Source organism: Rhinatrema bivittatum, chromosome 19 (assembly GCF_901001135.1).
Source record: "Rhinatrema bivittatum chromosome 19, aRhiBiv1.1, whole genome shotgun sequence".
Lineage (NCBI taxonomy): Eukaryota > Metazoa > Chordata > Amphibia > Gymnophiona > Rhinatrematidae > Rhinatrema > Rhinatrema bivittatum.
The window spans coordinates 20,723,282-20,795,370 of NC_042633.1; the positions used below are offsets into that span (position 1 = coordinate 20,723,282).

Here is a 72,089-nt window from a genome sequence, read left to right on the forward strand (position 1 = left end):
CAAAGAATAACAAATATTTATCAGACACTGCATAATCATCCAATATATCCAGCAAAGCCACTGCTGCACTTAAGGAAACTGTATCATCTGCCCAGGAGGAAGTAGCTTCGATAACCTTCCCCAAAGCTGTTGGATCATTGGACATGACCATAAACAATGTACTAATGTACCCTCCACAGATTTACATTTGGGACAGTTTCCCTCCATTGTTATCCCAACACGTTTTGCTCTTAGTGGTGAATAATACAGTCTAGGCATGGTCTTGAACTGCATTTCTTGCAATTTGGCAATAGAAATAAACCTCCATCTACCCTCTATAGAAAACCTCAAGTCGTCCTCCTCCAATGCCAACCTCAGATCTCTTGACCACATGCTTGTTATTCCCATCATAGGATCTTCACTCCATTCATTTACTAAATCGTGATACAGCTGAGCCAGAAGTCCCAGTTGTTGGGCTGAGGCGCACAATTTTCTGTTCGAATTTTCGTGCCTCGAAAACGTTTGCTTGCATTTTGCAGCAAAGATGTTATATAATGTCGTACTTGCAAATATGCGAAGAACTCCTTATTATCTGAATCATATTTTTCTTTTAATGTCTGAAAAGTAAGCACTCCCTGTCAGGGATCTAACAACATCTGACCAATCATCATAAGCCCATCTAGAGAAAACCCTATTGTCTCACCCAGGACTAAAATGTGGGTTACCTTTAATAGGTAAATATACTGATACTCTATTTATTTCTCGCCCATCGCCAAGCTCTCATGATAGACATATATAAACGGGTTTGGCGTAACCATCGAGGTACCTTCAGATAATTCCCATGAAGAAGATATATCAAAGCCATAAGAGAAATTAAACTTGTCCAGCACTAGATCCATCACCACCCCTACTCCTGTCAGCTAATCTCTGACCATACAGAGCAGACATGCCTCGTTGTACTGTCGTTCGTCTGGAAGATTAATGCCTCCATCCCCCAAACCCCGCTACAGGCGCAAGACACTCGTACGTGCCTTTTTCTTTTGCCAAACAAATTGCGATGCTATCCTGTTCCACAATGTCATTTTTTTTTTTTTCAAAAGCCATATCGACAAGGTCTGGAGAATATAAAACCATTTTGGAAAAATAATAATTTTTACATGCTGTAGTCTCCCATACTAAGGAATAGGCAAGGGAAGTCAACTATTTAGTAATCATTTTGGCTTAGTCAGCAAAGGTTGCATATTTAAACAATAAGTTTGAGAAAGATCACAAGAAATTTGTATCCCTAAATAAACAAAACCTTCCTTTTCCAATCGTAAAAGGAAAGGGCTTTCTGCAATCTCCCAGTAATAGCCAATGCTAGGGACTTGTCCAGATTGGTCCAGAGACCTGAAATTAATGCAAACTCCTGCAAAATTTGCATCAGTTTCATTAAAAGAGTCTGCCGGACGTGAGAGACCCACCGATATGTCATCGGCAAAAAGCGCCACTTTAAATTATACTCTCCCACATATTATGCCCACTAACCTCCTCTTCACCAAAATCCGCCTGCAAAGAGGCTCTATCCTTAATATGAACAAAAAAGGAGAGAGGAGACATCCTTGTTGCGTGCCTCGCTCCAATGGAAAAAATTCAAACCGTTAGCTACAAAGCCCACCTACTCAGGAGAAATTAAGTTAAAGGCAAAAGACCCAACAACCTAGTTGCCAAAAGGTTGGTGTAGATTTTCACATCTGAATTCAAAAGTGATAAAGGTCTGTAAGAGGCAGCCAAGACTGGGTCCTTGCCCTCTTTTTTTGGAATGTCAGTAATAAAAGCCTCCGTCATGGAACTGGGCAAGGACCACTTTTGTATACTGTCCAGAAAAAGTGATCCCAAGGGACCCACCACTTGTAATTTCAAAATCTTAAAACAATTCTGCCGTAAGCCCATCAGGGCCTGGAGTTATATCATTTGGAAGGTTTTTAATCACATATGCGATGTCTTCTTTGGTTATAGGTTGACTCAACTTTTCCCGTTGAGCCTCTCCCACTTGAGGAAAGGAGAGCTCATCACAAAAAGAAGAAAGCGTGACAGTGTCTTGAGTACATTTGGTATATAACAGAGTATAAAAACGTTGCAACATACCATTTATCTGTTTGTTCGAATAACACCTAAGTCCCTCTTCATCGTACACTACTGGTATAAATCGGAGTCCTGCCATTGTTTTGACCAGCAAGGCAAGATCTCTGCCCACCTTATTCCTATGTCTGAAGAATCTATATTTCTGATATTAAGATGTTCATTTGGGCTTGTACGCTAAAAAAAAAAAAAAGTATGCTTTATTTTCAGTTGACATATGCCTAGTCAAATGTTTCTTAGCCTGATCCAATAGTTTTTGCAGCTGTAATAACTCTGTGTTCAATTGCTTCTTTTTATATATCGCGTAGGAAATTATATCCCCACGTAAAACTGCTTTTGCTGTTATCCAATATAACTATGGGGTATGCTGATTCTGGGCATCCCATTTTTCCTGTAGAAAAACTTTAAATTCAGCACTTTCAACTAAATGTGCTGGCAGACGCCATCTATATGTCCTATCCCATCTACTGAAAGTATAATCCATCTGCCCCGGCACATGGTCCGATATAGTAAAAGACCCAGGCTTAGCCAAATGTACATGGGCCATCAGATGCTCCAACACCAGCATATGTGAATTCCTTAACCCCTGGGTTCAGGAGGTGCCAGACATCCACCAGTTCCAAATGGTGACATAAAAAGAGAATCCCTTTATCCGAACCCAGGTTGTGTCCCCTCACTGTACTATCCCTATCCAAGACAGTATCAGCTATACAATTAAACTTTCCCCCCAGTATTAACGGAACATCCCCTAAGTCCCACACCAAAGAGAGCAATGCTGAGAAAAAACTGTGCTACAATTTCTCTATTAGTCTAATAGTCAACCTTCATACGATACCAAGGAATGGTTATCGTGCTGATAAGCTCTGATAATTCAAGAGCTTTGTCAATCATTAGGTGACTTTGTATTGTGCTGTTCTATGTATTGTGCTGTTTCAGTCCAGGAAAATTAATCATTAGGTATAGTGCTCTTGGTACTCTTGGACAGCAATAACCATCATTACAAGTGCGTGCGTGCGTGCCTAGGGGAAGGCCCCTGAAGATGGATGGCGGTGGTGACCCGCCACAAAACAAGCAGCGGCATCGGCGGTGTTGGGTGAGTGCGTCAGTTCATGGGAGCAGCCCGCAAGCCGGCAAACGTAACAGTATCCCTCCTTAAGCCTCCTCCTCTAGGGCCACATTTTCGGCTTAGAAGGGAATTGTCATAAAAACATAACATAAAAACATAAGATATGCCATCACTGTGGTTCCCCAGGGGCCCCTCCCCGTGGGAGGGGCCCCTGGGGAACCACAGTGATAGGCTGAACTCTGTAGTAAGCGGACACAGAAGAAAGAAGCTTTATTGTACAGCAACGGTGCTGTCCGAGGAGCGGACAGTGCTTGTAGACTCGGAGTACCTCTGTAATGAGTTCCGACCTGACACGGGATATTCAGGTGTCGAGTAGCTCTCACCCTGGCTGAGAGACGTAGGTCCGGTAGTGGTCCGCAGAGCGGGGTAACCCGAGAACCCGGTCCCAGCAGTATAGCTGATGTAGACAGATCCAGTAGTGGTCCACAAGCGGAATATGCCGAGAATCTGGTGGGGTGAAGCAGATAGAGAGTCTGAAGAGCTGAGGTACTCATAGGGTTGGTAGCTGTAGTCAAGGTGGTAACTTCCTCTGTAGTAGATAAGTAAGGTGAAGGACCTGAGGTCCGTGGTTCAGGATACCCAAGAGAGCGTAGGCCCTCGAGGAGTGAGTACCTAAGACCGTACGGCAGGGTACCTGGAGAAGAACAGACAAGACCCACGAGAAGTGGGTGTCCTGGGTGGTTAGAGCGATGCAAACCCCGGAGGGTGGACAGAAGCAGAAGGGCCCCCGAGGATTGGGTACCCAGAGCTTCCAGGAATCAGCGAATTACCCCAGCGGGTAGTAGGAGGTGTTCCAAACGGGCAGCTTAGAAGCGTTCAGAATTAGCTGGACCGTAATCCTTGCTAACTCGTAGCACTGTTGGTGAGCGGAGGCTAAGTACCCGGAGGTAGTGACGTCATGCGGTGGGGCCGCCCCCGAGGTTCCCGCCATGATGCCTCAGGAGGCCTCAGGAGAAAATATGGCGAACGCAATCGTTCATGCCGGTCCGGGGATGCCAGAGAGGTTGGCAAACAGCAGCAGAGGCAGCCATCTTTCCCAGAGGAGAGGAGAGAGGTAGAAAAGAGGTAAGGCAGAGAGGGTGCAGCTGTCTGCGACCGACGGATGCAACAACTAGGAGCGGTGCTTTGAGGTTGGTAGTGGGTTCCCAGAGATTGTCTTCTGGTCTGTAATGTTTTCGTACGATGAGATATTCTACTTTGTTCTGCCATATACGAGAGTTCAAAATTTCTTGTACTTCATTTTGTGTCCCTTCTTCTGTGGTCACATCTGTAGGTATGGGAGGCTTTCTGGAGGGCTAGAATAGGATCAGAGGTGTCAGTAGTGAGACATGGAACACATTGTGAATTTTCAGTGTGCTGGGAATCTTTAACTGATAGGTCACAGGTCACAATTGTCATAAGATGGGATAAGGTCTAACAAATTGAGGTGCCAGGCAGAGTGAGGGGACATGAAGGTGTAAATGTTGAGTGCTTAGCCAGACCAGGTCTCCCACTTGAAATTGGGGTGCTGGTCAACGTTGGAAGTCTGCTTGTTTCTTGGCCTGGGTGGCAGTCCGAGATATCATTTGATTGGTTTGTATCCAAAGGTCGAGAAGCTCTTTGGTGGTTAGGTGGGCTGTGGGACAAGCCACAGAGAAAGGAAGAGGGAGAGGCACTTGGGGATGTTTCCTATAAACTACTTGAAATGGAGAGGAACCAATGGCCCAGAGTAGAAGGGCGGCCCAGTCATCCTGTCTCTTGTTAACATATGGGTGGAGGAAAGTCTTGAGAACTTGGATGATTCTCTCAGTTTGCCTGTTCCCTATGGATGATAAGCTGTAGTGGAGTCTAAGATGATGTCAAATTTTCGACAGAGCGCTCTCCAGTAGTGGGCTGTGAATTGGACACTTCTGTCTGACAGGATATGAGATGGCAGGCAGTTTAATCTAAAGACATGTTAGATGAAGAGACGGGCTAGTTCAGGGGCCAAAGGTAGCCCAGTGAGAGATATGAAGTGCGCCATTTTAGAGAATCTATCCACAATGACCCAGATCACAGTGGAGCTGTGTGATAAGGGGAGATCCACAATGAAGTCTGTGGAAATATGGGACCAGGGTTCGCTGGGGGCTGGTAACAGCTATAACAGCCCCCAGGGTCAAGCACAAACAGTTTTGTTCTGCGGACTGGAATCCATGTAGTTTTTTGTGTCTCTCTTTACTTGAGGCCACCAATAGTGGTGTTGAAGGATGTTGAGAGTTCAGGATATTCCGGGGTGTCTTGCTACATGAGAGTCATGCGCCCATTTCAATACTCTTTCCCGGAGCCTCTTGGGTTGACTGTCTTTCCAGCAGGGACAGGGGTGGCAGAAGCATGGATAATTCTTGCAGGATCAATGATGTGTGGGGGAACCTCCGTTACATCTTCAGTTAAGAAGGAACGGGAAAGAGCATTTGCCCATAGGTTCTTTGCAGCTGGCCAGTAACAAAGTTCAAAATCAAACTGACAAAAGAAAAGAGACCAGTGAGCCTGTCTGGGATTGAGTTGTTGGGCTTGCTGAAGGTATTCTAGGTTCTTATGATCCGTGTAGATGGTGATCCAGTGCTTGGCACCCTCTAGAGGTTGTCGCCATTCCTTCAAAGCTAATTTTACTGCCAGGAGTTCACAATCTCCAATCGTGTAATTTCTCTCTGCCGGAGAAAACTTCCTGGAGAAAAAGAAGCAAGGAAGCAGAGTCCCTTTTGTTTTGTGTTGACTGAGGACAGCCCCTACACCAAGGGTAGATGCATCTACCTCCACAATGAAAGAACGTTCAGGGTCCGGGTGTCGCAGGCAAGGCCCTTGAGCGTGTTGCAGCTCCTGAAAGGCTTTGATGGTTTTCGGGGACCAGTTCCGGGTGGCTGCCCATTGTTTGGTTAGCGCTGTAATGGGGGGGGGGGGGGGCTGCTAGGGTGGAATACCCAGGAATGAACTGGGTGTAGTAGTTGGCACTGTAAAGCCCGAAGGCTGACCGGTCGGGGCCAATCCAAGATGGCTTTCTGTTTCACTGGGTCCAGCAAGAGACCAGTACGAGAAATCATGTAACCCAAGAAGGGAAGTTGTTCTTGAGTTTGGCGTAAAGATGGTGTTCCCCTAGTCGTTGAAGCACCTGTCGTACACGTCGCCAGTGAGCAGCCAAGGAGCAAGAGGTCAGCCACTACATGGCCCTAGGTCCTAGCCTTTAGGATTTCTATCAGCTTAGGGTGGAGACGGCAGGCCTGCAGAGGGCCTCCCCCGGGGGCAGCCTGGGAGTGATGATCTCCCAGTCCACTGGGGCGGCGGGAGCCCACATTAGAACGTGGCAGTGTAGATCGGATTTCAAGGGAGAAGGAGTGTTTTCAGGGTGCTCTCCAAGGTAGTCCAGAGAGGGAGAGACTCTGCCCTGCCAGGTCTTCAGAAGAGGACTGGAGGGAAGCAGAAAGAGTTTTGCAGTTTTTCTGGCGTCTTTTTCACAATTTTTGTCCTGAGCCTTCCGGCAGGCAGAATCCCCTGCTCAGTGAGTCGGGAGGGAGCTCTGTACCTTTTCACCCAGCCCAAGAAGCGGTTGCAGTGACTGCGCAGAAAGAAAGAGAAGGGTTTTGATAACAAACTGAGCTTTTACTCCCAAGCTGTTTTCCTGCCACCCTCCCTTGCCCTGAGCTGGAAGCTGGAAGGACTGCTTTTAGGAGAAAGCCTTTCCTCCCGGAAGGCTGCATCTGCATTGTGAAGAGGAATTGGAAGGAGAAGAAAGAAGAAGACTATCCTCTGGGACCCAGGACACTGCCAGGCTGGAGTACGGGATACCCCCAGCCCACCTGGGACACTTATCGTTCCCTGACATGGAGAACATAAGAACATAAGAACATAAGAACATGCCATACTGGGTCAGACCAAGGGTCCATCAAGCCCAGCATCCTGCTTCCAACAGTGGCCAATCCAGGTCATAAGAACCTGGCAAGTACCCAAAACCTAAGTCTATTCCATGTAACCATTGCTAATGGCAGTGGCTATTCTCTAAGTGAACTTAATAGCAGGTAATGGACTTCTCCTCCAAGAACTTATCCAATCCTTTTTTAAACACAGCTATACTAACTGCACTAACCACATCCTCTGGCAACAAATTCCAGAGTTTAATTGTGCGTTGAGTGAAAAAGAACTTTCTCAGATTAGTTTTAAATGTGCCCCATGCTAACTTCATGGAGTGCCCCCTAGTCTATGATCCGAAAGAGTAAATAACCGATTCACATCTACCCATTCTAGACCTCTCATGATTTTAAACACCTCTATCATATCCCCCCTCAGTCGTCTCTTCTCCAAGCTGAAAAGTCCTAACCTCTTTAGTCTTTCCTCATAGGGGAGTTGTTCCATTCCCCTTATCATTTTGGTAGCCCTTCTCTGTACCTTCTCCATCACAACTATATCTTTTTTGAGATGCGGCGACCAGAATTGTACACAGTATTCAAGGTGCGGTCTCACCATGGAGCGATACAGAGGCATTATGACATTTTCCGTTTTATTCATCATTCCTTTTCTAATAATTCCCAACATTCTGTTTGCTTTTTTGACTGCCGCAGCACACTGAACCGACGATTTCAATGTGTTATCCACTATGACACCTAGATCTCTTTCTTGGGTTGTAGCACCTAATATGGAACCCAACATCGTGTAATTATAGCATGGGTTATTTTTCCCTATATGCATCACCTTGCACTTATCCACATTAAATTTCATCTGCCATTTGGATGCCCAATTTTCCAGTCTCACAAGGTCTTCCTGCAATTTATCACAATCTGCTTGTGATTTAACTACTCTGAACAATTTCGTGTCATCTGCAAATTTGATTATCTCACTCGTCGTATTTCTTTCCAGATCATTTATAAATATATTGAACAGTAAGGGTCCCAATACAGATCCCTGAGGCACTCCACTGTCCACTCCCTTCCACTGAGAAAATTGTCCATTTAATCCTACTCTCTGTTTCCTGTCTTTTAGCCAGTTTGCAATCCACGAAAGGACATCGCCACCTATCCCATGACTTTTTACTTTTCCTAGAAGCCTCTCATGAGGAACTTTGTCAAACGCCTTCTGAAAATCCAGGTATACTATATCTACCGGTTCACCTTTATCCACATGTTTATTAACTCCTTCAAAAAAGTGAAGCAGATTTGTGAGGCAAGACTTGCCCTGGGTAAAGCCATGCTGACTTTGTTCCATTAAACCATGTCTTTCTATATGTTCTGTGATTTTGATGTTTAGAACACTTTCCACTATTTTTCCTGGCACTGAAGTCAGGCTAACCGGTCTGTAGTTTCCCGGATCGCCCCTGGAGCCCTTTTTAAATATTGGGGTTACATTTGCTATCCTCCAGTCTTCAGGTACAATGGATGATTTTAATGATAAGTTACAAATTTTTACTAATAGGTCTGAAATTTCATTTTTTAGTTCCTTCAGAACTCTGGGGTGTATACCATCCGGTCCAGGTGATTTACTACTCTTCAGTTTGTCAATCAGGCCTACCACATCTTCTAGGTTCACCGTGATTTGGTTCAGTCCATCTGAATCATTACCCATGAAAACCTTCTCCATTACGGGTACCTCCCCAACATCCTCTTCAGTAAACACCGAAGCAAAGAAATCATTTAATCTTTCCGCGATGGCCTTATCTTCTCTAAGTGCCCCTTTAACCCCTCGATCATCTAAAGGTCCAACTGACTCCCTTACAGGCTTTCTGCTTCGGATATATTTAAAAAAGTTTTTACTGTGAGTTTTTGCCTCTACAGCCCCTGCCTGGAGGGACCCATCCACAGAGTAAAAGATCAATTAAATCCTGGGTCATGTAAATCTGAGGACCCTGGATGTAACTGGACATTTTATTCCTTGCACCTCTTTGTTATTTCCAACCCAATCCAAGTAAACTTTAATTTGAACATCCATCCAGAGAGTCCTGCCTGGTTTGTACGTGTGCCTGTCCCGAAGAGCAAGGGTAACACACACCTATGGGATACTACACAACCCTGCCTGGGCCAAGAAGGGTTTCCTTCTCCCCCACAGAAAGGACCCACCCCTTGGGAAAAGAATGTGGGGCAAGAGACTCAGGAGCTTGCCACAGTTAATAAATTATTTTATGGCCCTTTGGAATCGGACACATTCCCCATAAGAACATAAGAACCTGCCATACTGGGTCAGACCAAGGGTCCATCAAGCCCAGCATCCTGTTTCCAACAGTGGCCAATCCAGGCTACAAGTACCAGGCAAGTTCCCAGACATTAAATACATCCCATGCTACTAATGCCGGCAACAAGCAGTGACTATTCCCTATTGATTACTAGCAGTTTATGGACTTCTCCTTCAGGAATTTATCTAACCCTTTTTTAAACCCAGCTACACTAACTGCCCTAACCACATCCTCTGGCAACAAATTCCAGAGCTTAATTGTGCGTTGAGTGAAAAAGAATTTTCTCAGATTTGTTTTAAATGTGCTACTTGCTGGAGATCACGTGATGCAGTGAGGGAGGCAGATGTAGGTCTCCCTCTCGGCACCTAGCCTCTGCATCCAGCCCCATCCACGGCTTTTAAAATCAGCCGGAGGAGTTCACAAACCTCTATGCTACTTTACAAACACCTGGGCACGCAAATTTGGCAGTGATGGCGACCCGAGTGGTAAGAAAAGAGAAGGAAAAGGAAAGTGACAAGAGTCGTGGCCTGGAGCCGCCCTCTCCACCCACTGCAGTGAGGCCCCCGCTTGTACTTGCCAACATTAAGGAGGCGGCTATTGAAGCGCTGGGGCCGGAGTTAAAAACCATCGCAGACAAATTATCGGAGCTTTCGACTACCTTAACCGGCGACGAGACTCGATTTAGGGAAGTGGAACAACGAATACCTGCTGTCCAAGATGGCCTCCTCACGGCCCAAACAGACTTTGCGGCTCTCCAAACCTCGCTCGCGAAACAAGCAGCTCACATCGAGGCTCTGCAGACCCGTTCTTGTAGGGCCAATCTGCGCTTCATCGGACTTCCGGAATCCATCAAGAGCTGCCGACCTTCCTAGAAACTTGACTCCGGGAGGAACTAGGCCTTGCCAACACTTTCGAGCCTATGCAGGTGGAGAGGGCACACAGATTAGGCCCCAGAAAGGTAAATCTAACGCGACCCCGGGTGGTCATTGCGAAACTGCTCAATGATGCTCCCAAAACCGAGATTTTAAGAGCTCTCCGGGCAGGTCGCACTCTCTCCTCCGAGAACCAACGCATTTTGGTATTTCAGGACTTCTCAGCGGGAGTGTTGGCGCAGCGACGGGCGATGGCCCCCCCCCATTGCTCAAAGCTTATTAGCATGGGCATCCCCGCGACCCTGATTTATCCAGCCCAATTGAGAGTGGTCACATCCGCGGGCACCCAATGGGTGGACAATGCTGACGAGGCACGTATGTTTGTGCCAGAACACAATCGCTTGGAGCCCGGGGAAACCAGACCGATCGCTAGGTCTGAGGTGCAACGCTTGTCACCATCCTTGGTATGGTTGCAGTTTTATGGTTCCATTATTCTTTCATAATTTACTCTCCATCGCAACTTCAGCTGATGTCGAGTATGCAATATGTAGCGTTGGACGGCTCGGAAGGTCAACTGGCGCCCCGGTGGAAGTCACTGCGTTTTTTTTTTTTTCATTGCAGCTGCACTTCTTCTAACGAGCCGGGAACGGAGCTTAAGGTCTGCTTTTTTTTTTTTTTTTGCTCGTTTTGGAGTGCTTTCCCATTAACTACGCGGTTTTGGTTTTTTTTTTTTGGGTGGCTATTGGGCTTCCTTAACCGTACTCCTGGATACAAGTTCAGTGACTCTGCCTCCTGCTGCTTATTGAGGACGGCAGCGGCGCTATTTGTTTTGAGGGGAGAAACACCTGTCTCTGATGGAACTGGGACTCTTGAGCCGCATGCCAGTAAGGGGTTTAATTAATTACTAGGCATATCATGTTAAACTGATTGGAGTCCGGGCAACCAGACTGATCGCTGGGTCAGAGGGTGCAGCGCCTGATACCATCGTGGGCAAGGTTGCAGTTTCATGGTTCCATTTTCCCTCATCGCTTACTTTCCGCAGGCCCGCGATATGCAGTGGTAGACGGCTCAGTAAGTACACTAGCGCCCCGGTGAAAGTCACTGCGGTTTTGTTTTTTTTTTGGTATTGCAGCCACACTTTTTCTAACGAGCTGGGAAGTGAGCTTAATGCCCGGAAATTTTTTGGAGTACTTTCCCATTAACTACGCGGTTTTTTTTTTGGTTTTTTTTGCGGCTATTGGGTTTCCTTATCAGTGCTCCTGGATATAAGTTCCGGGACTGTGCCTCCTGCTGCTTATTGAGGACGGCAGCGGCGCTGTTTGTTTTGTGGGGAGAAACACCTGTCTCTGATGGAACTGGGACACTCGAGACGTATGCCAGTAACGGTTTTAATTAATTACTCGGCATATTATGTTGATAATGTGCAGCGGGAACTGCCGCGCTTGGAGCTGAGGTTTATTTGTTGCTCTCGGCCGTGCCCATTGCAACGTTACGCTTCTTTCAGGGCAGCCTTGGCTGTTTATTTTCTTCCTTAATATCTGGTGAATGTTGGCAGCCCTGCTGTAGTGTGAACTTCTTCATTTAAAGTTGGAGCAGGGGATGGGGCTGGAATTGGGGGGGGGGGGGGGGGTTGAATGCAGAGTGATGATCTCCAAGTTGATGCCCCAGGAATGGAGATAGGGGTAAGGCGGGAGGGGTGGGGAGGAGGGTGCAAGTACCATATTTGGATATTCATGACTTTATTGGTTGGGACGGCAATCGAGTGAGCCCTAATGCGCCATGGCTGTATGTTCCGCAGGGGGAGGCCTCTGCTGGGAGGGTCTCTACCTGGACCTTGGTGAATGATCTGCTGCCACAGCCTCTGAATCTCTGGGACCTCTAGTATGCAGGCTGGTATGATATCCTGGAACGTGTGTGGAGTTCATTCACCGATTAAGGGGCAGATTTTATAAAGTTGCGCACACGCATACTTTTGTTCGCGCACCAGGCGCGAACAAGAGTACGCGGGATTTCAATAGATACGTGCGTAGCCGCGCATATCCATTAAAATCCGGGGTCGGCGCGCACAAGGCTGCCCAAAATTGGCAGCCTGCGCGCGCCGAGCCGCGCAGCCTGCCTCCGTTCCCTCCGAGGCCGCTCCGAAATCGGAGCGGCCTCGGAGGGAACTTTCCTTCGGCTTCCCCCCACCTTCCCCTACCTAACCCACCCCCTCGGCCCTATCTACACCCCCCCTACCTTTGTCGCGAAAGTTACGCCTGCTTGAGGCAGGCGTAACTTGCGCGCGCCGGGCCGGCTGCCAGCTCGCCATTTTCCGGTCTGGGGGCTGGTCCGGAGGCCGCGGCCACGCCCCGGAACACCCCTGGGCCGGAACCATGCCCACGGCCCCACCCCCGGATGATGCGCCTGCTGTGCCACGCCCCCGACACACCCCCAATGACGCGCCAGTCGCGACACGCCCCCCCAGGAAAGCCCCGGGACTTACACGCGTCCCGGGGCTTTGCGCGCGCCGGAAGCCTATGCAAGATAGGCTTGGCGCGCGCAGGGGGGGTTTGGGGTAGGTTTTCGGGGGTTATGCGCGTAACCCTCTGAAAATCTACCCCTATGCGTTCTAAGATCCTGAGCATATTAAAACAGAATTCTGCTGATATTGCATTTTTGCAGGAAACTCACCTCTCTGATTCAGAGCATGTTAAACTGTGTACAACTTGGGTGGGGAGTATCCATCACACATCTGCCACCTCTCGGTCAGCTGGGTGGCTATTCTGCTCAGTAAGCACCTACCCATCAAGATCCAGGGAAGAGATCAAAGATCCAGAGGGCTGCTTTATTATTTTGGTGGCAGAGCTGTATAACAAGAGTTTGGTTCTTTGTAATCTCTATGCCCCTAATATTTACTGTGCAGGGTTTTTCCAGGTCCTATGTCAAAATTTGCTTCCCTACATGGCTGAGACAATTATAGTGGGGGGAGACTTTATTACCATCCGGGATCCTCAGCTAGATGCCTCTCAACACCATTGTACTGAGGCCGGGATGGGTAGAGGCCGAACCTTATTGGAAAATGCTCTCCATCTGGTGGATGCGTGGCGCACACTGCATCCCGGGGAGAGGGAATTTACCCATCTCTCGCGGGCTGCCGCTACATACTCCCGACTAGATTATTTTCTCACTAGCAGTCATGCATTTTCAAGTGTGCAAGCAGCTGGTATTGACGATATTATTGTCTCTGATCACGCACCAGTCTGGGTAGACCTGTAATTAGTGCAATCTCCTAGTGTGGTCCCGGTTTGGAGGTTCCCCTATTATCTGGCTGAGGACAAGCGATTTCAGCAATATCTAGAGGAGAGGTGGTCTGACTATGCTACTCTAAATCAAGAACATCGGGAACAACCAACTTTGTTTTGGTATACCGCCAAGGTGGCCCTCGTGGGGACATAATCTCGTACACAGCTCACAGACGGAAGATTTTGAATCAGCGTGTTTTGCAGCTGAGTACTCCATCAGCGGGCTAAGAAGAGCCTGTTATATTATAAATTTAAATTATATCAATATGGTAACAAGGCAGGCAAACTGATGTCACACCTGATTAGATCCTCCCGCACAACTCGTTATGTTTCAGGGTTACGGAAACAGACTGGTCAGGTGGAGACTAACACTCAGTCCATATTACTCCTTTTTTGTGACTACTACGCTAAGTTTTTCATGACGGAGGGGTGGACAGAGGGGGCATGTGCCCGGTTTTGCACCCCCTTAAATATTCCTCGCCTTACTGATGCCATAAGGAGGCACTTAACTCTCCCATCTCGGCTGAGGAAATCAAACTAGCTATTTACCACGCTAAATGATTTAAAGCCCCAGGACCTGATGGGTTCTCTGCCGAATTCCATAAATGTCTCATGGACAAAGTGGCTACCCCATTATCTTTGTTATTCTTGGAACTCATTGTAATCAGTAGTTATCCTCGAATTTGTGAACCATGCCCACATATTGCTTATTCCTAAAGCAGGTAAAGATCACTCGTTACCTGAATCATATCGCCCAATTTCTCTGCTTAACGTTGATCAAAAATTGTTAGCAAAGATCATGGCCGGCTGATTGGTGAATTTTCTTCCATCCTTGATAGGTAGTAATCAAGTAGGTTTTGTGCGGAAGCGCTATGCCCTCTCTAATATCAGGCGAGTGCTAGCAGCCATGGGAATGTGCCAGCACATGAATACCCCGTATCTGGCTATCGGCTTCAATGCTGAAAAAGCCTTTGATCGGGTAGAGTGGAGCTACATGTTTTATATTTTGCAGCAGATGGGCTTTGACGGTTTTTTCTATCAAGCAGTACAGTTGTTATACCATGACCCCAGGCAATTATTCTTGCAAATCGGGAGCAGTCTGAACCCTTTGCCATTATGAGGGGAACGCGGCAGGGGTACCCTTTGTCTCCCTTACTTTTTATATTACAGCTGGAGCCCTTGCTATTAGCTAGATAGGCAAATTGGGTGATTAGGGGCATACGCTTCCAGTCTGAGGTCTTTAATTGTGCTGCCTTTGCAGACGATCTCCTAGTTTTTCTCACAGACCCCTGCACCTCTCTTTCTTCCCTTTTGCACTTGTTCTGGACTTTTTGGGTCTTTTCCGGGTTCCAGTTGAATGACGATAAGTCCTCAGCGCTGGCGTTTCCCGATGCTCTACGAGAAAGATGGCCCAGACCCCTTTTCGTTGCAATGGGCAGTTGATTGTTTTCCATACCTGAGGGTCCACATACCTAAGGACCCCAGTCTGATATATCAATTCAATGCCCCACGCCTTCTAAAGCATATGCTGGATACCCTTAACACCTGGAAAAATTTGCCCTTGTCATTATGTGGTCGAGTGAATTTATATAAAATGATCATCCTCCCCAAATGGCTGTACCTTCTCCAAAACCTACCTCTCCAGCTTAAGACAAAAGACTTGTCCTCAGCAGATCGTTATCTGCGGAAGTTTTTATGGAGAGGTGGAAAGGCTCGCCTACCTCTCTCTTAGTTGCAGGAACGGTGGGGAGCTGGGGGGTTGGGAGTCCCGAAGTTAGCGGTGTATAATTTGGCCAGTAATTTCCGGGTAGCTAGAGATTGGTTATTGGGCAAATCCTTCTATACTAATTTAACGGCCGATAGTGCCTTGACTGCCCTGATAGACGTTAAATATGCCCTCCAGGTGGAAATGACTAAGCTCCTGTCCTTTTTAGCTCACTCTATTGTTATAAGGCCGATTAGACAAGCTTGGGTAAAATTGACTAAGCACCTGCAATTGCCCAGGGTGTGTGCTTATTTATTGCCTTTTGCTGGCAATGTTGACTTCTCTCCAGGCTCCCAGTCTTCAGCTTTTTGGGAATGGGTGGTCAAGGGTATTACCCAGTTGGGGCAATTAATTACTAGGGAGGGAAAACTCCTATCATTCTCGGAACTGCGAGAATACTATGGCCTGGAGTTGTCGTATGCCTTTTCATATTTGCAGATTAATCATTATTTTCACACTTTGCCCACGGCGTTCTTACAACAATCAGCCTTTCAGAAGCTGGATAAGATATTGGAGTTTGCAAAAGAACAGACTCCCTCAATATCTACATATTATAAAGGCCTGGAGGTAGTTGGGCAGGTGGAGATATATTCTGTATTAGCAGATCATTGGACTAACGATGGGGAATTTGTTGTTACTCCCTCTGTCCTCCGTGCTTGCTATAGTAGAGTGGCCAGGATCTCATATAACATGTATTACTGTGAATTACAGTACAAGTTTTTGGGGAGGGTGTATGTTTCGGCACAGATTGCATATCGCCTGACTATCTCTTCCACTGCATTGTGTGGAAGATGTAAGAAGGCACTGGGCACATTGGCGCATGCCCTTTGGTCCTGTCCTGCCATTAAACTTTTTTGGAGCCGTGTGGCTTGGGCAGTTGGCGACAATTTTGCATGTCTCCATTCCAGTGGCCCCGTTGTGGCTCCTATTTGGCTGTATCCCCCCCCCCCCCCCCCCGCGAATTCAAGATCCTGGTACTCGCTTAGTGATTCAGAAAGCATGTCTTGTGGGGAAGTGGGTAATATTATTAGGTTGGCAAAGTGAAGACTCACCGTCTTTCTGGATTTGGCGGAACTACTTTCATTCAATGATGAACATGGATCATCTATTTTCTCACAGCTCACCACTACATCGGAGACATTTTTTATCAACATGGGACTTGTATATACAGGCTCTTCCACGCCGTGCAAGAAGTCGCATTCTCAATGATTGAAGTTCATATGACTTTATAGTACCATGGAGTTCGAACTGTTATGGTTGGTATTGTGATTTCTCGATCTCTTCAGAATAAAGATGGTACATGCATAGGGAGGTTGGGGGTGGGGGGAGAGGGAGACAAACAGGGGAGGGGGAGTGGGGTGTTGGGCGATAATCTTGGATGGGCCTTGATGTGGTTTTACTGGGGAATGTATCAGACTACAGCATTCCCCTGTTGTTATGTACTCTGTTTGGACAAATGCCAATAAAAACGTTTATACATAAATGTGCTACTTGCTATCTTCATGGAGTGCCCCCTAGTCCTTGTATTATCTGAAAGAGTAAATAACTGTTTCACATTTACCCATTCAAGTCCTTTCATGATTTTATAGACCTCTATCATATCCCCCCTCAGCCGTCTCTTCTCCAAGCTAAACAGCCCTAACCTCTTCAGCCTTTCCTCATAGGGGAGCTGTTCCATCCCCTTTATCATTTTGGTTGCCCTTCTCTGCACTTTCTCCAGTGCAACTATATCTTTTTTGAGATGTGGTGACCAGAATTGTACACAGTATTCAAGGTGTGGTCTCACCATGGAGCGAAACAGAGGCATTATGACATTTTCCGTTTTATTCACCATTCCCTTTCTAATAATTCCTAACATTCTATTTGCTTTTTTGACTGCCGCAGCACACTGAGCCGACGATTTCAATGTGTTATCCACTATGACACCCAGATCTTTTTCCTGAGTGGTAGTTCCTAAAATGGAACATAACATCATGTAACTACAGCCTGAGTTATTTTTCCCTAAATTCATCACCTTACACTTATCCACATTAAATTTCATCTGCCATTTGGATGCCCAATCTTCCAGTCTCACAAGATCCTCCTGCAATTTATCACAATCCGCTTGAGATTTAACTACTCTGCATAATATTGTATCATGTGCAAATTTGATCACCTCACTCATCATACCCCTTTCCAGATCATTTATAAATATATTAAAAAGCACCTGTCCAAGTATAGATCCCTGAGGCACTCCACTGTTTACCTTTTCTCTCTGTGAAAATTGACCATTTAATCCTATTCTCCTTTCATCCAGTTTGAAATCCACAAAAGGATATCACCTCTTATCCCATGACTTTTTAGTTTTCTTAGAAGCCTCTCATGAGGGACTTTGTCAAACGCCTTCTGAAAATCCAAATACACTACATTTACCGGTTCACATTTATCCACATGTTTATTCACCCCTTCAAAAAAAGAAGCAGATTTGTGAAGCAAGACTTCCCTTGGGTAATGTAAACCGTTGTGACGGTATAGAAAAGACTTAAAATAAAATAAATAAATAAAAAAGTACATGGTGGCTGTGTCTCTTTAAATCATGTCTATCTATATGTTTTGTGATTTTATTCTTTATAATAGTTTTCACGATTTTTCCTGGCACTGAAGTCATGCTCACTAGTCTATAGTTTCCCGGTCCACCTCTGGAGCCCCTTTTATATATCAGGGTTGCATTGGCCACCCTCCAGTCTTCAGGTACAATGGATGATTTTAATGATAGGTTACAAATGACTTCTAATAGGTCTGAAATTTCATTTTTTAGTTCCTTCAGAACCCTGGGATGCATACCATCCAGGCCAGGTGATTTACTACTCTTCAGTTTGTCAATCTGGCCAACCATATCTTCCAGTTTCACCGTGATTTGGTTCAGTTAATCTGAATCGTCACCCTTGAAAACCATTTCCAGAACAGGTATATCCCCAACATCCTCCTCAGTAAACCTCAAAGCATAGGATTAATTTAGTATTTCTGCAATAGCCTTATTTTCCTTAAGTGTCCCTTTAACCCCTCGATCATCTAACGGTCCCACAGACTCCCTCACAGTCTTCCTGCTTCAGATATATTTTAAAAAGTTTTTATTATGAGTTTTTGCCTTTATGGACAACTTCTTTTCAAATTCTTTCTTAGCCTGGCTTATTAGTGTTTTATATTTTACCAATGCTTATGCTTTTTTCTATTTTCTTCAGATGGATCCTTCTTCCAGTTTTTGAAGGAAGATCTTTTGGATAAAATAACCTCTTTCACCTCACTTTTTAGCCATGTATTGTGGGTTTGACATGGTTGTGGGCCCTTGGCTGCTATATCGATGACTCCTCCCACGGGGAGGGGCCCCGTGGGGAAAATACAGCAGTAGGCTGGCTCTACAGTAAGCAACACAAGGGCCGATACAATAAAGTGCGCTCAGGCCGAGCGCACTGTTAGGCCCCGTTTGGACGCGTGTTTTCGACAGGCTATTTTTACCCCTTATACAATAATGGGTAATAGTGCGTGGAAAACGCGGGGCCAAGTCCCCCGAAACTAATAGCACCTGCAACATACAAATGCATGTTGATGAGCCTATTAGTTAGTCCCGCGCGATACAGAATGTAAAATGTGCAGCCAAGCCACATATTTTAATTTCGGCCAGCACTGGGAGAGTGTTCAGAAAAGTAGAAAAAACTGCTTTTCTGTGCACCCTCCGACTTAATATCATAGCGATATTAAGTTGGAGGCTCCAAAAATTAAAAAAAAATCTGCCCATGACCCACAGGTTGGAAAATGGACGCTCAATTTTGCCGGTGTCCTTTTTCTGAACCCGTGGCTGTCAGCGGGTTCGACAACCAACGCCGGTAAAATTAAGCATCGGCTGTCAAACCCGCTGACAGCCGCCGCTTCTGTCAATAAGGAGGTGCTAGGGACGCGCTAGTGTCCCTAGAACCTCCTTATTACTGCAGGCCCTAATTTGCACACCTATGCTCAGCGAATTGCGCACCCAGGAGATTGGCCTGGGTGCGCGTCGGGAGAGTGGGCGCTCGCCAGCTCTCCCGTGCGGTTTACTGTATCGGCCTGACAGAGAGTAAGGAAGCTTTATTATTTATTTATAACTTTTTATATACCGAGGTTCAATTAACAAGATTAATTATCACTTCGGTTTACATTACAACCAGCAAAAAATAACAGAGACAAAGTCTTGTTTTACAATGAACAGGGTAGAAGTAACCTGGATTAAAACAATGAACAGGGTAGAAAATATTAGACAGCAATAGAGCAATGCCCGTGGAGCAAGAAGTCCTCGTCAGCCAAGGAGTTGTCTCAGATGTCAGAGTTCAGTCCAGGCACTGATGAAGTAAGTGCAGAGAAGGTCTCACCCGATGCTGGAAAGTGAGGGGTCCGGGAGTGGTCCGCGGAGTGGGGTAGGTCAAGAACTCTAGTCACAGATGACGTAGCCAGCGGTGGTAGATCCGGTAGTGATCCGCTGAGCGGAGTACGCCGAGAATCTGTTCTGTGGTGAGACAAGGCAGAGAGAGACTGATGCGTGAGGGTACTCACAAGGCTGGTAATGCTGTTGGAGAGATGACCTCCACAGTGCAAAGGTAGCGCTGAGGCAAGGCCCGGGGCACCGGTGCTGGGGTCCTTGGTAGAGGCAGGTCGACCCAGGAAGTAGACAGGAGCGAGGCAAGGCCCTCGTGGAGCGAGTACCTTTTAGGCGTAGATGCAGGGTAACCTGGAGAGTAGATAGGAGTGAAGCCAGACCCCCGAGGAGCGGGTGCCTTGAGAGTCCTTGCTGGAACAGCGAAACCCCGGAGGGTAGGTAGGAGCGACAAGGCCCCGAGGAGCGGGTGCCTAGAGCGTCCTAGGAAGTCAGCGTAACCCCAGAGGGTGGGTAGGAATGAGAACTCAGAGTGGGCGCTTCTGAGAGAGTCAAAATTAGCTGGCTCGGAATCCTTGCTAACTCATAGCTGGATTGGAGATTAGAGGCTAAATACCCGGAGGTACTGACGTCATGCGGTGGGGACGCCCCCGAGGTTCCCGCCATGACATATTCCAAAGGTAGGGCGACGCGTGCGTGTCGTAAGGGACCTCAGTGTAAGAATAATGGTGAACGCAATCGCCCATGCTGGTCCGGGGACGCCGGAGAGGTTGGCGGAGAAAGGCGGAGACAGCCATCTTGCCCAGAGGAGAGGAACAGGAAGAAAAGAGGTGAGACAGAGAGGGCGCAGCTGTCTGCAACCGACGGGCGCAACACCATGCTGGCAATTGTCTGATCTTCCTTACACCTTTCTTAATGCGTGGAATACATCTGGACTGCACATCTAAGTGTTATTATCTGTTATTATTTGGTAGTGTTGTGGGCCCTTGGTCGTAGCAAGAGATGGCTCCTCCCACAGAGCAGAGCCCTGTGGGGACTTACTGCGATAGGCTGGCTCTATAGCACACACACAGAGTCAGGAAAGTTCTTTATTATACAGCCGATGGCATGAATAACCCGAGGAGCGAGCAGAGAGGCCCTGCACAGAGGAGGGTGGTACCAGAAGAATGGTCTTGTCAGTACTCCGCAGCGAGCAGGTCGCAGAGATGTACTCTCACCAGTAGTTGACAACTGTAGATCCAGTAGTGGTCTGCAGAGCAGGGTACGCCATGAATCCACACTGTAGATGTTAGGCCAGAGAGGTAGATCCGGTAGTGGTCCGCAGAGCGGGGTATGCTGTGAATCCACACTGTAGAAGGTGAGAGAGAGAGAGGCAAGCTGGAAGGCTGGGGTACTCACTCTGTAATAGCAGGTTGAAGAAGAGAGGGACCTCCGAGGAACGGAGACCCGGGACGAGGCAAGGCCCCCGAGGAGTGGGTACCTTAGGCGTCCTTAGCTGGAAGCAAGCTGACCTCGAAGGGTAAATCCGGAATGTGGCAAGGCCCCCGAGGAGTGGGTACCTGAGTCGTCCGTGGCAAGGGTACGGAGCGAGGGTGTCCGCAGCAAGAGCGAAATCAGCAGGAAGGGAATCCTTGCTAACTCGTAGCTGGATTAGTGAATGGAGGTTAAATACCCATAGGTAGTGACGTCATGCGGAGGGGATGCCCCCGAGGTTCCCGCCATGACGTATGTAAAAGGAGGGCCAACACGCGTGTGCCCTAGGTGATCCCAGAAGGAAAATGGCGAACACAATCATCCACGCCAGTCCGGGGACGCTGGGGAGGTCGGCATGCAGAGGCGGAGAAGGCCATCTTGCCTACCGGAGCGGAAAAAGGCAGAAAATAGGTGAGACAGAGAGGGCACAGCCGTCTGCGACTGATGGGTGCAACACTAAGATGGTATTTTTTAACAATGTCCATGCCTGTTGTATATTCTTAACCTTTGCAACTGTACCTTTCAGTTTTTTCCAACTATTTTTCTCATTTTATCAAACTTTCCCTTTTTATAGTTTAGTGCTAGAGCTGTGGATTTACTTACTGTCCCCCTTCCAGTTATTAGTTTAAATTTGATCATGTTACGATCACTATTGCCAAGTGGCCCCATCACCGTTACCTCTCTCACCAAATCCTACCGCCACTGATAATTAGATCTTAACTCCCTTTCTTGTTGGTTCTTGAACCAATTACTCCATAAAACTGTCATTTATTCCATCCAGGAACTTTATCTCTCTAGTGTGTCCCAATGATACATTTACCCAGTCAATACTGAGGTAATTGAAATCTCCCATTATTACTGCACCACCAATTTGGTTAGCTTCCCTAATTTCTCTTAGCATTTCACTGTCCGTCTCACCATCTTGGCCAGGTGGACGGTAGTATACCCCTATCACTATATTCTTCCCCAACACACAAGGGATTTCTATCCATAAAGATTTGATTGTGTATTTCTTTTCATGCAGGATGTTTATCCTGTTGGACTCTATGCCCTCCCAGATATAAAGCGCCAGCCCACCACCAAGATGCTCTTCTCTGTCTTTGCGATATAATTTGTACCCTGATATAGCACTGTCCCATTGGTTATCCTCCTTCCACCAGGTCTCTGTGATGCCAGTTATGTCAATCTCATCATTTGCTGCTATACACTCTAACTCTCCCATCTTACTTCTTAGACTTCTGGCATTAGCATACAAACATTTCAAAGTGTGTTTTTTTGTTTGTATTAACCCTGCTTTTCAGTTGATAGGGATAAATTGGAACCCATTAGCCTAGGTGATTCTTTACTTATAGGCACTTGGACTACTTTTCTTATTATTGGAACCTCACTGTCAGGATGCCCTAATTCTAATGCATCTTTAGTATCCTTTGAAGCTACCTCTCTCCGAACCATGCGCTGCTAAGCGACTGTCGGCTTTCTCCTTTGTTCTAGTTGAGACTCCGGAGCTCTGCCTGCCTCTGGTGACCTGCGCGTGGAACAGGGAGCATTTCAGAGAATGCCACGCTGGAGGTTCTGGATTTAAGCTTTCTACCTAAGAGCCTAAATTTGGCTTCCAGAACCTCCCCTCCCACATTTTCCTATGTCGCTGGTGCCCACATGAACCACCACAGCCGGAAAAGGGTTACACTTGTGTGTGTGTTAAGAAACCGTGTGCCGAGTTTCTGGGCAGAGTTTTAGCCGCTGATTGCACCAGCCCCAGATCTAGGATCTCTGGCAGTCCCTCTGCATAGCAGGGCCAGATTCTCCGCACACAGCAGGTGTTTGAACTCTTTCAGTTTTGGTCCTGCGACGGAGGCTTTCTCCAGTAAGCTGGGCGGGAGATCAGTGATGGAAATCTTGAAGAAAGCAGGGCTCGGGTTACATCCCTGAATCGCTTCGCACGCCTGGAGCTGTCCGTCTGCAGGTTACTTCATCCTTTGTCGCTGTCATAAGAACATAAAAACATGCCATACTGGGTCAGACCAAGGGTCCATCAAGCCCAGCATCCTGTTTCCGACAGTGGCCAATCCAGGCAATAAGAACCTGGCAAGTTCCCAAAAACTAAGTCTATTCCATGTTACCATTGCTAGTAATAGCAGTGGCTATTTTCTAAGTCATCTTAATTAATAGCAGGTAAGGGACTTCTCCTCCAAGAACTTATCCAATCCTTTTTTAAACACAGCTATACTAACTGCACTAACCACATCCTCTGGCAACAAATCCCAGAGTTTAATTGTGCGTTGAGTAAAAAAGAACTTTCTCCGATTAGTTTTAAATGTGCCCCATGCTAACTTCATGTCTCCCAGTAATGCATTGCTGCGGTCAAGACTTGGATGTGGTCTTCAGAGGACCGAGATATACTGACGGGCTCCTTCGGACGAGGACAGCTGTCCCTCTTCAGACCCAAGTACTGGAACTGTAGTTGTCACTGGGGGGGAAAAAAACTCAGCTCGGTGGCCCCTCCTGCTTTTTTTTTTTTTTTTAAATCATCTCCACCTAAGAAGAAGATTAAAATACTTCTCTCCAGCTCTGAGGTCAGGTAATAAATACCGGGCTCAGGTAGTTGTAATCCCATCGTTCTCGGGCGACTCCACCCTATAATTAGGCTGCAAAGCCTCGAAAGCCTCCCATTATTGCGGGGACCGCAAAACCCTTGCGCGCCTCTTCCGGTTTCTCCGCGGTTGGCAGGTCAGCGCGGCAGGGTAGGGGCCGCCGATATCGCGCCCTCGCCGAGACCCTGCGCTAAGGCTCTGTCAATAGCAAGCTCGCCACCCCCCGGCTCTGGAATGTGCTCCGTTTGGGTCTTAGGAAGGAACTTCATTAGCTGTCTTTTTTTTTTTTTGGGGGGGGGGGGGGTTCTTTTTGCAAGCAGTTGGGGGTTAATTTTGTAGCATCGCACGTAAGTCGGTCCAAATTCACCGCGCACGAGTTTAGACCTGCTAAGTCGTCTACAGACTTTTTTTTTTTTTTTGTGAAAATATTCTTGCATCCTTTAAAAAAAAAAAAAAATCCAAAAGTAAGCGTCCAAGCCCGAGCCTCCTCTCCTAGTGCTTCCTTGGGAAGGCTTAACCTGCTACCGCGTTAAGGGCGGGGAGGAGGAGATTTTGTAAAACATCATTTTGTTTTGTTTGCGCAGCGTACAAGACGCTGCTTTCCCCGCAGCAGTCTCCCCTCTCGGCCCTTGGTTGTTAAGGATCTTTGTGCGTTTCCGCCAGCTGGCGAGATTTTCCAAGGTAGGACATTTCTATCCTTCCTTGACTCTCCCTTTGGTTGTATTTCAGTTGGCTAATTTCGTTTTTGTATATTGATTGGATGTTCGTTTTTTATTGAGGAAATGATTTCCTAGATTGGCAGAATGTAGTTTTTTAATAAAGAAATAAACGTCCCGCCTGGAGACAGCAGGGACTGTGCAGGGGGACTGAGTGGGGAAGGGCCTAGTGGTTCGAGCAGGGGACTATGAACCAGGAGACCAGCGCTCCAGTCCTGCTGTCGCTCACTTTACCCTCCTCAGGTACAAAACTCAGATTGTGAGCCCTCTGGGGATAGGGAAACACCTACAGTACCTGAATGTAAACCGGTGCGATATCTGGATTGAGATCAAATGCAGGGGGACTTACTTAGTGCCCCTGTAAGTCCTCCCACCTGGAGACAGCAGGGACTGTGTTGAAGAGCTAAGTAGCCCCGTAATCTCTCTTCTCCCGCTTCCCCACAGGTATACGATGAGCAGGGAGTACATGTCTTACAAAGGGATGTGTTTCAGTCCCTTGTACACCTCAGCAGAGTTGCTCACTTTTGTGGAGAATGGATTCCAGGTGCGGGACGATGACATTTTCAATGTCACATATCCTAAATCAGGTAGGACAGTGTTTGGGGGGGGGGGGGGGGGGAGTGTGCATGTGTCTGTAGTCTGTTTCATGTGCTGTGCAAGATAACTCGCTTGGTAACAAAGTCCTTACGCAAGAAAGCTTATATGTAAATCTGAGCTCTCAAAATGCTGGCCAGCCTCGGGACTCTGTGCTGCAGCCCTATTTGTGATGGGGTGTGTGTGTGTGTGTGTCTTGTTTCCGGAAGGGACCATCTGGATGATTGAGATCTTGAGCCTGATCTGCTCAGGAGGTGACCCGCACTGGAGCAGGACTGTCCCGAACTGGGAACGGATGCCTTGGCTGGAGTCGTTCAATGCACAGGAGACGCTGCAGGTGGTCTCCGAGAAACCCCGGCTCATCACCTCCCACCTGCCCGTCCACTTGTTCCCCAAGTCCAAAGCCAAGTCAAAAGCCAAGGTGAGGGGGGGATGGGGTGGGGGGAGAGAAGAGAGAGCTAATCTTTCCTGATGGCAATGAGCCTAGCACTTCATCTAGTGAAGGGCCCGTTTCTCGGTGGGCGGGAGGTTACTCTCCTGGCATCTCGCTTCTCCCTGCCTTTTCCTGATGAGATCAGTTGTGAGATAATGGGGCAACCCAGACTTTTACTACCGCTCCTGTTCCCCCCCCCCGGGGCAACAACCCTAGTCTTGTTAACCTCTTCCAGGTGATTTACACGGTCCGGAACCCCAAGGACGCGCTGGTCTCCCTCTACCACTTCTCCAGAGCGACGGTCTATTGGAAGGACCCAGGGAGCTTTGAGCAGCTCCTGCAGGACTTTCTCACAGGGGATGGTGAGTACATGGTTAGGTCAGATCCATTCATTACCCCCCACTTAATTACCTCTTTGGCTCCTCTTCCTGATGGCTCTCATCAGGGTTTTATCCTGTATGATCCTCCCATCCGGCTTTCACCAGAGAGATGGGCACAGCCTGCCTAATCTAAGCCAGAGCTGCACAAGATCCTTCTTCCCTTCCCAAACTAGATCCCACTCTATCCTCCATTCTTCTGCCCTCCCCTAGGGTCAAAAGATTAAAGGAGAATGGAGTGAGAGAAGAAGGTGGTGGTCGGTTTGTCAGTGAGTGACCGCTCTCCCCATTTCTCCTGCAGTGCCCTACGGCTCCTGGTTCGACCACGTCCGGGGATGGACAGCTGTGAAGGATCAGACCCCTTTCCTCCTTGTGACCTATGAGGAGCTGCTGAAGGTATCACATAAGATTGAGAGGACACCTGAGACCAGCTCATGTAGATACCAAGGAGTATCCGGTTTCCACCATCTAGGCTAGAACTCCCAGCCAATCAGAAGCACAGAATACAATCCATTGATAACATACTGGGGATATACCGTACCTTACATAAGAATATAAGAACTGTCAGGCTGGGTCAGAGCAAGGTCTATGGAGCCCAGCATCCTGTCTCTGGCAGTGGCCAGTCCAGGTCGCAAGTAACTGGCAGATCCCATAAAGTAGATCTCATTCCTCTTACTCACTCTCAGGGATAGCCAAGTAGACTAGCTAATTTAATGCATTATGGACTTCTCCTCTTGGAAGTTATCCAAATCTCTTTTAAACCCTGCTGTGCTTATCAACTTGATCACATCCTCTGGCAACAGATTGCACAGCTTGACAGTGTGTGTGGAGTGATCAAATACTTTCTAAGATGTTTTATGTCTGCTGGGTATCCCCTTATTTTAGTTGTATTTGCAAGAGTAAATAACCATCCTTTATTTATCCGTTCCACCCCACTCATGATTTATTTATTTAAAACATTTATATACTGGTAGTACTGGTAGTCTGTTTTCAATCATACAATAAAACAGATTTTATAAAAAATAAAATGCAAACAGAATAAAACAGAAATAATCTTAAACTCAATACAAAAGTACAATCAATAAAATAACATTAAAAAAAATTACAATAAAAATTAAATTCAACATGTCTCAATCATCATTATCCCATAGTGTTAATTATTGTGCTGTTTCTCCAAAAGCCTGCCGAAATAACTAAGCTTTATAAACTTCTCCCATGTCCCCTCTCAGCTGACTCTCTGCCAAGCTGAAGAGCCCCTGCCTGCATAGCCTCTTGTCCATAGGGGGGATGTTCCATCCCCTTTATCATCTGTCGCCCTCCACTGCACCTTTATTAGTGCCGCTCTGTCTTTCATGAGCTGGGGGCGGCCAGAACTGCACACAATACTCAAAGTGCAGTCGCACCATGGATCTATACAAAGGCTTTATGATATCCTCTGTTTTATTCTCCTTTTTCAGATCATTCCTAGCACTCTTTGCTTTGCTGACCACCACCGTGCACTGAGCTGAGGATTTCAATGTATTATGCATAAGGACTCCAAGGTCCTTTTTCTGTGGGTGGTGACTCCCAAGACAGAACCCAGCAGCGTGTACCTGAAGCTCTGATTATTGGTCCCTGCGTGCAATTCCTTTGCACTTTTCCACATTACATTTCAGCTGCCCAATCTCACAAGGTCCTTCCATACCACAGTTCCTCGCAATCTGCTGCCATTACAACAACTTTCAATAATTGTGTGCCCGATATTCAAATGGAGGATAGCCGGATAAGTAGGACTTATCCAGCTGTATAGTGGCTGCTGAATATCTGCTCACCATCAGCGGCCGCTAGATAGCCGGATATGTTATCCAGCTATCTATTAAGCGTACAACTTTGTGGGCGAGCAATGGGTGGATCGGGGTGGCGCTACTTAGCCAGATAACTTCGCCAGCTAAGTAGCGATATTGATATTTAGCTGGATAAGTTGACTGTCTAAATTAGACCTGCTCAACATCTGGCTAAGTTGCAATATATTCAGTGGCACAGTAAGTTACTTAGCTATCCAGGATTTGAAATCTGCAAATATGATCACTATGGCAATCGGCGTGAGTGTGAACCAAGTCTTGCTGTGGCACAACTGATGCAATGTCTTGGGCTGAACCCCGCCAGCAGGCGAACGAGTCCTTGTACTGGCCAGGATAGGACAAAGGCCAGGAGTCTGTAACTACGGACAGATCCGAAGAGCAGGCAGGGCTGAAGACTGCTGAGATGAAGGTCCGGCTTAGGTAAGGGACCTGTTGCTGAGGCAGTTCTGTGTTGCACGGCCGGAGTTTAAATCCCCAGCCGTGTGACATCATCAGGAGGGGCCGAGTGCGTGGCTTCCTGCCACGGGGCCTTCATGACTTGGTGCATGCCACACGCGCGTGCCCCTAGGACCAGGGCAGAAGTGGCGGTGTTGCCCTGTTGCATGGAGTGGCAAAGCATGGCTGGTGGCATTTGGGTGCGTGCAGCCGCTCGCGGGACTATCCCGCAAGTGGTAAAGATAACAATCACCTTGCTCATCGTTCCCTTTTCCAGATCGTTTGTGAATCTGTCAAACAGCACAGGTCCCAGGATCGCCCCCCTGTGGTCCTTCACTAAATGACCTTTCTCCCATGTGGAAAGCTGACCATTTAGTCCTGCCCTGTTTCCTGTCTTTTAACCAGTTACCAGGCCACACTAGGACCAGGGCGGATTCCCGATGAAGACCGGCCCAGGGATTCATTGCCCATGTGGTCTGAGCACGGCTCTCTCACAGCCGTGCTCGGCAGACCACGTGACTAGCGCGACCGGCCCACCGGGGGATGCCCGATTTCCCCCCGATAGGCAAATCCGCCTCTGACTAGGACGCTGCCTCCAATCCCATGACTTTGTCATTTCCTGAGGAGTCTCTCAGGGGGGACTTAATCAAATGCCTTCTGAAAATCCAACTGCACCATTATCAACTGGCTCCCCTTTCTCTATGGTTATCTACACCTTCAGAAAATCTAAAATATTGGTAAGGCAAGGCTGCCCCTTGCTAAAACCATGTGGACTCATTCTCCTTAAGCCTGGTCTGTCTTCTGTATATGCCAGTGATTTTGATGTTCAGAATAGCTTCTACGGCAGGCTCGCCGGTCTATAGCTTCCCGGAGCTCTTTTTGAAACCTGGCCTCTCTCCAGTCTCCAGATATTGTGGCTGTTTCCTTATCCACAGTGCATTTAGTTATCCTGTTTGTCGCATAGCACCGCCCCTCCACCAATTCAATCTGCCCTCACACTGATAGAATTTATTCCCGGGTAGCTCAGTGTCCCATTGCTTATTCTCCTCTGAGATGCCTATAATGTCTCCTTTATAATAAGGCTAACAAACAAAACGAACCAGCAACAGTCTTGTCACCGTAAACAATTCAACAAAAAAAGACTGAGATATCTAATGTCAGTTTGTGTACACCTAGTATAAGTGCTGCAAAAAAACTTTTATGCAATTTGTGAAACCGCATCAGCAAGCCTGACAACGGCCGTGAAAACACTTGCCGTTCGGACCACTCGTCATTTGCGGTATTGGTAATCCATGCGAGATGTGTTATTCAGAAAATTTTTATAAACACTATCTGTTCCCCTATAGAGAGTTCATGAGCCCGACAGCGGCCGGTGTTTCGCGATCGGTATCGCTTCTTCAGGAGTCAATTGCAATATCATGGAACAGATGCTATGTAAAAACAGAAATATAGCATGAAAGGAATGAAATTTTGAAAAAGTACTTAACTGAGGTGTCACAGCACGCTAACCTTTATCCCGGACGATTCCGTCTCTCCAATCGGTAAATTCCAGCGGGACAGAGTAACGCTGAAAAGACCCACCCTTTAAAAAGCCCGCGATTTTGAGCACGTAGTGACGTCAAAGCGTCATTAAAGAATCGTTGCCGTAGCAACAAAAACAGCTGTGAGATAGAGTTGAAAACAGAAATCAAACGTGATGACGTCATTCAGGATTGACGCGGCAAATTCAAAGATGTTTCGTTAAAACAGAAGATGTGTTTGAAATGGATCAATCGAGTCAATGTTGGTTGTTTATAAGAAGACTTGATATTCTATTGCTGAATTCAGGCCGTGAGGCTCAACTGTGTTCAAACGGTGTATCCAGCGTTGTTCAGCGCGTAATAGCTGTATATTGAAATCTCCACCTCGCCAACTCGGGGTCAATTGCTCCAATACCACAGATTTACATAGCATCTGTTCCATGATATTGCAATTGACTCCTGAAGAAGCGATACCGATCGCGAAACACCGGCCGCTGTCGGGCTCATGAACTCTCTATAGGGGAACAGATAGTGTTTATAAAAATTTTCTGAACAACACATCTCGCATGGATTACCAATACCGCAAATGACGAGTGGTCCGAACGGCAAGTGTTTTCACGGCCGTTGTCAGGCTTGCTGATGCGGTTTCACAAATTGCATAAAAGTTTTTTTGCAGCACTTATACTAGGTGTACACAAACTGACATTAGATATCTCAGTCTTTTTTTGTTGAATCCTTTATAATAAGGCCATATTTATTTATTACCAATACTTCTATTCCACTTTAAGCTAAGCAGATTAAATGTTGATTTTGTAAACACTTTTTTATATACTGAAGTTCGCATGGACATCACATCGGTTTACATAAAACGAAAGGGAAGAAGAGGAAGAGAAACCGGAAGAAAAAAAGTTACATTATAACAAATACCTGATTAAATAAAAGAGGCTAAGAGAAGAGAAAAGGATAGAGAAGAGCGGATAGGTAAAGGGGGTGATGTTAGAGGAACAGGTAACTGGTTTAAGAAAACATAGAGTTAATCTATCATACATTCTAACTTACTTCTGACATTCGCATACAGACATTTTAAACTAGGAGGGTTTATTTGTATTCACAACCTGCTTATAAGAGAAGATACAGGCAGTGTAGAGTCATTCACATGCGTGTGCTCTTTATCTACACCCATCTGGCCTACTTCAGCCTTAATCACAACCTCTCTGTTTTGCAAGCCCATCCGGGCTGAATACACTCCCTGTTGTGTTCGTGGACCCTTGCGCTGAGGCAAGATTGGCTCTACCTGCAGGGAGGAGCCCTACAGGTTCTCGACAGCGGCAGGGGCCGGTCAGGAGCTTCACCTTTACCAGCCCACGTTCACCTTGGGTTGAGCCTTTCGGTGCTGGGGCCGACAGGACTTAGGCGAGGGCCTCTGCTGGTGACTGCAGACGTGGTCCAAGGTTGGGTTATGGCAATAGGCCAGCAGCGATCAGGCATGATGAAGGTCCAGACAAGGGCAGGCAGTGATCTGTCGTGTCCAGGCAGCAGTCAGGCATTTCTAGAGACCAGGCAAGGGTCGAACCAAGTATCTGTCCAAGAGAGAGGAAGCGGGACGGATAGGGCAGTGGCAGTCAGGCTAGGCAGGAGCAAGATGGGCAGATGAGGACTGGAAGAGGCTGAGATGAAGACAGGAACAGCTGTGAAGCAACACGGTACTTGGACCTGTTGCTGAGGTGAGTTACATCTAGGGAGCTGCCCTTATAATAGGGCAGCGCTGATGCTGTCATCCCTAGGGGCCACGGGAACTTTCCTGCCCGGTCCCTTTTAAATGAGGGGACGTCATGCATGTGCGCACCTTGAGGAGAGGGCATAGTGTGTTGAGGCTGGTGGCATCATGCCACGTGGTGGGCTGGTGGTGTCTCGCTGCGCCTTAGGAGCAGCATGGCCAGCCTGGCCCGGGAGGTAAGGGTGGTAGTTTGTGGGGCAGCCTGCAGACAACACTCCCTCTTCCCCAAAATGTTCCCCCAGTTCCTAAGAAATCTAAAACCCTCTTCCCTGCACCCTCGTCTCATCCACTCCTTGAGACACTCTGGAGCTCAGCCTGCCTCTGGGATCCCACATGTGGAATGGGGTATGTCGCTGGTAGCCACATATGCCACAACAGCTGGCTCCCCCCAGCACTCTCTGAAATCCTATCTAGGTGGTGCAAGAGATCCACTGTCTTCGCACCAGGCAGGCACATTACCAAGCAGTCCTCACGGCCACCAGCCCCCCCAGCTATTTACATTTCCTAATGATCAAATTGCCTGCTGCAATGGCCGTTCTAACCCTTTCCTCCTTGACACATTCTCGGTGCAAGAGAATAAGGGCATCACTTAGAGGTCAGGTCCTACCTAAGGGATCACTTCTGCTACACCAAGGTGATGCTCTCTGCCAGGATAGAGCCCCCAGCCGTTCGGAAGCTCCTTCTCTGTCTCATTCTATATTTATTTATTTATTTAAAAGATTTTTATACCGCCAATCAGTTTCTTAGTTTTCAATTGTAACATTCATAATCAACAGTCTGACAATAATACAAATTAATAAATCTCTATAACAGAGATTAAAATAGATTAACAAATAAAATAAAAGTAGATTGCAAACAAATATCACAGCAAAATAAGGCTGATCTCGCTCCTCTATACTTATCAATTAATTAGCTATACTCTTAAGCATACTTTCCTTGGAGCCTGACAATTAAACAGACTCTCATTGCTAGTTGTATATAATCCAGTTAAAAAGCTCTGCATGCTTGCTGGAAAATGGAGGCCTAATTTCCTCTTTAACCTCTCTTGGTAATGCATTCCAGAGCAGTGGACCTTGAACGAATCAGCTTTTCCCGCGAAACTCGTCCAGCCTCGTTTTGAAAGATGGGCTGGCCAGTGAATCCTGAGAAGAGGATCTTAGCGTTCATGTCGGTTGGTAAATTTTAAGGGTAGCATTGACCGTAGTTGGTGCTATCCCATTCATTCCCTTATACACCAATGTAAGGATCTTGACTATAATCCTCCAAGCTATCGGGAGCCAGTGTAGACTCATCAAGGCGGGAGTGATACGATTCTTCAATGGTATACCAGTTACTATCCTCGCCACAGCATTCTGTATGAGCTGAAGAGCTCATACATAGTGTTGCCCGAGGAAGGCCTAAATACAATGTGTTGCAGTAGTCAAGCGACAAAGGCATAATTGAAGGTAGTATTGTTTTAAGATCTGTTTCCTTTTAGACAATGCCACATTTGCAGAATAAAAAGACCGCCTTTAGCACATTACTCACTTGGGGCTGTAACAACAATGTTGTGTCCCTAATAACCCTCAAAGATCAATGATTTACGTATATCCGAAACTGGACAATATATTTTATTTATTTAAGGCTTTTTTATACCGAAGATCATGTACAAGTACATATCGCTTTGGTTTACAGAGAACCAACAATAGGAAATTACAGCAAACAAAATGAACGAAAATCGAACATGGATTACATGAAAGGAATAAGGGGATATAGGATCTCAGTTTTTTTTTCTCTGTTCAATATTAGATTCTAACCATTAAGCCAATTTTGTAGGCTCTGCAGGCATTCATGCACTCTTTTAAGAGTATCAGCCATAGAATGTTTAATGGGAGCAAAAACTGGATGTCATCTGCATAGAGTCGATAACTGACATCCAGGTCTGTCATTCACGCCAGATGGGTGTGATGTAAATATTAAAAAATGGTTGCTGATAGACTTGACCTTTGAGGCACACCCGTGTTTAGTCGGTATGTGGACGACTTGAGGCCTGAGGTATTTACTGTTTGTGTTTGGTTTGTTAGAAAAGAGGAGAACCATTTGTGGACCCCTTCTATTCAGATTTGTTTCAGCCAAGTCAATAAAAACTAAAAAAAATAACTGAACATTATCAAATCCTCTTTGGAAAATCTCCCGCAATGATAATACGAGGGTTTCAGTACTATGCCTGGCCCTAAAGCCATATTGAAATGGATTGAGAATATTTTGGTTCTTCTAAAAACATTTGTAACTGGGTGCGGACAACTTTTTTCACGAACTTTGGATAAAAAAAGGAAGGTTTGAAATTGGTCTTCAGTTCTTAAGATCAGTCAAGTTGGCGAACTGTGGCAGCCTTCAACGGATCGGGCACACAGCCTTCATTTATTTATTTGAAGAGTTTTATATACCGTTATTCGGTAAAGCCATCATAACTGTTTACATAGTGAACAAATATATTCAAGGACATTTGAGAGATTATTGTAACATAGTGAACATTACAGTAAAACACAATGTAACAATTCTGAAAGAGAAATTTAGTAGAAGGCTTATTAATGTGGTTAAGTCTTGGCTTCATCACTTCATACAAGCATTGGAGCAGTTAAGTGGCCAAAAATTAGTTTTTAAGCCTCCAATAATATCCTTGATCTCAGTCTCAGATACTTCCAAAAAGAGTCCCAAAAGACTGGCTCTAAGGTTTCAGAGGCATCTACACGATCTAGAGAGTTGCTTAACCTATCAAAAAATTGTCCAGTCTTTGGCATGAGAGCTGGCCGAGGTGGACTCTCTTTATCCTGAAGAAGTTAATGACTTCACAATGTGAAAGAGTTCTCTCGAGTGATTGGGGGCTGATCGTATCTGAACAGTGTAAAAGTGATAGTTCGAACTATCTGCTTTAATCCGATATTCATGCCGTAGGGGTCATAGATGGGTTCTTGTGATTCACACCATTGGCGTTCGGACCTTCTCAACTGCTGTTTCGTCAATGTCAGGTCATGGGTGAACCAGGGGACTTCATGATTTCTAGTTATTTTTTTTTAACCTTATAGGGCAGGGGTGGCCAACCTTTCACAGACCAAGAGCCAAGAAACCAGAATGCACAGTACCGAAGAGCCTCACATTTTCAAGAGACAAGGAGGAGTGGGGGTGTGGCCTTTCCTCTCTCTGTTCCCCCACCCTGTCCTCACCAGTCCTCTCTGTCGCCCCACCTGCCTCTCTTAGCAGCCCCAACATAACTTTCCACCCCACCTTTTGGGCTACTGTACCCCCATATCCCATAACACCTCATTTTTCCACTGACTCCACTCTGTCTCCACCCCTGTCCTCCACACACTCTCTCTTCTCCCCTACCCTCTGCCCAGCACCAGTATCCCAAACCCCAATGCTTTCTGGCTCTTTCACTACTCTACCATCATCACTTCCGGCTTTCTTTCATATGCATCCTCCCACTCTGGCTTTCTTTCATACCTTCATTGCCTTCCCCCCCAGTTCTTTTGAACCCTTTCTACCCCATCTCTAGCTCCCCACTCCCCCACTATTTTACATACAAGAACACAAGAAATCGCCATGCTGGGTCAGACCAAGGGTCCATCAAGCCCAGCATCCTGTGTCCAACAGAGGCCAAACCAGGCCACAAGAACCTGGCAATTACCCAAACACTAAGAAGATCCCCTGCTACTGATGCAATTAATAGCAGTGGCTATTCCCTAAGTAAACTTGATGTTTTGTTTGAGGCATGGTTGTGGACTCTTGGTCTTTGTGGCGATGACTCCTCCCATGGGGAGGGGCCCCCTGGGGAACCACAACGATAGGCTGAGCTCTGTAGTAAGCGGATACAGGAGAAAGAAGCTTTATTGTACAGCAATGGTGCTGTCCGATGAGCGGACAGTGTTTTTAGACCCTAGGAGTCCTCAGGAGAAAACATGGCGAATGCAATCGCCCATGCCGGTCTGGGAACGCCGGAGATGTCGGCAAACAGCAGCGGAGGCAGCCATCTTTCCCAAGGGAGAGGAGAGAGGTAGAAAAGAGGTAAGGCAGAGAGAGGGCGCGACAGACACAACACTTGATTAATAGCAGTTAATGGACTTCTCCTCCAAGAACTTATCCAAACCTTTTTTTAAACCCAGCTCCACTAACTGCATCTTTCCTGGCTGGCTTTCATGCAACCTCTCTTCCAGCCTTCTCACTCCCTCTATTTCACGGCCCTGGTCCCCTCACACCTCCTGCAGAACAGGTGGCAGCGTAGACTTTGGGGAGGAATGAGCTGAAAGCGCCTGCCTTCCCCTCTTCCTTATCTCCTCCCAGCATTTCCCCCTTTCCTCCACTCTTTCAATATTCAGCCCTTTTTTGCAACACTCTCTCTCCTCAGAAATATTCACCCGCCTGCATTTCTCTTCTCCCCCCAAGTATTCACACCCGTCACTTGCCCCACTATTTACCGACTCTCACACTGGCCGCTCAAGCACTTACTCCCTGCCTTCACCCCGTTCCCTTTCCCTTGGCACAAATCATTACGGCTTGACCGGCGCACCAAGGGGCTCCTTTCTGCTGTCAGCTGAGAGCCAAAGCCTGGGAGCCCAGAAATCTGCTGGGCCGGGGGCAGTGTCCACTCCAGCCCCTCCTTTGTTGTAATCCGCTTTGATGTTAATGTGGACGCTGTGGCATATAAAGAATCTTAATAAAATAAAGTCCCCTCCGACAGAACAAAGGAGAGCCCTCTACTCCAGGCAGCGGGGAGGATGGGGGCAGGGAGCTAACTGGCTCTTCTCTGCTTCAGCCTCTCCTCTTCTGGCCTCTGCAGTCCCCCCTAGCTGCCATTGGGGCAGGAGGGCAAGAGCCTAATTCTGACGGGAAAGAGCCACATGCGGCTCCCGAGCCACAGGTTGGCCACCCCTGTTAATAGGGGCAACTTGATCTAAAGATGCCTTTAAGGACTGTTTCCAGTAAGAAAGAGCTTCATCAGCCGAGGAGGGATGGACCCAAGCAAGCTTTGGAAGCCATATATCTCTGAGGGAGTCAGGGTTGAAGCGTTCACGCGTCTCTCTTATTCTTTCCCTAATCATTTTTTCTTTTCTACTGTTGACTATTTGCACTTTTTTTTTTTTATTAAAAATTGAATGATCGGACCAGGGAATTTTGTTGCCTGTTACACAGAAGTCGTTAAAGGTCAGAGAATTTTGCTTGACAAAAATTAGGTCCAAGCAGTGACCGCCTTTTATGTCTCTCGCTGTTTGTGTCTGTCCCTCTTTCTCCTTTCCAGGACCTGCGGGGCAGTGTGGTGAGGATCTGTGACTTCCTAGGGAGGGAGCTGGATGCGGCGGCTCTCGACTCTGTGGTGGAGAACGCGACCTTCAAAACCATGAAGGACAATAAGATGGCCAATTACAGTCTTATCTCGGAAGACCTCATAGACCTGAAGAAGAGCCCCTTCATAAGGAAAGGTGAGGGGGAGGGATCTCCCACATGAGGCAGTGACCTGCGCACACTACCCTGAGATGCCGAGGGGCATAAGAGCACAATATCAGTGCAACATCTACATTGGGCTCTGAAGAAGATCTGCTCTTCAGCTGTCTGTGCTGTATTCATGCTTTACGTGTATCAGTGTGACCCCTGCATGGGGCTCTGATGAAGATCTGCTCTTCAGCTGTCCGTGCTGTATTCATGCTTTACGTGTATCAGTGTGACCCCTGCAAGGGGCTCTGATGAAGATCTGCTCTTCAGCTGTCCGTGCTGTATTCATGCTTTACGTGTATCAGTGTGACCCCTGCATGGGGCTCTGATGAAGATCTGCTCTTCAGCTGTCTGTGCTGTATTCATGCTTTATGTGTATCAGTGTGACCCCTGCAAGGGGCTCTGATGAAGATCTGCTCTTCAGCTGTCCGTGCTGTATTCATGCTTTCTCTGTATCCGTGTCTGCAATGCCTTGGCATTGACCCAAGTTCCTCCTCTCTCCTTGGTGTTTTCCAGGGATCTCTGGGGACTGGAAGAACCATTTCACCCTGGAACAGAGTGAACTTTTCGACAGGGTGTACCAGGAGAGGATGAGGAACCTGAATGTGAAGCTCAGCTGGGATTGAGGAGTGAGGGCAGGGGGGCGGGGGTGAGGTTTTAGAGGGAATAAAATAGAATAACTTTTCAGCCCCCTGAGTTTACTAGAAAAGGCATCTCGCATACAATTTGTAAGAACACTTTCGTGCCTGGCTGCTCCTGCAGTAAAAATCAGGCTGGGGCTGGTCTCGGTTGGCTTATTAATAGATAAGCTCATAACCTAAACATTCCTTTACTTATAATGTGCTGTAGGTAGAAACAAACAGATTACAGGTAGAACATAACAAAAGAACATGCCATAGTGGGTCAGATCCAGGGTCCATCAAGCCCAGCATCCTGTTTCCAACAGTGGCCAATCCAGGCCATAAGAACCTGGCAAGTAGAAACATTGACGCTTAGAAGTGACGGCAGAAAAGGACCTTATGACCCATCCAGACTGCCCAGCAAGCGCTCAGTTACCAGTTTCCCATACGTTACTCAGTCTAAGGTCTCAGTCTGCCAAGGTCAGGGCTCTTGTTGGTTACTGTGAGTCCAGACAATAAATAAATCACAAGCTACTATTGCTTATTAATTAATAAGTTTATGGATTTTTCCGAGAGGAACTTATCCAAACCTTTTTATAAACCCAGTTACACAACTACTGTAACCTCATCCTCTAGCAATGAATCCCAGAGCTTAACTATGCGCTGAGTGAAAAAGAACTTTCTCAGATTAGTTTTAAATGTGCCCCATGCTAACTTCATGGAGTGCCCCCTAGTCTTTTTATTATCCAAAAGAGTAAATAACCGATTCACATTTACCCGTTCTAGACCTCTCATGATCTTTAAACACCTCTATCCTATCCCCCCTCAGCCGTCTCTTCTCCAAGCTGAACAGCCCTAACCTCTTCAGCCTTTCCTCCATAGGGGAACTGTTCCAGTCCCCTTTATCATTTTGGTTGCCCTTCTCTGTACCTTCTCCATCGCAATTATATCTTTTTTGAGATGCGGCGACCAGAATTGTACACAGTATTCAAGGTGTGGTCTCACCATGGAGCGATTATAGAGGCATTATGACATTTTCCGTTTTATTCACCATTCCCTTCCTAATAATTCCCAACATTGTTTGTTTGCTTTTTTTGACTGCTGAGCCAACGATTTCAATGTAATATCCACTATGATGCCTAGATCTCTTTCCTGGGTGGTAGTTCCTAATATGGAACTTAACATTGTGTAACTACAGCAAGGGTTTTTTTTCCCTATATGCATCACCTTGCACTTGTCCACATTAACTTTCATCTGCCATGTGGAAGCCCAATCTTCCAGTCTCGCAAGGTCCTCTTGCAATTCATCACAATCCGCTTGTGATTTAACTACTCTGAATAATATTGTATCATCCACAAATTTGATAACCTCACTCGTCGTATTCCTTTCCAGATCATTTATATATATATTGAAAAGCACCGGTCCAAGTACAGATCCCTGAGGCACTCCACTGTTTACCCTTTTCCACTGTGAAAACCGACCATTTAATCCTACTCTCTGTTTCCTGTTTTTTTTTTAACCAACTCATCTACTGTCCCATGACTTTTTAGTTTTCTTAGAAACCTCTCATGTGGGACTTTGTCAAACGCCTTCTGAAAATCCAAATACACTACATCTACTGGTTCACCTTTATCCACATGTTTATTAACCCCTTCAAAAAAAATGAAGCAGATTTGTTAGGCAAGACCTGCCTTGGGTAAATCCATGCTGGCTGTGTCCTATCAAACCAAGTCTAACTGTTTTGTGATTTTATTCTTTAACAGTTTCCATGATTTTTCCTGGCACTGAAGTCAGGCTCACTGGTCTATAGTTTCCCAGATCACCCCTGGAGCCCTTTTTAAATATCAGGGTTAAATTGGCCAGCTCCCATTCTTCAGGTACAATGGATGATTTTAGTGTTAGGTGTTGCAACTGTCGCAGCCCAACGGTTTCACTCTGCCTACCTTTTCTGTCTCCTCCTGCTCCCTGTGGATGCCTGGCTGCCGCGGCGTCTGCCCGCCGTCCTCTGACCAGCTTGGATGCTGCCTCCTGCCATGCTCCTCAGGTACCTTAGGGCGTGTGTGCCGCTTGGCCCTCATTCTTATTTCCTCTATGGCGCGAACCTCAGGGGCGTCCCCCTGTGATGACATCACGCTGCCTGGCTATTTAAGCCTACGTTTGTTTGCTAGCCTTTTGAGTTAGCAAGGGTAATTCCTACGGATGGGATTCGCTCTCTGTACCCAGCTACTCTGCCTCCAACTTCTATTTGGACTAGTAATTCAAGGTGGGGTTTCTACACTCATACCTAAACCCCACCTCGAGTTACTAGGTGGGCCTACTAAAGGGATACAAATACCTACCTAAGGGGATGACATTATGGCCTCTCTCTCTCTCTTAATAAACATGGTCCACCCAGTGGTCATATGCAGGAAATACAACAGGTCTGACAATGTTATTGTAATGTGCACTAACTTAGCTCTTCGCATAGGTAATTAGCACAAATTGCAATAAACTAAATTTTTGCACAAACCACACCCCTTTTGCAATCACATGTGGTACTTACCACATTTTGATAAATCCAGGCCTAAGTTTTGTACCTGAGGCAATGGAGGGTAAAGTGACTTGCTCAAGGTCACAAGGAGCAACAGTGGGACTCAAATCCTGGTCTCATGGCTCATAGCCCAGTGCTCCAACCACTAGGCTATTCCTCCTCCCTTCACTGAGTATACCATCAGAACCATCTTCACCCCCAGAGGATCTCTCATACCCTAGTTTTATAGAGAAGGTAGGAACCACCTTGAACCTAGAAACCAAAATCTCCCAGATCCTAGGGCAGACATGCATGGGCTACTCAAGGTTTTTGACGTGCCTGCTGAACCAACAGCCCTGCCATCATATTCAGTCTTGGATGGAGTAATGGACAGGACATGGGAGTCTCCTCTCTGTGCCCCCACTTCCAAGGTGGCAGACTTAAAATTCAGGATGCAGAAGTCAGCATATTATGGTCCAGGCTAACTTCCGCATGCATCTGTTGTAGTTGAGTCTGCGATTGAATACAATCTGGCTTTTTTCAAACACTCCTCCGGGGAAGGATAATTGATATCTGGATTATTTTGGAAAAAGGATATTCCAGGGTGCAATGCTCACCGCTAAGATCCAGCAGCACCAGTTCTACATAACGCAGCATTTGTATGAATATCTTGTGATGCACAACAGCCTGCAGATTATACTCTGCAGAGGCAAGGGATTGCGGCATCTACGCTGCAGAATTTATGAAGGGTTTGATACTTCGGCCCACGCTTCGGCGGCAGCCATCTCAGCCAGAAAGATAGCATGGCTCAGGGCAAGTGCGATTCGTGAGGAAGACCACAACATCTAGTGAACCTTCCATGTAAGGGAAATATCCGGTGCAGAGAGAAGCTTTGAGAAACGGTATCCCAGCTCCAAGAACAGAGGGTGGTGGTTTCATCACTTACATCACCCATTGACCAAGCAACGCTGAAGAGTTACTACCCAGCCTATTGGAAACCATTTTAGCCTAAGCGCTCCTAAGGCCATTCTCCTCGTACAGGCCTCCGCCATATCAACAAAGTTCTCAGGCGCAGCAGACCCAATCTCGAGGACTGAATCATTCTCAGCGAATGTCCAAGCTGTCACAGCCTGCTAGTCAAAAACCCCAGCAGTCTTTTTGAGCCTGAACGGGCCACAGCTACACATACCTGTGGGTGGACACCTTCTTTCCTTTTCTTCAGGAATGGAATTGGATCACATCAGATCGTTGCGTCCTCAACATCATAAAGAATGGTTACCGCCTAAATTTTTGTACAGTTCCTCGATTACCACACCTGGCTCCACTTTCACAAAGGGAAGGGGAAATCCAATCGCTGCTTCATCAACAAGCGATTCAAGTGCTGCCATGTCATCGACAGCTCCAGGGATTTTAGTCCCAATACTTCCTTATCTCCCCCCCCCCCCCCAAAAAAAAAGTGGAGGCTTGCATCTGATTCTGGACCTCCAGGCCCTAAATAGATACATTTGGCGGGAGAAATTCAGGATGACTTCTTTGAAAACCATTTTACCCTTTCTACAAGCCAATGACTGGATGTGCTCCTTAGACCTAAAGGATGCATATGCTCACATACCGATGCACCCCTCTTCCTGGTGCGACCTTTGTTTTCAAGTCAGCACCCAGCACTACCAATACAAGGTCCTACCATTTGGCATTTCTTCAGCGCCCAGGGTTTTCACAGAATGTCTAGCGGTAGCTGTGGCCCACCTTCGGAAATAAGGAATAAAGCTTTTTCCATACCTGGACAATTGGCTACTTGTGGCACAAAAATCCAGAACTGATCCGTGCCTACCAAATTCAGACAATAGCTTGCTTGGAAAGCCTAGGTTTCGTCATAAATTATGAAAAGTCGCAGCTCGACCCTATTCAAACCTTACAATTTATATATGCGATCATAAACATGCGCCTTTGCAAAGCTTTTCTTCCGGAGGACAGGATTCGCTCTTTTCAGAATGTGGCCTCAACACTAAAGCTCCTTCCACAGCTCGGCAAGTTCTCGCTGTATTGGATCACATGGCAGCAGCGATGTACATAGTCCCTCATACACTCCTTCACATGCGCCGTAAGCAGTGGGGTCTGAAGTCCCAGTGGTAACATTGTTTCCACCTCATGTTGAGATCGCTAACCTTGACTCAGCCAATGATATCGGACGTGGATTGGTGGCTGAGTCCCAGTGTCTTACAGTCCGGGTGCACCTTTCCAAATCCCAACTCATCAGATAGTACTAACTACAGATTCCTCCATGAAGGGATGGGGCACGCATGTCTTGCACTTCAAAACACAAGGCCTTTGTTCCCCCAGCGAGAGAACATTCCAGATCAACCTACTAGAACTATGTGCCATAAGATATGCCATCCACGCCTTCTCGCTCATTCTTTAACACAAAACGGTGATGGCATACATGGACAAATCAGGTGGCTATGTTCTACGTAAACAAGGAAGGCGGGTCTGGTTTCAAGATACTATGCAAGGAATCAGTATTGACACTGGAATGGGTGCTAGCTCACTCGATATGACTGCAGGCAACCTACCTGCCAGGAATAAAACACTGAGGCCCACTGCCTCAGCAGAATCTTTCACCCCCCCCCCCCCCGAATGGGAGCTATTTCGGGACATGGCGTCCTCAATATTCCAAAAGCGGGGAATGCCCTGCATAGATTTCTTTGTCACCAAGTACAACATAAGATACAAGTGTTTGCTCTCTATATCCAAGCAAAAGAAGACTGAGTCAGGATGCTTTTCTGCTCAAGTGGATGGGGAACTTATTGTACGTGTTCCCTCCAATTCCCCTAATAACTCGAGCGATAGAGAAATGCATCACGGACGAGTCCAATCTCATCCTCATAGCACCAGCATGGCCCAGGCAGCCCTGGTATGGCTACCTCATGCACCTCGCCATAGGATGACTGGTCCTTCTTCCAAACACATCAGATTATAATTACATGATGTATTTTTTTTCAACCTTTTACTATATTTAATAATTTTTGTTTATTTTTATTAATTTTATTATTTTTATTTTGTCTTGTTATAAATTGAACTTGTGAACCGTTTTGGTCGGACGCTCTCCGTGAAAATCGGTATATAAAAGGTTTTAAATAAATAAATAACACAGGAGGTGGGGGGGAACTCTGCTTCACCCCCATGCAAGACTCCCTTCACTTGACAGCATGGAGATTGAAAGGGAAGAACTAAGCCATCTTCCTAGTCTGGAAATTCAGGATGTTCTTATCTCTTCAAGAAAACCATCCATGAGAAGAAATTATGCAGCTAAATGGCATAGGTATTGCCACTGGTGTATGGCGGTAGTGTTTGACCCCTTTCATTCTTCACTGGAACAGTTACTTGAATACCTACATTTCCTGCACACTTCTGGACTAGTGGTTTCCTCCATGAGAATGCACCTCAGCGCCATACTATCCTTCTATACAGGGAGCCTCCATATCCACGCACCCCCTCGTATCTCATTTCATAAGGGGCACCTTGAAGCTCTGACCACATGTATCTTGGGACCTAAATGTGGTCTTGGAAGCGCTGATCCTCCCACCCTTTGAGCCAATGCAAACATCTTCATTGAAATTTCTCACATGGAAAATATTATTCCGGGCAGGAACAACCTCAGCCTGATGAGTCAGCGAGCTTTAAGTCCTAGTTCACTATTCTCCTTACCTACAGTTCTGTCATGACAAGGTCACCTTATGACCTCATCCATCCTTCCTTCCGAAGCGAGTTTCGGTTTTTCATTTGAATTAAACCATAATGATGCCAACGTTCTTCCCTGAAGCACATTCAAACAGGCGGGAAGCCCTATTGCACACGTTGGATTGTAAAAGAGCATTAGCCTACTATAAGCAAAGGCCGAACACGCCCAGCTCTTTCTTTCCTTCATCCCGAATGCTCCTGGATTACCAGTGACTAAACGGCCATTAGCAAACTGGCTAACCCAATGCATCCACTTCTGCTATTCTACCAGATCCGAGCGGTTGACTTCAAGGGTCAAAGCCCATCAGTTGAGAGCTCTGTCTGCTTTGATCGCCCACCTTAGACAGGTGCCTAATCAGGACATATGCAGAGCAGCGACGTGGTCTTCGCTACATCGCTTCACCTCTCATTACTACCTCCAGCACCCCATACCAGGTCGGATGTGGTCACGGGGCGAGAGATACTGCGTCATGCCACTAAGTCTTAAGACTGTTCACACTTTGCAGGGGGTACGCTGCACAAATAATCCTGTATATATCTCAAGGTATAAACTGTTTCTGACTGAATATCTTGTGCTTCGCCTCCCTAGCTAGGGCCTCCCAGAAAGCATGGCTAATTCAGCCTGCTATCTATGGAAAACGCTATTTACAGTATGCAAATTTGTTTGTGCATCAGGCATGGACATTAAAAACCAACAACAATGTTTACCTTTGTAGCTGCACCTTTCAGGTTTTTATTTTATGTTTTTAACTATTTCTCATTTCATCAGTTTCCCTTTTTGAAGTTTAGCACTAGAGCCGTGGATTTACTTAATGACTGAAAGGGGGACAGTAATTCAAATTTGAACATATTATCACTGTTGCTAAGCAGCCCCACCACCGTTATCTCTCTCCCCAAATCCTGCGCTCCCTCTCTCATTGGTTCCTGAAGCAATTGCTCCATGAAGCAGTCATTTATTCCATCCAGGAACTTTCTCGCTATAGCATATCCCGATGATACATTTACCCAGTCAATATTGGGGTAATTGAAATCTAAAGAGGAAACGAGCAGACACTGCACTTCAAGGAAAGTCCAAACAGGAAAAGTGCAGATAAACAAGATTCAAGTCCCAATCAAAATTTCGTTCAAACACTTCTGTGGTGCAGATCAAGTGTAAGGCTTTATTGCGGCAGCTCCACTGCATTAGATTTCAAGCAAAAACTGTTTACAATAGTCCCCCGACATGGTCCCGTGTTTCGCCGGAGGCTGCATCGGGAGGGACCAACAAGTTTATAACAATCTGTAAACAAAACAATTAAATGATCAGGGCAAAACAATGGACTTAACGCCGACCTAGAGATTAGTAAGGTAAACAAGTGTTACATACCTGGAAGCAAAATTTTTAAACATGGCAGGGAGTGCACTGACCCTCAATACAACACAGGTATTTAAAGCAGAGTTTGGGCGCCAAGATACAGGTGAAACGATCACAAATTGCAAGGGAACCAATCACCGGTTCCCATGACCCTGAAGGGCCCAATCACAGTCGGAAAGACGGACTACCAAGGAAATAGTGAAAGGGGTATACCCTATGTGAAGAGATACCATTCAATTTCACGGTTTAAGCCTTTGGGAGTTACAGTATCTAAAGTGAAGATCCATTTTTGTTCCTTACGGCCTACGTATTCTGCATAGTTCCCGCCGCGAGACGGCTTGGGAACCACTTCAATAACAAAGAACCGCAAATCAGCACTGCTATGAGAATTACTGATCCAGTGTGCAACCAAAGGTTCTTGGTCCCGGGAAGTTCTGATATTTGAACAGTGCTCAATAATGCGGGTCTTAATTTTGCGGGATGTTTTGCCTACATAAAGAAGAGGGCAGGGGCATTTTATGACGTATACAACCCCTTGTGAAGTGCAATCAGAGTCAGTCTTTAAAGTGAAAATTTGTTGGGTAATGGGATGTTGAAAAGATGAAATAGTCTCCGTGTGGTGACACATGGCCTGTGTTCCAACTGATAAAGGGGCCTCATCAACCCTCAAATGATCCGCATGAACCAGTCTATCTCTTAAATTCCGACCCCTGCGGAAAGTAAAACGTAATGGGCCTTGAAACAGCTGACGCAATGCAAGGGCCTGCCATTGTGTACATATGATATTGGTTACTGCTCGGCTTAAGATAGAAAATGGAAGAATATAGTTATTGGTAGTATCTGAGGAAGGAGCCTGAGGGAGGAAAAGCAAGTCCCAATTAACATAGAGAGCCCGCTTGAAAGCATTCCTGATCACTTTTTTGGGGTAACCTCTCACACTGAATCGAGATGTCATAACTTGTGCTTGCTTGAGTAATTCCTCACGTGTCGAACAGAGACGCCGCAATCTCAAAAACTGACCTGTGGGAATGTTATACCGTAAGTTGCGTGGGTGACAGCTGTCAAAAAAGACAGCAGAGTATTTCTGTCTGTTTCTTTTCAAAAGATTGTGGTGTGGAATTTCTCATTGTCAGCAGAAATTAAAATGTCCAGAAATGCTATGCTGGATGAATGTATTGAAAAATTAAACTGTAAATGTTGATTAAGCGAGTTCAGCCAGTCAAGAAACATAAAAAATTGTATGTCAGTCCCCAGCCAGATAATGAGTACGTCAATGAAGCGTACCCACAGGGCAATCAGATTAAACCACTGGGACGGGCAAATACACAGTTCTTCAAATCTTGCCACATACAGGCACGCCAAACTGGGGGCCATAGTGGCCCCCATGGCTGTGCCCTTGATTTCCTGATAAAAAATATCCTTAAAATGGAAAAAAATTTTTGTCAGTGCTATCTCAGCAAGTTTCACCAAAAAAGGAGTAGAGACCCGGCAGGGAGCGGGACGTGAGTTCAAAATGTCCTCCACTACTTCTAAAGCTTCCGACTGTGGAATATTAGAATAGAGAGAGACTATATCTAGGGTGACAAAGAAAAAGCGGTCCGCAGGAGGAGACATGGACTCTAGAACGGATATGAGATGTGAAGAGTCTCGCACATATGATTTTATAAGCGGAACAAACTGTTTCAAAAGGAAATCTACGAACTGAGAGAGAGGCTCCAGCAAGGAGCCAATACCTGCAACGATAGGTCAACCGGGAGGATTTTCTAAAGTTTTGTGAACCTTCGGGAGGGTGTAAAATACAGGCACGATAGGAAAATCCACTAATAGAAATTTGCCTTCACGGGGCGTAAGCATTCTCCCATCCAATGCTTGTTGGACCACAGGTTCTATTAATTTTTTCAAATCGTTGGTGGGATCTCCTGGAAGGGGTAAATAGAATGAAGTATCACTGAGTTGCCGATATACTTCAGCGTCATATTGAGCCCTGTCCTGGATCACTATCCCGCCCCCTTTATCAGCGGGTTTAATCACAATACCAGAATCCCATTCCAACCTGTTGATAGCCTCAGACTCTTCCCTGGAAAGATTAAAATGTGTATAATGACTAGCTGAGACAAGCATTTGTACATCTTGGTTAACCAGTTTTTCAAAAGACAGTATAAGGGGATCGATGGGGCCCAGGGGAGTCCATCATGATTTTACATAAACCAGGGACTCATCACGGCTAACGGGGCAATCAGCAAAAAAAGATTTTAACCTCAATGATCTGTAAAAACAGTGTAAATGCATCTGGAGATCAAAAACATTACATTTCACTCCGGCGAAACAAGGGACCGTGTCGGGGGACTATTGTAAACAGTTTTTGCTTGAAATCTAATGCAGTGGAGCTGCCGCAATAAAGCCTTACACTTGATCTGCACCATAGAAGTGTTTGAACGAAATTTTGATTGGAACTTGAATCTTGTTTATCTGCACTTTTCCTGTTTGGTAATTGAAGTCTCCCATTATTACTGCACTACCAGTTTTGTTAGATTCCCTAATTTCTCTTAGCATTTCACTGTCCATCTCACCATCTTGGCCAGGTGGACGGTAGTATACTCCCATCACTATACTCTTCCCCAACACACAAGGGATTTCTACCCATAAAGGTTTGATTGTACATATATCGCAATGCCAGAGAGGAGCATCTGGGAGGCAGGGTGGCGCTTTAATTTGTACCCTGGTATGGCACTGTCCCATTGGTTGTCCTCCTTCCACCATGTCTCTGAGATGCCAATTAAGTCTATGTCATCATTCACTGCTATACACTCTCATACTTCCATCTTCTTAGACTTCTGTCATTAGCATACAAACATTTCAAAGTGAGTTTTTTGTTTGTATTTATATTCTGCTTTTCAGCTGCCAGAAATAAATTGGAATTGTTTAGCTCAGGTTAGTTTTTAATTATAGGCACGTGGACTACTTTTCTTATTATTGGAACCTCACTGTTGGGATGCCCTAATTCTAATGCATCATTAGTATCCTTTGAAGATACCTCTCTCCGAACCATGCGCTGCTGAGTGACTGTCTGCTTACCCCTTTGTTGTAGTTTAAAAGCTGCTCTATCTTCTTTTTAAAGGTTAGCACCAGCAGTCTGGTTCCACCCTGGTTAAGGTGGAGCCCATCCCTTCGGAAGAGACTCCCCCTTCCCCAAAAGGTTCCCCAGTTCCTAACAAAACTGAATCCCTCTTCCTTGCACCATCGTCTCATCCACGCATTGAGACTCCGGAGCTCTGCCTGCCTCTGGTGACCTGAGCGTGGAACAGGGAGCATTTCAGAGAATGCCAGCCTGGAGGTTCTGGATTTAATCTTTCTACCTAAGAGCCTAAGTTTGGCTGCCAGAACCTCCCTCCCACATTTTCCCATGTCGTTGGTGCCCACATGTACCACAACAGCCGGCTCCTCCCCAGCACTGTCTAAAATCCTATCTAGGTGACGGGTGAGGTCCACCACCTTCGCACCAGGTAGGCATGTTACCAGGCGATCCTCACGCCCACCAGCTGTCTACATTCCTAATAATCAAATCACCAACTATGACGGCCGACCTAACCCTTCCCTCCTGGGCAGTAGACCTTGGGGAGATATCCTCGGTGCGAAAGGACAATGCATCACCTGGAGAGCAGGTCCTTGCTACAGGATCCTTTCCTGCTGCACCCGGTTGATGCTCTCCAATCATGAGACCTTCTTCCTCCAGGGCTGCCAGTCTGAAGTTGGGACTTGGCTAGTGGCTACTATGTCCCTGAAGGTCTCATCTATGTACCTCTCTGTCTGCCTCAGCTCCTCCAGGTCTGCTACTCTAGCCTCCAGAGATCGGACTCGTTCTCTGAGAGTCAGGAGCTCTTTGCATCGGATGCACATGTACAACTTCTCACCGGTGGGTACAAAATCATACATATGACACTCGATGCAAAAGACTGGGAGATCCCCCTCTTGCTGCTGGACTGCTGCCTTCATCTCAAATTTGTTCAGTTCCTAGTTAAGTTTTAGGTTGCTATGGGAGTAGGACTGTGTCTAATTAATGTCCTTTAAATGTATTAGTGAATTCACTATATGTCTGGTAGTGGCCTACACGGGAATGATCAAACTCTCAAAGGTGTGGGGAATTTGTGAAATGAAGTTAAAAGGCTGATTTTTTTTTTTAGTGTTAAAGTGACACCTGCCTATAAATTAAAGGATGAGCTAGGGGTGGAAGGGTTGGGAAATCCAAACACACAAACTTCTGTTTAGAAAACAGTGGTAAAATAGAATTGATCAAATCAATAAATGATTTATACAAATTAATAAATAATTGGAAAATCTCTCTGTATAAAGGGTTTGTGTCGGTCAGTCGGTCGGTCACTCTGTCGTGTCTGTCTGTGGTCACCAGGTGGGGCCTGGAACGGTGGAAGGTGCACTGTGCAAAGACAATTTCTGATCTGTCTGCAAAGCCCTGGCTGGCAGGCTCCCACACAAACACACAGGCTCTCTCACACGCTTTTAAAGTCCTGTCTCACTGCTCAGAATTCACTTCATTCCCTGGACTTTGCCAGCTTTCCCCAAGGCACCCAAGCTTGCAGCGGCTCCAGGGAGGCTCGCATAAAGAATTTGATTATATTTTTCAGTCTCCTCCCCAGATGAACTTCACAAGGAGGTCCTTCATCCTCTCCCAGTACACCCTGCCGAAACCTTTGCTCTGCTCCATGGTGAAATGATTTTTCCAGTCACTGGAGAGCCCAGGAAAGCGTGTGTTATCTTCATCAGAGCCCCATGCAGGCATCACACTGATACACGTAAAGCATGAATACAGCCCAGACAGCTGAAGAGCAGATCTTCATCAGAGCCCCATGCAGACGTCACACTGATACACGTAAAGCATGAATACAGCACAGACAGCTGAAGAGCAGATCTTCATCAGAGCCCCATGCAGGCGTCACACTGATACACGTAAAGCATGAATACAGCACAGACAGCTGAAGAGCAGATCTTCATCAGAGCCCCATGCAGGCGTCACACTGATACACGTAAAGTATGAATACAACACAGACAGCTGAAGAGCAGATCTTCATCAGAGCCCCATGCAGGAGTCACACTGATACATGTAAAGCATGAATACAGCACAGACAGCAGAAGAGCAGATCTTCATCAGAGCCCCATGCAGGTGTCACACTGATACATGTAAAGCATGAATACAGCACAGACAGCTGAAGAGCAGATCTTCATCAGAGCCCCATGCAGGCATCACACTGATATATTTTCAAGGTGAATATATTGTATGTGTATTATCATTTCACCTGCTTTAAGTGTGGACCTCAATAAATAGTGAAGCCCATCATATATTATGAGATGCTAAATCTCACTCATAAACGGGTGTTGGAAAAGCCTTATGGAGGCTGCGCCTAATGGTATCATCATTGGTCTGCAACACTATGAGTATTTTTGAAAGTCTTTTACTTACATTATAAAAGCACACTTAACAGCGTTGGGCGGCACAACCATTGAGGATTTATGACTCATACAAAAGTTAAGTTTTTTTTTTTGGTTTTTTTTTTTCCAGTCTGCATCAGGGGCTAAAAACAAAAGTTGGAAAATCATCAGAAACCTCTTTTAGTAGGGCAATGGGAAACTAGATGGGGCTTCCTAATGCCAGCGGGTACGTTTTGAACTTGGGGAAAGAAACTATCCCATAGACGCTTCGGGATAAAACACTCACTCGATGCAGGGTCGCGTCTCGTTACCGTCAACGCCGAGGTCTTGAGACAAAGGGCGGGAAACCACCATCGCTGGGGGTCAAAGGTCATGCTGAGGGATAAAAATGTGGATCAATGTAGATATTTTTTTTTTTTGTAAAGACTATTCCAGTCCACATTCTCATTGAGACCAGATAATTCAACACACTTGCAATGTCTCTGCCTCTATTTGAAACTGTAATGATTCCTAGAACAGACCATTGCAAATCAGCCAGTGGTGTACTAGGGGGGGTTGGGGTCTGCCCTGGGTGACAGCTAGGAGGGGGCTGGGATCGGGAGGCCCCCTCCCCCGCACCATCAGAGACAAAAAGGAAAGAACCCCCTGGGGCCAAAAAGAAGAAACTGACTGCTGGTGAGGCCAGGATCATCCTTGGGGGGGGGGGGGGGTGCGGGTTGTGGAGCACTTCCTTCTAACCCTTTAACCCCCCCCCCCCACTCAGGAAGATCAGCGTTGCTGAGGTGGAGCTCATCCCACCACGACCAAAAGCAAAACAAGACACCCCCAAACCTCCTTCTCCTTCCTGCCTGCGGAAGAAAAACGTTGCCGGAGCTGTGCGGGCAGGAAGGAGGAGGAGTGTTGGCTTCCAACCAGAAGAAGAGCAGTGTCTGTGGCAGGGCCGCCTGCAGATCCCATCTTGCAGTGGCTCGAGAAGAGGAGGCCTGGTAGCAGGGCCGCCGCAGAGCCCATCCCACGGTGATCTGCGAAGAGGAAGGGCTGAGGCCCTGTAGAGTGTGTGTATGTGAGCGAGTGAGTTGAAAGATTTACTCCCACACACAATCTGTATCTTGTGAGAGAGAGAGACAGTATGTGAGAGCCTCTGTGCGTGTGTGAGAGAGCTTGTGAGAGCGTGAGTGTGTGTGTGTAAAAGAGAGACACAGTATGTGAGATCCTCTGTGTATGTGTGAGAGAGCTTGTGAGTGTGTGTGTAAGAGAGAGAAACAGCATGTGAGATCCTCTGTGCATGTGTGAGAGAGCTTGTGAGAGCATGAGTGTGTGTGTAAGAGAGAGAGAGACAGTATGTGAGATCCTCTGTGTATGTGTGAGAGAGCTTGTGAGTGTGTGTGTAAGAGAGAGAAACAGCACGTGAGATCCTCTGTGCATGTGTGAGAGAGCTTGTGAGAGCGTGAGTGTGTGTGTGTGTGAGACAGAGAGACAGCATGTGAAAGTGAGAGCCTGAATCTGGGTTTGAGGGAGAAAGGGAAGAAGGGAAGAAACGCTGTAAAAAGAATTTGGAAAAGACTAAGAAAGGGAACGTGGAAAAAAAAAGTCTGGGACCAACTGATTAGAAAACTAAGATCAGACAACAAAGGTAAAAAAAAAAAAAATTTGAATTTTTAGTGATTGGCAAAGGTTATCTTCAGGAATCCTTTCAGGTTTTCCATTTTATTTTTGCCTGCATGCAGCGGCGGATTCCCGATGAAGACCAGCCCGGGGATTCGCCGCCCAGGAGATACCACGTGGTCTGCTGAGCATGGCTCTGTCACGGCTGCGCTCGGCAGACCATGTGACTAGCGCGACCGGCCCACTGGGGGATGCCCGATCCCCCAATAGAAACATGCAGGCAGGGGCGGATTGGCCTGTTTCTAATTTGTAGTCCCTTATTCTGAGTAGGTAAGGGTCTGTCTGTGTTCTGCGTGTGTAACAGGTGCAGTATTTCTGCTGGCATGTAGTTTTTTTGTAGCAGTACGGCTTGTTCTGTTAACCCCAGTAAGTGGTGTATTAGTGTTCTAGGGCATAGTATAACATTTGCACTGCTGCTGTGTCATAGATAAGGCTGCTACTGTTTGAGTCCTGAGACAGTGCTGATAGTGAGATAGGTTCTAGGTGACTTTTTTTTTTTTATTTGCAAGGATTTGAGTTCTCAAAGTGTTTGGCAGTGAAGGTTTTGCAGTTACTGAGATGAGTGTGTACATAAGAACATGCCATACTGGGTCAGACCAAGGGTCCATCAAGCCCAGCATCCTGTTTCCAACAGTGGCCAATCCAAGTCACAAGTATCTGGCAAGTACCCAAACATTAAATAAATCTCAAGCTATTATTGCTTATTAATTAATAGCAGTTTATGGATTTTTCCTCTAGGAACTTATCCAAACCTTTTTTAAACTGCCATAACCACATCCTCTGGCAATGAGTGAAAAAGAATTTTCTCTGATTTGTTTTAAATGAACTACTTGCTAACTTCATGGAGTGCCTCCTGGTCCTTTTATTATCTGAGAATGTAAATTGCTTAAACTTGTTCATTACTCTAAGTCCTTTCATGATTTTGTAGACCTCTTATCATATTCCCCCCTCAGCCGTCTTCTCCAAACTGAACAGCCCTAACCTCTTCAGCCGTTCCTCATAGGGGAGCTGTTCCATCCCCTTTATCATTTTGGTCACCCTTCTCTGTACCTTCTCCATCACAACTATATCTTTTTTGAGATGTGGCAACCAGAATTGTACACAGTATTCAAGGTGTGGTCTCACCATGGAGCGATACAGAGGCATTATGACATTTTCCGTTTTATTAACCATTCCCTTCTTAATAGTTCCCAACATTCTGTTTGCTTTTTTGACTGCTGCAGCACACTGAACCGAAGATTTCAAAGTATTATCCACTATGATGCCTAGATCTTTTTCCTGGATAGTAGCTCCTAATATGGAACCTAACATCGTGTAATATGCAACACCTTGCACTTGTGCACATTAAATTTCATCTGCCATTTGGATGCCTAATCTTCCAGTCTCACAAGGGTCTCCTGCAATTCATCACAATCCACTTGAGATGAAATTACTCTGCATAATTTTGTATCATCCACAAATTTGATAACCTCACTCGTATTCCTTTCCAGATCATTTATAAATATATTGAAACGCACTGGTCCCAATACAGATCCCTGAGGCACTCCACTGTTTACCCTTTTCCACTGAGAAAATTGACCATTTAATCCTACTCTCTGTTTCCTGTCTTTTAACCAGTTTGTAATCCAGGAAAGGACATCACCTCCTATCCTATTACTTTCTAGTTTTCTTAGAAGCTTCTCATGAGAGGTCCTGTTTTGGACCTGTATGAGGCCATTTTTCGCTTTGACAGCGCCTGGAAGCTATCTCTAGCAGCAATTAATAAAGCCATTGGGAAATATAGAAAAACAGACTTCGCCAAGCTTTCTGCAGAAAGATGGTCCAAGGAAGGAGTGTTTAGTATCCAACCGGAAGTACTGAATGATGACCTTCGTAGGTTACGGACAGTGTCTCGTAAGAAGAATTTGTATTGCACTTCTCGATAATACATATGTAGGGCATATATATCCCAGCATATGGCTTTTCGAGCAGGCCTAACCGATATGGATGTCTGCAGGAAATGTTATCGGGGAGTACATCATTTGTCCCACGCTTTTTGGGAGTGTCCTTTTAGTTTTTTTTCCTTCTGGGAAAGAATTATACGATATTTATCTAACCTTCAAGGTGTGACACTCCCTTTTGCGTACAGGCTAGTGCTTTTTGCTAGCTTTCCTGATCAAGGCACTGGGAGTAAAATATGAATTCAGAAGGCCTGCCTCGTTGGTAAACGGCTAATTCTAACCCATTGGAAGCCTCCTAAGGCACCTTCACATTGGCAATGGCGTCATTTCTTTCATACTACGATGCAAATGGAAAGTACTTCACCACTTGCTAGCCCCAGACCAAGAACAAATGTAAGTTGATCTGGGGCCCATATATACAGTCGTTATCCCATGGATCTCACAGCCCTCATTCTCAATACTTAGGTTTTAGTATTTTTAAAAAGGTGACTCAAGAATCTATAATTGAATCTTATGTTTGTTAAGGGTGGGGGGAGGGGGATCATAATGTAAGAGGTTTTGGACAATATTAAAATAGGAAATCCAGATTTCTTTAATTGTTACTTGGTTGACTCCAGAAACCAGTGTCAACCGAGTAGTTTGTATTTTTTTTTTATACTGTTCAATAAAAATGTGTTTAAAAAAGGATTGGATAAGTTCTTGGAGGAGAAGTCCATTGCCTGCTATTAATTAAGTTGACTTAGATAATAACCACCCCTATTACTAGCAACAGTAACATGGGATAGACTTAGTTTTTGGGTACTGGCCAGGTTCTTATGGCCTGGATTGGCCACTGTTGGACACAGGATGCTGGGCTTGATGGACCCTCAGTCTGACCCAATATGGCAATTTCTTACGTTCTTTTCCTGTTTTCGTCTGATGGATCCTTCTTCCAGTTTTTGAAGGAAGATCTTTTGGCTAAAATATCCTCTTTCACCTCCCCTTTTCACCATGCTGGCAATCATTTGACTTTCCTTCTACCTTTCTTAATGTGTGGAATACATCTGGACTGAACTTCTAAGATGGTATTTTTTTAACAGTGTCCACACCTGTTGCACACTCTTAATCTTTGTAGCTGCACCTTTCAGTTTTGTTTTTTATTTTTAACTATATTTCTCATTTATCAAAGTTTCTCTTTTGAAAGTTTAGCACGAGAGTTGTGGATTTGCTTACTGTCCCCCTTCCAGTCAGCAATAGTGATCATAATATGATCAAATTTGAATTAATAAGTGGCCCTACTACCGTTACCTCTCTCACCAAATCTTGCGCTTCACTAAGAATTAGATCTAAAATTGCTCCCTCTCTCATCTGTTCCTGAACCAATTGCTCCATAAAACTGTCATTTATTCCATCCAGGAACTTTTCTCTCTCTTGCATGTCCTGATGTTACATTTACTCAGTCTATTTTGGGATAATTGAAATCTCCCATTATTACTGCACTACCAGTTTGGTTAACTTCCCTAATTCTCTTAGCATTTCATTGCCCATCTCATCGTTTTGGCCAGGTGGATGGCAGTATACTCCTATCACTATACTCTTCCCCAACACACAAGGGATTTCTACCCATAAAGATTCGATTGTGCATTTAGTCTCATGAAGGATCTTTATCCAGTTGGACTCTGTGCCATCCCAGACATAAAGCATCGCCCCCTCTAACAAATTGATTCACCCTATCATTGTGGTATAATTTATATCCTGGTGTAGCACTATCCCATTGGTTATCCTCCTTCCACCATGTCTCTGAGATGCCAATTAAGTCTATGTCATCATTCACTGCTATACATTCTAACTCTCCCATCTTATTTCTTAGACTTCTATCTTTAGCAAACAAACATTTCAGAGTGTGTTTTTTGTTTGTATTAACATTCTGTTTCTCAGCTGACAGGGATAAATTGGAATCCTTTAGCTTATGTGATTCTTTACTTATAGGCACATGAACTACTTTTGCTTTTATTGGAATTTCTCTGTTGGGATGCCCTAACTCTCCTGCTTCATTAGTATCCTTTGAGGATACCTTCCTCCGAACAGTGCACTTCTGAGCAACTGTCGGCTTTCCCCTTTGTCTACATTCCTACTAATTGAATCACTAAATATAATGGCTGACCTAACCCTTCCCTCCTGGGCAGTAGCCCTGGGAGACAGATCCTCAGTGTGCAAGGACAATGCACCATCTGGAGAGCAGGTCCTTGCTTTAGGATCATTTCCTGCTGCAGCGGGTTGATGCTCTCCAAGCAGGAGACCTTCCTCCTCCAAGGCAGGACCAGGACTGCCAGATTGGAGTTGGGACTTGGCTACTATGTCCCTGAAGGTCTCCTCTCTATACCTCTCTCTCTGCCTCACTGTCTTTCCACTCTAGCCTCCAGATATCAGACTCGTTCTCTGAGAGACAGGAGCTCTTTGCACTGGGTGCCACATACAACCTCTCACCCATGGATAAACACAAACACACAAACTCCTGGTTTTTGCCTGCCTTCTAACTAGCTATTTAATACAGACACGTAAACACATTAAAGAATATACCCTAGTAGTTGACTTCTCCTGAAAAATTTTAAGTTCTAAAATTTCCCCAAGCAATACTTACCGATTCTTTTCAGCCACTAGCAAGGTGATCTCCTCTTAATGCTCCCTGTGTATTGGTAGGTGGATTGTAGGTGGTGTGAGACAGCAAGACCATGCATGAACCTGTGAGTTGTGTGTGAGAGAGTAACCTGGGGGTAACCTGCACGGAGTGACAGTTACTACACTTAACAGAAACATGAGGGTAAAAACAAGTTTGCTTACCGTAAATGGTGCTTTCCGTAGATAGCAGGATGAATTAGCCATGTTGTCTAGGGACGTCTTCCGAATGGCCAAGGCAGAGCTTCTCATAGCTGACAGAGCTTTGATCTGTCTGCAGCTGCGTGTGTCTTACCGCGCAGCGCCATGTTTCTTCTTCAGTCTTGTTCTTCCGTGCGCTCGGATCGCACATGGAGCTCTCACTCTCTCACACATTTTTTTTTTTAATTATCATTTTTCAACTTTACAAATAAGAAATTATATTCATTCAATTCCTTGCATTGAAACTTTAACATCAATAAATTCAGCTATAATAGTTGGATTTATCTAAATCAGACAATTTAAAAAATACTGCTAGCATACAATACTATAGCTGGTATATATTAATTTGTAAATGAGAAACTAAACAATAAAGCAATAATAGATATAACTGAGACTGCACAGTAATTAGGAGAATTTGTTGGAAATTAAATATTAGACCATATAGGATAAATACATAGACCACTGCTGGTATTAATTTGTTCACGTCTCATTTGATTGCGACACCGGGGAGGAGGTTAATGGCTCCCGTGCTTCTATGAATTGACGCAACTGATCTATTTGAGTGAAGCTGAAAAGCTCATTTCCCTTTTTCATAATGCACAGGCAGGGGTATTTCAAAAGAAAAGAAAATCCCATAGAAACAACTCTTTGTTTAAGTACCAAAAACTCTCGTCTTTTAGTACGAGTAATAGGTGCAAGGTCTGGGAAGATTTTTACATTTTGACCTAAGTAGGAAATCGGGTATCTTTGAAAATAATTTTTCATCAATTTACTAATATCTGTAGTTGTAATGAAAGATACTATTAAGGTATCTCTTTCCATAACCTCTAAAGCAGAGTTCTCTAAAAAGCTGGTAAGATTAGTTGGAATTGAAATTGCCACTTGGGGAGCTCTTTTTTTTTATAAAGAAACATGAATTGATTGATAACATATTATTCTCAGAAAATCCGAGCTCCTCTAATAGAAATCTCTTCACTGTAACAAACGGTATTTCTCCAGCTATTTTAGGGAAATTTAGAATTCTAACATTTAGATGTCTGGCATTATTTTCTAACATTTCTAATCTTCGTGAGTTCATTAACTGGTCCTTTACAACAACTAAGTTTAAAGACTGCATAGTTTTAACATTTTCTTCCACTCTCTGAACTCTAACCGTAACATCATCCACCTGTTGTTGCACTACCTGAAACTGTTTGTTGAAAATTATTAGAAACAGCATCAATTTTACTTTCAAGCCTATTCACAGTCACATTTAGGCCACTGACCAGATCCCATATGGCTCGCAATGTTATCGTCTCAGGCCTAACTAGCGGGAGCTGAGGATCCCCAGATTGTCTCACTTGAGGGGATTCCTGATGTATACTTGCAAGATTTGCAGAAGTCCCTTCCAGAGGGAGGGCCTCTTCAGAAGAGAACTCTCCTTCTGGGCCTCCTCCCTCTTTCCCGGGCTCGGATTCAGCACCTTCTTTCGCTGCAGGACAAACCACTTCTTTGGTGGTTGATTCAGCTGCTTTTCCGTCTGCTCCTCGCTGTACCGGAGGCGAACGTTGTTCTGGACTAAGGGAAGCCTCATCCAAAAGTTCCACCCGTTCTCCCCCCGGAAGGATCTTAGCGGATTCACTGGGTCCCTCGATTGCCAGCTGTGTCATGAAACGGTCAATTTCTAATTGTAATAAGGGAGGCAAGGGCTCTGAAGGGAAAGCCCTTACCTTCCCGCAGGCATTCGAATTAAAGCAATTCCCAAAAAAGAAATTTTGATCGCTTCAAGTCTATGTTACCTTTTGTGTAGCTCAGAATTGGGACAGACGCCAAGAATTCCCCGTCAGTCCGTCTAGTCCGGACTAAGCCGGACCAAGCCGCGCGCGCCCCTTAGGCGGCGCGCCGCTTTTCTGGCGCGTTTGGACTCCTCCCACCTCGTCGGAGCTTCCGGGCAGGTTGGTGTTCCGGTCCTGGACGGGGAGCACAGGTCTGGTCCCGCGGCTCCTCTCCGCTCTCGCGCCACTTTTCTGGCGCGTTTGGACTCCTCCCACCTCGTCGGAGCTTCCGGGCAGGTTGGTGTTCTGGTCCTGGACGGGGAGCACAGGTCTGGTCCCGCCCTCTCTCACACATTTTTGTTTTTTTTCCTCAACGAGTTGATCCCGCTTGTCTCCGACATGCCTCCCAGGTCACCGGGGTTTAAATTTTGTCAATGTGGGAAAATCATGTTGGCAACATATGAGCACAACGACTGTTATTTGTGCCTTGGTCCAGAGCACGACATAGCTAATTGTCGGGACTGCGGCCGCATGTCCCCATGGGCACAGAAGCAGCACGCCGCAAACATTATGTACCTCAAGGAGGACTCTCTGGACCCTTTCCCGGTGACTGACCGCTTATTGGCCCACTCCTCACCAGACCCCCAGATCGGATCATCCGCGCCCCTCCAAGTGAGCCTTATTGGTCAAACCCTCGGTGCCGGCCCAAAGGGGGACAGGCCAAGAGCCCCAGCACCCCAAGTCAACACAAAAGGCATCGGGAGATGCGTCAGTATGCCCCGTGCCAGCCTGGACGATGCATTGCATTGTAAGAAGGAGTCGACGGTGCCGGACCACCATAAGTGCCCGACCCATGCCGATTCATCGAAGCACGAGAACCGCTCGAAGCATGTCGTGCCGACACCCCCCCCCCCCCATATCCCGGACCGCCGACGCATAAGGCACACCGCCCACGGAGCACCACGCAGCTGGAATTGCCGAAGCATCCGTGACGCTCTTTGATGCATGAGCCCACGTGAGGTCGCATGGACAGGTCCTTGAGTCCGTTGACCGGAGCGGCCGGCTATGGAGGGACAGTTCCACCGAGGCTGCACCTCACTTTTTCGGAAGAGGATCGTGCTTCCATATCCAGTGCCCATTCCTCCACTTCTTCTGCACAGGAATTTTCTGACCTCTCTTCTGTGTCCAAACACCGACACAGAAGAGAGGTCAGAAAATTCCTGTGCAGAAAAAGTGGTGGAATGGACGTCCTATTTTGGAAGCATGGAAGCAGGAGCCCTTGCATAAGCGGAAGAAATCAGCTTCAGGGACGGAATGCGTTCCAATACGCCCTCGTGGACCGGCCTCCGACATTCTCCTGGCGGCGGTTCCTCCCCACCATCGTAGGCGTCGGAAAGAGATCCTAGCGTCTGAAGCAATGATGCAGATCTCGGACATCCTTATGAAATTCTTAACTTCGGTGGAGGACTGTAACAAGAACCCGCTGTGTTCTCCCCCACGGGCCCTCTCCCCACAAGGGGCTTCTCCCCCATCACCATGATCACCACCTAGGGACGGCCAGGATGCCAACCCGGCAGAAGAACCGTCACCCTCGCTGCCCTCGTCATCGGGCTCCTCCACCGGATGCCCTTCCGACCCCCCAGAGGGCCCACTGGAACAGACCTCCCCACCAGAAGACCTTTCGTACTCTAAATTCGTGGGGGAAGGTGGGGTCCAAGCTAAATGAGGAGACGAAGAAAGTGCCGGCCCCAGGGCAGAGGTTATGGGCATCCGTAAAATCTTTGCCCCGGCAGAGCCCACCACCCTACCCTCTCATACGGTGCTAGACACGGTCATGTCTAGAATGTGGGAGTCCCCCTTCTTGGGCCTGGCCACCAGCAGGAAAACCGATCTCAAGTTTCGCATGTGCCAGTTACCCTATTATGGGAAAATCCAGCTTCCCCATGCATCCGTGGTGGTGGAATCGGCTATGAAAAAGGCCACGAAAACCCATCTCCACTCCAACATGCCTCCAGGATGAGATGCCAAATACCTGGATGATTTTGGGCGCAGGGTATTCCAATCCGGAACGTTGAACGCAAAAATCCAACAGCACCAATTATACATAACCCACTACCTGTACGAATGTCTTCAGTCTCTCAAACCATTCATCATCATCATCATCATCACTTCCAAGTCTTCCATGTCATGGAAAGGTTGTGGCAGAGTGGAAGAGGGTCTCAGTCACTTGTTGCGCACAATCCTTGAGGCCTTCGAAACCTCTGCTCGAACTACAGCAGGCAGAATAGCAGCCAGGAGAATGGCATGGCTACGGGCCAGCGCTATTCATGATGTGCACGAGAAACTGACAGACCTTCCCTGTCACTGCTAAGGAATAAGTTTATTTTATCTGTATTTCAGAGGGCTTATTATATTTTTCTGTCTTTTGTGTAGTGCTAGTCTTTTATCTGTATATTTTTCTAGATATTGATATTGCTGCATTAAATTGCTGTGTGTTTAAGAAAAAAATATATATATATACAAAAAGATTGACTAAACAGCTTTGGGCAGCTGAGTCAGTGCATTGCAGGGGGCAATCAAGTCCTCAGTCTGCTTTGAACTTGAAGGAGACAGCTATACCTACAAATTATTGGGGTGAGCTAAGGAAAAAGCTTAAACTAGTTAGCCAGATCGGGAGGGTCTGTTCAATAGCAGATACAGTGTCCAGTTAACAGCCCTGGCCAAGGGTTAACTGTTTAACTCCTTCCCACAGGTTTGTTTTTCTGATATAGTCTGCCTAAATACATAGGGGCGGATTTTCAGAGCCCTGCTCGCCTAAATCCGCCCAAATCCAGGCGGATTTAGGCGAGCAGGGCCCTGCGCGCTGGTGAGCCTATTTTACATAGGCCTACCGGCGCGCGCAGAGCCCCGGGACTCGCGTAAGTCCCGGGGTTCTCCGAGGGGGGCGTGTCGGGGGCGGGCCCAGTCGTTGCGGCGTTTAGGGGGCATGTCGGCAGCGTTTTGGGGGCGGGTACGGGGGCGTGGCTACGGCCCGGGGCGGTCCGGGGGCGTGGCCGCGCCCTCCGTACCCGCCCCGAGGTCGCGTCCCGGCACGCAAGAGGCCCACTGGCGCACGGGGATTTACGCCTCCCGGAGGGAGGCGTAAATCCCCTGACAAAGGTAAGGGGGGGGCTTAGACAGGGCCGGGTGGGTGGGTTAGGTAGGGGAAGGGAGGGGAAGGTGAGGGGAGTGCAAAAGGAAGTTCCCTCCGAGGCTGCTCCGATTTCGGAGCGGCCTCGGAGGGAACGGGGGTAGGCTGCGCGGCTTGGCGCGCGCCGGCTATACAAAATCAATAGCCTTGCGCACGCCGATCCAGGTTTTTAGCAGATACGCGCGGCTCCGCGTGTATCTACTAAAATCCAGCTTACTTTTGCTTGCGCCTGATGCGCCAGCAAAAGTAGGCCAATTCGCGCTATTTGAAAATCTACCCCATAATTGGCAACAAGATAAATTAGAAATTTGGTAATTCCTCAGGTGTTATCCATCAAATAAATTTACCAAAATGAAGACTATCCAATGTAACTATTGTGGAGCCTTTATTCTGAGGGAAATCATCTGGAAAGTTAGGGCTTGCCCCATTTGTTCAGAACACCTTTCCTTGAAAAAGGAGCTCGCTGAAGTTAAAGCTGAATTAGCTGCAATAAAGAAAGTTTCACCCACTTTACAGTATTCAGGAATTAATTCCCCATTACCACAGAAAAACCAAAAGTCAAGGAAAAAGGGGTTTACAGTGGGCTCTGGTAGAATTAGACCTGTGATGCGGGACACACGCTGTATCAAGTGACACAAGTACAAAACGCCTTCTCTGTATTAGATAATGAAGAAGCTCTTGCGAAAGAGATTGAAGTGTTATCTGAGAAGAAAGAAGAAACCCAATGCATACAGAAATTCCATAATACAATCAGTAACCAAAGGAAAAAGCTCATTGTGCTGGGTGACTGTTATCAGAGGCACTAATCTGGGAACTCTTAGCGAGGGAAACACTACAGTTAAAAGCGTCCCAGGATCATCGGCCAGCAGAAATGCTATTCAAATAGTCAAAGTGATCAAAGAAGAAAGCAAAGACTCTAAAGTTGATATCATCCACCTGGGAACCAATGACCTTGCTAGAAACAGCATCCAAGCGGTACAGAGAGATTTCCAGTCTCTAGCGAAGCAGATTAGTCACATGGCGACAACCATTGCCTTTTCAGAAGTGTTGCCTGTGCATGGAAAGGGGAAGGAGAGGCTAAGCCATATTAATAACTTCAATGTATGGCTCAAATCCTGGTGTAAGGAACAAAGTTTTGGATTTATTGGGGGCTGGGGCCATGTATGGAACAGTAAAAAGCTCTTTGTCCAAGATTTATTTATTTATTTATTTATTTAACAGTTTTTTATATCGACCTTCATAGTAATAACCATATCGGATCGGTTTACATTTAACAAGGGAATAACTGGAGTAACAATTCAAGTAAACGAGAGCTAAACAATAGGTAGGAATAAGTCAAAGTTACAATCAACAGGGAAAGTGATTGTAAGATGGCTTACATCTGTCTGTGGCAGGAAAAAGGATCCTAAAAGATAAATTCAAATCCTATGTCATAAAGCATTTAAACTAGATGCCGGGGGTGGCAGAAAGAAATTAGTATGTCAATACAAATGCAATGGAAAAGGGTGAAGTGGATAACAAAACTCAACTAAATAAGTCACAAAAGGAGTCCAAGAAAAACAGTAGCCTGAACAAGAAAAGCTGGAAAGCTATGAGCACAAATGCTCGTAGTTTGGGCAAAAAAATCCCAGATCTGCAAGCCCTAATGGTGGAGGCAGACTTGGACGTTGTTGCTGTCATGGAGATGTGGTTCACAGAATCTCATGATTGGAATATGGCAATACTGGGCTATAACTTGTTAAGGAAGGACAGAGAGGACAGGAAAGGGGGAGGAGTGGCTCTTTATGTCAGAAACAATATCCAATCACAATATCAATATTCAGCTGAGAGAGAACTCTTGTAAAAATGCGTTGGGCAACCTTCATAAATAGCCTCAGTACATTTGTGGCTTATTTGGTGAAGCCTGTAATATTCTGGGCTTGATATAATCATAGGTTGCATAAACGCTTATTTGGCGCCAACAGGCGCTGTGGCTGTGACACGACCACTGTGTAATTTGAAATCACTAGTGCGTGCACTTATCTTATTTGAACGCAGGAGGAAGGTAAATAGTCCTGAAGTGTTGCCTCCGACACCTTGGTGTTTCGGAGTCTATTACTCCTTCATCAGGGACCTTCAGGAAGAAACGAGCCTTCTGTGTTCTTCTGCGTAAAAAGATAAAATTATGAGAGTTCGTAACATGCTTAACAGCTAAAAGGTGCAATGGCTTAGTTAGGATATGGAGACTTACTCCGCAGTTCCTTGGTCAGTATATGTACTGAAGCGGTGATTATCTGTGTGCTGTAACAAGTGAACATTTTAAGAATAAACATGATAGATTCCTGAAGTTTTTAAATTTTTTTGTATTAGCGTTCCAAATTTGTCAAGACTTACGTGCACTATAGCGATGACACCTGCCAGCTTACCGTTCAAAAACTGACAGCTTGCGCGCCAAAGAGACGCTGATTTTAAAGGGAATCCGTCGAATCGTTCTTAAGCAGGAAATGACGTACAATAGCACAAATATGGTCATATCCATAAAAGGAAAATGACGCGGTATGGGGAGCCCTTGAGGGCTAACTCCAAAAAAGGAAAGTGACGTCATCGGAGCGGCCATCTTTAAAAGTTTGACGAGTGAAAGGACCTGATATGAGGAAAATATTTGTGCAGGGAATACCATGCTGAAAAATTGAAAATTTGAAATTTGAAAAAACCAACAACAGGAGCCTAATATGAAAATGAAAGTTTAAATTATAGAGAACCATTCCACCTTCTCATTAAGTCCGTATGGCTCTATACTTTGCAATTTAAAGATCCATCCATTTTCTTTGTAGTTCAACAAACTGGAACGATCTCCCCCCCCCTCCAATTCGGGGGAATGTGTTCGAGTATCACCCATTTGAAATCTGCGAATGTGTGTGTATGTGTGATGCAATGTTGGACAACGGGTGCTTTTATGTCCTTATTATTGATCCTGCTCCGATGTTCCGTGAGACGAATGCGTATCTTACGTTTGGTACGTCCCACATACATTTTTTTACAGGGACACTGTAGAGCGTAAATCACACATTCCGTATTACAGGTGACTTCTTGTTTGATCAAAACTTGAAATCCTGTCTGCGGATCTTGCCAGTGGGTGCCCACATGTGCCTGGGGGCAAAAAGAGCAACTACCACATGGGATTTGTCCATTCTGTTGAGGCCGGGAGGCTGCGTTTGTAACCGCCCTGACTACCCTCTGTTTGATGTTAGTCCCACGAGAGTATGCGAACATAGGAGGATCTTGAAATATGGCATGGGGACTTAAAACGTGCCAATTACGTAAAATGGCTGTTTTGATATGAGACGTAAGATTGGTGTATGGGAGTACCCAAATTAAGTTGGGTGTTTCTTTCTTTTGTTTATATTGTAAAAGTTGCTCTCTATCCGAGAAGGTGGCTCTCTTAATCACACGTTTGGGATAGCCTCTCTCCTGGAATCTGTCACTTAATGTTGCTGCTTGATTGTGGAATTCTTGGACGTCTGAACATAGTCTTCTGATACGGAAAAATTGTCCGACCGGAAGTCCTTCTTTGAAAGGTCTGGGATGATGACTCTCAAACCGTAGGTAATTGTTTCTATCAGTGGTTTTTCTGAAAATGGTCGTTTGAATACCTGTGTGAGTTTTCTGTATCTGAATATCTAGAAAGGGCAATTGAGTGGCATTATATGTGAGACTGAATCTAAGATTGGGATTAACTTGGTTAAGCCACTGATGGAATTGTAGAAGTGAAGCTTCTGTGTCAGTCCATATGAAGAAAATGTCGTCAATATAACGAGACCAAAGTATCACGTGTTGAAAAAAAGACGACGTGTATACATGATCTTCTTCAAACTGCATGACATATAAGTTGGCTACATCTGGCGCTATGGGTGAACCCATTGCCACTCCATGGGTCTGGAGATAATATTTTTGTTCAAATGAAAAAAAGTTGTTAAATAGAATGAACTCAGTTAATGTGATTAAAAATTCTGTCGGTATACGTTGTGGTCTGGTTCTACTGTTGAGCACTTGTTGAACCAATTGTAGAGCATCCGTTTGAGGAACATTGGTGTAGAGGGCCTCAACATCTAGACTGACTAATAAATAGTCATTAGACACGTTACCCATTGTAGCTAATTTTTTCAGCATGTCAGAAGTATCTTGAATATACGATGCGGCTGCCTTGACCGCTGTGCGAAGAAACAAGTCTACAAATTTGGCTAAGGGTTCTAAAAGAGACCCATTTGCAGAAACTATGGGTCTGCAAGGAGGGTTTATTAAAGTCTTGTGGATCTTTGGTACTCCATAGATGACTGGAACTCGTGGTGATGAAACTTGCAGAAAATTGTGTTCTTTTGTAGTAAGGAAACCTTGTGTTTGAGCCTTCAGTAATGCGTCTTGGATGTTCTTATGTAGATCGAAAGTGGGGTTATTATCTAACTGTTGATAATATTTCTGATCCCCCAACTGGCGCAATATTTCTGCTTGATAGTCAGCGCGGTTCATAATAACAGTGGCTGTTCCAAAGACCCGGGATAGAACTTCCTGTACCTCTGGACTTCCTTTTATAGGTTCTTTAGCCGGGACTTCCTATGGCGCTGGCTGATGACATCACATCCTCCATGAGTATATGAGCCAGCACCTCAGCAACAGGTCCCCTGGCATTCTTATATCCCAGTGCATGTTGCTAGTTGTGTTTTGTGCCTTCCTCGTGCCTTGTCTGTTCCTGTCTTGTTTCCTTGTCTCCTTGGTTGCTTTCTCATTTCCTTGTTCCTTGCCTACCTAGTCCTTGTTTCCTGTCCCTGTCTGTGCCCTGCCCTGCTTGTTTCATTAGTCCTGATTGTCTTGTTTGTCTTGTCTGTATTGTCTTCCCTGTTCATCTCAGATTGATTCTCTGGCTCCTGACCTTTCCTGTCTGATACTTTCCCTGACCTCTGATTTTGTATCCATTCTGCTGTCTGCCCCCTGCCCCAACCTCTAGCTTGGTATCCATTCTATTGTCAACTGCTTGCCATGACCCTTGCTTGGATTGGACACTCGATCTGGATAGCCTCAGGAACCCACCTAAGTCCTACCGGCTGCCAGAACCCAAAGGTTCAACCTGTGCGGGAGAAAGCTGATATAGGCGAAGCTCCAGTTGGTCCCATCTATGGGCTTCTCCGCCAGCTGCCAGTGTGGGCCTAGTGGGTTTGCTCGTTAGGCTGCATCAACCACACCACAGCCACAAGGGTCCACTTTTTCCGTCAGCGTTACATCAAGCAGAAAATGGAGACTCTTGATTTGAAAGTTATGGCAGCACAGAATTTGGGGAATTCATTGGTAACTGGACTGTCACAAATGCAGAATAAGATGGAAGTGCTCAAAAATGCTATGAAAAGGAGTTAATAAATGTGGATAAAGGTGAACCGGTAGATGTAGAGTATTTGGATTTTCAGAAGGCGTTTGACAAAGTCCCTCATGAGAGGCTTCTAAGAAAACTAAGAAGTCATGGGATAGGAGACGATGTCCTTTCGTGGTTAAAAGACAGGAAACAGAGAGTAGGATTAAATGGTCAATTTTCTCAGTGGAAAAGGGTAAACAGTGGAGTGCCTCAGGGATCTGTACTTGGACCGGTGCTTTTCAATATATATATATATATATATATATATATATAAATGATCTGGAAAGGAATACGATGAATGAGGTTATCAAATTTGCCTCAGGGATCTGAACTTGGACCAATGCTTTTTAATATATTTATAATTGATCTGCAAAGGGTTATGATGAGTGAGGTTATCAAATTTGCAAATGACTCAAAGGGCTGGATTTTAAAAGGGGTACATGCGTAACCCTTTTAAAACACCCCTGCGTTCGCAGAGCCTATTTTGCATAGGCTCGGTGGCGAGCACAAGCCCCGGGACGCGCGTCTGGAGTGACGCTGCATTTTTGGGGCGTGTCTGGGGGCGTGTTTCCGGCTCGGGGGCGTGGCCGAGTGCCCCGACACAGTGGCCTGTTTCGGGGCCTGCCGCCCCGGCGCGCGTAAGTTGCTACTGCCCGGAGGCAGTAGTAACTTTTAAGATAACGGTAGGGAGGGGGTTTAGATAGGGCCGGGGGGGGGGGGGGGGTGTGAATGGAAAGTTCCCTCCAAGGCCGCTCCAATTTTGGAGCGACCTCGGAGGGAACGGGCAGCGCACGCAAGGTGCACAAATGTGCACCCCCTTGCACGTGCCGACCCCGGATTTTATAAGATACTCGCGGCTACGCGCGTATCTTATAAAATCTCGCGTACTTTTGTTCGCGTCTGGTGCGCGAACAAAAGTACGCGCACAGATTTGTAAAATCTACCCCAAAATTATTAAGTAGTTAAATCACAAGCGGATTGTGATAAATTGCAGGAGGACCTTGCGAGACTGGAAGATTGGGCATCCAAATGGCAAATGAAATTTAATGTGGACAAGTGAAAGGTGTTGCATATAGGGAAAAATAACCCTTGCTGTAGTTACACGATGTTAGGTTCCATATTAGGAGCTACCACCCAGGAAAAAGATCTAGGTGTCATAGTGGACAACACATTGAAATCATTGGCTCAGTGTACTGCGGCAGTCAAAAAAGCAAACAATGTTAGGAATTATTAGAAAGGGAATGGTGAATAAAACGGAAAATGTCATAATGCCTCTGTATCGCTCCATGGTGAGACTGCACCTTGAATACTGTGTACAATTCTGGTCGCCGCATCTCAAAAAAGATATAGTTGCAATGGAGAAGGTACAGAGAAGGGCGACCAAAATGATAAAGGGGATAGAACAGCTCCCCTATGAGGAAAGGCTGAAGAGGTTAGGGTTGTTCAGCTTGGAGAAGAGACGGCTGAGGGGGGGGGGGGGGATATGATAGAGGTCTACAAAATTATAAGGACTTGAACGGGTAAATGTGATTCGGTTAGTTATTCTTTCGGATAATACAAGGACTAGGGGGCACTCCACGAAGTTAGCAAGTAGCACATTTAAAATGAATCAGAAAATTCTTTTTCACTCAACGCACAATTAAACTCTGGAATGTGTTGCCAGAGGATGTGGTTAGTGTAGCTGCTGCGTTTTAGAAAGGTTTGGACAAGTTCCTGGAGGAGAAGTCCATAAACTGCTATAAATCAAGTTTACTTAGGGAATAGCCACTGCTATTAATTGCATCAGTAGCATGGGATCTTCTTAGTTTTTGGGTACTTGCCAGGTTCTTATGGCCTGGATTGGCCACTGTTGGACACAGGATGCTGGGCTTGATGGACTCTTGGTCTGACCCCGCTTGGCAAACCTTATGTTATTATGTTAAGATACAAAAATCTTACCTGTCTCATAGAGTGCCCTAGGCAGAAGTTTGCGTCACTGATTGAGATACTTATCAGAAGTTGTAAATGTCTCTGAGAATGCAATGCTTTCTGTTTTCATGGATTTTTTCTGAGAAAGGCTGCGGAGGTAGGTGGAAGAGCTGGTCAGACTTCATTGCATCTTTCCAGTTTGACTGCTTATTGCCTATTCGGCAATCTGAAGGCAAAGCTGTTGCTCCCTTGTACCCTGATCATTATCTCTTTGGTAGCATATAATAGGGATTTTCTACTGACATTTCATTTTCACAAGAGGGACTCTTATTTTTTCTTTAATCTTAAAACGTGCCACGCTCCCAGATGTTGCAAAATCTACTGGCCTTAGGTGGATGCACTTTCTCCTCCTGAGATCCCTAATACCTTTGCTTTGGCCCTGACTGGAAAAAGAATGCAAATTAGTAGGCGTTAAAAAAAAACAAAAAAACCAGGAATGGGGCAAGGTGGGCGGCACAATAACTGGTCGCAGCAAAAGCGCCAGCGCTGTTCCTGTGGGAGAGGAAGAGTATCCAGTTCTGTATCTCAGCAGAAAATTGGGAAGTAAGGAAAAAAAAAAAAAAAAGCATGATGCCGCCATAGAAAAGGCATGCTCGGCAGTGAAATGGGTAATGGCCGTTTATGCTGGTCACGGACCATGCACCCCTTAAAGGGGCTTAATCAAATGTGTCGCTCCAGTGCATGCCTCCTCACTAGGTGGTCGATGGCATTACAGTCCTTTAGAGTCACGCTACAGCAGCAGACTGATTTGTTGCCTAGAGAAGACCGCGATGGGTCAGGGTCTTCCATTACGTAATCTAGAGCAGCGATTCTCAGCCCGTGCGTCGCGGCTTCCCGGGGTCCCGCTGCCCCCGTGGCGCTCCCCTCCCTCTCGTTCGTCGCAGCGAGATGCCCACATTCTTCCACTAACACTGCTGCCGTTCTGTCCGGGCAGGAGCGGCAGCAGCCGTTAGGGGAAGCTGGCGACATCAGCGGCAGGGCCTGCGCAAGGGTATTAGGCGCCCTAGGCGAACCTTCTGCCTTGCGCCTGCCCCCACCCACCTCCTGGTCTTGGCCCCCGATTCCTATCTCATTCGCGCCCAAGTGTGTGCTTCTCTTGGCTGCCAGCAGGTTGGGCGCTGCTTGCGGCCCCTCCGAATCTCTACTCCTCTTTGCCGGGAGCGGGATAGGTTCCGCTCGCGGCCCCACATGACTGCTCCTTGACGCCTCCTAATGGTTGCCGCCCTAGGCGACTGCCTAGTTCGCCCAATGGGACGCACCGGCCCTGATCAGCGGCATGACCCTTTCTTCTTCCTGCCCAGACAGCCCGGAACAGGAAGTGATGTGCAGTGGGGCACACAGGAAGAAGAGAAGAGCATGCTGCATAAAGTACCGGCAGCAGCGCGGGCCCGGATCAAAATACAGTGCATCCAGTGATTAGTGATGCAAGAAAAAACAGAGTTAGCCCCCACAGCTGATAGGATTCTTCATTCTTGGGCCACAGGGCCTGGAGGAGGAGGCTACTGCAGCTGCCATTTGTGCTGGGGGGAGGGGGGGGGGTCATGAGAGACAGCATGTGTGTGTGTGTGTGTGTGTGTGAGGGAAGAGAGAAAGATTTGTCAGGAAGGTGACTGGTGTGTATGTGTGTGTGAGAGAGAAAGAGACTGGTCGTGGGGTGTAATTTGTGTGTGTGAGTGACTGGTTGTGGGCCCTAAGGAAGAGGACCGTGAGGACAGAGCTTCAGCAACCACTGCTGCTTCTGGTGAGGGCTATTGGCCTGGAAGGGAAAGGAGTAGGAGAGTTGCTGGAGAGGGTAAGTAAAGGTGGCTTTTTAAGTTTATTTTTCTTGATTGACAGCCATTTTAATTATCGGGTATTATTCTGATGAGTCTGCTGTTTTGAAATATTTTATTGATATTTCGACGTTTTAATAATTTTTATGAGATTGTAATTGTGGGATGTTATTCTGTTCATCATCTGTTTGTAACATTTATTAGTGTAGCTTTACAATTACAGATTATGGATATTTAGTGAGTTTGATTACTTCAATTCACTTTTACATGTCTTACCCTACTGTACATTGGCTGACCCGTTCTGCAAGATTTGAAGAGGTCGTAGAGTTCTCACAGGTAGTGTAAAAAAAAACAAAAAACAAAAGATCATATTACATCAACCTTACAAAACCGGCACTGGCTTCCTGTGAAATTCCGCGTACAATACAAAACTTTAACAATCGTGCATAACTCAATTTACAACAACAACGTAGAATGGCTAAATGCATCGCTGCACCTGTACACCCCTAGCAGAAACTTAAGATCAACAAACAAAGGTCTCTTACAGGAACCCACGATACAAGGAGTAAGATTAAGGGAAGTCAGCGAGAGATCGATATCCAAGGCCAGTCCCAAGCTATGGAATCGCATGCCAGTAAATTTCAGATTAGAATCCGAAACCAAGTGTTAAAAAAAAAAAGACTTGGTTATTCGGAATTGCATTTCAGCCCCCACAAACAGGATAATAGCTAAAAATTGATGGAGTCCAGCTCTTGCACTTTGATTCATTTAATATGTTTTTGTTGTAGATTTGTATATTGTTTTAATTATGATTTAACCATGTTATGGAATATGTAATTCTTTTTTACTTTATTGTAACCCGCCAAGTTTGTACACCAGACTGACGGTATATATAAATAAATATATTATTCTTATTAGTTCTGTGTGGGGATCTATAGCAGCTTGGCTGGTTCTGTTTTCCTACTAGGAGGTGTATTGGGC

At 46.1% G+C, this 72,089-nt stretch overlaps 1 protein-coding gene across 1 annotated transcript; it reads left to right on the top strand.

The window, feature by feature from the left end:
• Positions 1–11,144: 11,144 nt before the first annotated feature.
• Positions 11,145–37,546, top strand: LOC115080835 (sulfotransferase family cytosolic 2B member 1-like). The gene is made up of 7 exons (XM_029585276.1): positions 11,145–11,338; positions 24,922–25,064; positions 25,281–25,492; positions 25,740–25,866; positions 26,183–26,277; positions 36,730–36,910; positions 37,437–37,546. Exons 2-7 carry the CDS (start codon positions 24,929–24,931, stop codon positions 37,544–37,546), a joined length of 861 nt encoding a protein of 286 aa, XP_029441136.1. The 5' UTR covers positions 11,145–11,338; positions 24,922–24,928.
• The last annotated feature ends 34,543 nt before the right edge of the window (positions 37,547–72,089 follow it).

Bases quoted from the DNA above. Each gene is read 5' to 3' on its own strand.
- LOC115080835 (XM_029585276.1), top strand. From the start codon at position 24,929: ATGAGCAGGGAGTACATGTCTTACAAAGGGATGTGTTTCAGTCCCTTG. The intron at 25,065-25,280 runs GTAGGACAGTGT...TGTTTCCGGAAG, and splicing joins TGTCACATATCCTAAATCAG to GGACCATCTGGATGATTGAG. The intron at 25,867-26,182 runs GTGAGTACATGG...TTTCTCCTGCAG, and splicing joins GGACTTTCTCACAGGGGATG to TGCCCTACGGCTCCTGGTTC.